The 72,089-nt window shown below is 37.4% G+C and overlaps 4 pseudogenes; all 4 read left to right on the top strand.

Annotated features, from left to right (window-relative positions):
• Positions 1 to 21,278: 21,278 nt before the first annotated feature.
• LOC147346467 (olfactory receptor 4A47-like) lies at positions 21,279 to 22,152 on the top strand (annotated as a pseudogene).
• Positions 22,153 to 28,519: 6,367 nt separating this feature from the next.
• Positions 28,520 to 29,353, top strand: LOC147346466 (olfactory receptor 4A47-like; annotated as a pseudogene).
• Positions 29,354 to 44,520: 15,167 nt separating this feature from the next.
• On the top strand, positions 44,521 to 45,626 carry LOC147346465 (olfactory receptor 4A47-like; annotated as a pseudogene).
• Positions 45,627 to 57,999: 12,373 nt separating this feature from the next.
• LOC147346464 (olfactory receptor 4A47-like) lies at positions 58,000 to 58,864 on the top strand (annotated as a pseudogene).
• The last annotated feature ends 13,225 nt before the right edge of the window (positions 58,865 to 72,089 follow it).

Below are 72,089 nucleotides of genomic sequence, written 5' to 3'. Positions count from 1 at the left end.
CCACTGTTTCCGATTTTTCCCAATCTATTTGCCATGAAGTGATGGGACCAGATGCCATGATCTTATTTTTTCCTGAATGCTGAGCTTTAAGCCAACTTTTTCACTCTCCTCTTTCACTTTCATCAATAAGTGCCGGGGACCAGCCCCGGCTGATCCAGGGTATTCGAAGGAGAGACGGCGTAGGCGAAGATCAGGAGACAATTGCTTAATTAAATGTTAATTAAGGATATAAAGAGTAATAGAATGAGGATAGCTCAGTAAAATTCAGTGAAGAGGCTGAAATAAGGATAGCTCAGTGAGGAAATTCAGTGGAGAAAAGAGGCTGAAATAAGGATAGCTCAGTGAGGAAATTTAGTGCAGAAAAGAGGCTAAATAATTCAGCCAGAAGGTAAGAGAAAGAACGACATGGTGAGACCAAGTTTCGGTGAACAAGGCCCGCACTTTATTTTCCAAAGTAGTTTTTATACCTTAAGTTATGCATAGAAGATAATGGGGGAAGGGGTAGAGTCATGCAGCAAGCCAGGCTTTCTTCCTGCAAACTTATCATATGCAAAAGTTTAGGTGATTTGCATCATCTTCTGGCCCGGAGGCCTTTTCCTCTAAAGGTGATTATTCTAAAGTCAGGCGCCAGCCTCCAAAAAGCATTAGATAAAGTTGCATTCCTACAGAGCAAAGGTGTGGTGGGCTATAACAAGAAAAAGAATTAATTCAAGGGTCCCAGGTTACAAACATTAAAGCTACTATTTACACCAATTATATTAATCAATACACTGCCAGGGACACAGCAGGTAAGGGATATGGAGACTTAGCAGCAAACATTGGCCCAACAAGTGAGAATCCCTTCACCAATACAATTTCTAATCAATCTTTTAACTGCTCAAAGGAATCTGTATTTAGACAGTTTAGAACATCTCATGCCTCTCACAGTTTGGAGGCTCTGAGCAATCACATGTGGCCAGAAAAACCTATTCAGGCAGGCTAGAGGACTTCCAAGGGAGTTTGTAGGTTGAAACACTGTCACACCCAGGAATTATTAACTGGAGCTGTAAGCTAACTCTTTTTTCAGAGAGGTAGTGGGGGACAGCCCCCGGTAAAATCAGAGGTGTAGGTGAAAGCACAAAGCAGAAAGTAGGCAGACTCTGGTTTTGGGGGTAGATTGCTCGAGAATTTCCAGGGAGACTCCTGAGGCTTGATCCCGCCTTTGCGTATGTCAAGCCTCCTTCCTCATGACCTTTGCCATGGGCGGAGCTCGCTCCCCACATCTTCCCCTTTTTTATTTCTTAAAACAGCCAGAGGCAGCTCAGTCGCGAGCTTTTGAATGTTCTGCCGAAGAATCCTGACAATACAAGGAAGAATGATTATGAGAAGCAAAATTAGAACTAAAGATATTAGACAGAATGTTTTTTCCAGAAGTAAAGTTAGAGAAGGTGTGAAATAAGTCATTAGCTGCTCCAGCGGTGGTAAAATCCAGTCGACAGTATTCCAGGGTCTGTATTTGATTATGAAATTTCCCTAAGTCCAGGCCAATGTCAGAGCTGTTGCAAACACCTGAGATATGTTTTTTGATTTTTTCCCATTCATAATCTGTCTCGTTTACCTTTAAAGATGTCACGCATATCTACCGGTAATCAGCGTGGCAAGACAGAACCATTTTCACTTTTAAAGGCTGTAACTCAGTCCCAATATGCATTATTGCCTCTTTTAAGGCGTCTACTCTCATCTCTAATTTCCTATCTATAGCTTCCTGTGTTGCTAGAGTTAAAGAAACATTTTTAGACATGGTATCAACATATTGGGCAGTATGCACTTGTTGAGTCAATGATATTGCTGCAGCAGTAACAGAAGTAATTGCTGCTATTAAAGCTGATATTCCTAAAATAAATAAAGCCCACAAATCGTCACGATCACATTAAATCTTGTAGTTGTTGTAACACAGCAAGACTATAGTTATATCAATAAGTGGTTACATCATAAGATAAGGTGGACCTTGTAACACTACAAAGGAGCAAACATTATACTGAGGGTTTAAACAAGATGAGAGCACGCATTGTTCACAAGTCACTACATTGGGTCCACCAGTGAAAGTCACATGTACATTAAGTTTTCCAGAATCATTGGTAAAGAGAAAAACATAAGGAGAGGGTAGACAAGCCAAAACAGAATAAGTAGAATTATTTTCTGGTTGGAGTTCGCACTGCAGCAGCCCTGTCGGTCCCACCGGGATCTCGATGTTTATCTTGCCTCCCCTTCTGGCGGGCTTCTCTTTTGTGATCGAAGCAATGGGGAAACTGGATGTCTGGGGGTCTGCAACATGGCGAATTAGTCTGTCCCGGATGTAAATTGAACAATCTGCATCCTGTAGAAAAATACAAGCACATCCTCGACAGCTAATTAATAATGCTGTCAGGACCCTTCCATTGTCCTGAGAGGAGGTCCTTCCATTTGACTAATGGTTTTGCATTTAATTGCTCCAGGCATCAATGACGAAGCATTGCAGTAGTTCCAGCCAGATCTGTATTTAGAATATTTATTACGAAAAGAGCAAGTTGCAAGATTTGATGGGGAGAACTATACTTAAACTCCCCTTCTTTTAGTTTTTGAATTTGGATTTTTAATGTTTGATGTGCTCTTTCAACAATGGCCTGTCCCTGGGGATTATAAGAGATGCCTGTATTATGTTTAATTTGAAACTTTATACAAAATTCCTGAAAAGACTTAGACGCAGGAGCATTGTCAGTTTTCAAAGCTTTTGGTAGGCCCAAATATGAAAAACAAGTAAAGAGATGTTGTATTACATCTTTAACTGCTTCCCCTGTACGAGCAGTTGCAATAATAACATGAGAAAAGGTGTCTACAGTTAAAGAACAAAGGACAGTTTTCCAAATGAAGAGACATGAGTTAGATCCATTTGCCAGAGTACGTTAGGTTTGAGACCGCGAGTATTAACTCCCATAGGTAGACTATTATAAACAGTGGGGCAATATAAGCAAGAACGCACAATTTCTCGAGCAGTCTCTCTGGGAATTTGGAATTGATATCTTAAAGCAGTAGCGTATTGATGAAGTGAGTGAGAGGCTCTGGCCTCCTCAATCACAGAAGCCACTGTATTTCTGGTTAATAAGTTAGCCAAATCATTAAAGGCATTTTAAAGGCCGGGCAATCCGGAATGAGCCCGAATGTTTCCAATGAAAAATATTTTATTTGTCTTCCAAATTTGTTGCTGTAATTTACTTAACAAATGAAATATGGTAGTTTTACTTTCAGGCAAAACCGCAGTTTCAATGTGTGGAACCAACCTGACAATATACTGAGAATCAGAATAAAGGTTAAATTCCTCATCTGCAAACATAGCAAAAGCCTTTATGACTGTTGTTATTTCAGCGCTTTAAGCTGAAGTTTTCTGTGTTTCTAAAACTTTTTGGTGATTTTTAGTGACTATGGAGGCTTTACCATTTGCTGACCCGTCAGTAAAGGCTATCTGAGCATTTGGACTAGGAGATTGTTTACATCTGACAGGAAAAATAACTGGATGTCTGGATATAAAATTCAGCAAAACATGTGAGGGTAAATGATGCAAAATTTTGACCAAAATAGTTTCCTATAGCAATCTGCCAATTTTTATCAAACATTAGAAGAGCAACAAGTTGTTCCTTATTATATGGAATTACAATTTCTGATGGCTCTTTACCAAATAATTCAATGTTCCGCTTTTTTCCTTTAATATCAAAGTAGCTATCAATCCCGGATAAGAAGCCACTACATTTTTAGTTTGAGCGGGAAGATGGACCCACTCTAGGGGGCCGTTTTGTTATAAAACCAATTTTTTGTCTGGTTATCCCAGTTACACCTATGGGGGGGTTTTATGGCAAAGGAATTGTCAAGCAGTTGTCAATTTAATTTTTTAAAATTTTTTAAAATTTACATTTTAACAACATAAATTTAGAGATATGTTAATTTAGGTCTAATGTTTAGTTTAGGTCTCTATAAATTTAAATAATAAATGTATAACCTCCTTATCTCATTTTAGTATACAGATATACCTAAATGTAAAATGTATTTATATATGGCAACAAGTATAAACTTATTGACATACAATATATATAAATCAATATACTTGAATTAATCTTATAATTAACATATTAATTCATATATATTACAGCAATACAACACGCACACAGCCAATACCAACCAACACAAACCAATGTACTGTAATAATACATGTCACACATATATAATATAATTATACAGCATACAGAACATATATCACAGCACATCAATCCATACCAATTAATATCAGCCACACACATTATATTACTGCAATATACATTTAATTATACAGTATATATATAATACATATATTGATTTATATACAAATTAAGTAAGTATAGATCTATAAATAGAATTAGGCATACCTTTATTATGTTTTATTTATACCCATACCTAATTAGGCAAACTGTAGTTAGGCAAATATATTTATATTACGTATTTATAACAATATATAAAGTATTGTCAATTGTACCACCTGTTGATAACTAAGAAATTGAGAAAACCCTTCTCTGAGTATCTCCTATTTGAGACAGCACGTCCCTCCCCCATAGGGTAAAGGGGAGCGTAGGAACTACATACAGTTGGAAAGTTCCACAGGTATCCTCAAACTGCCAATCTAACATTTTTGAACTTTTAACTACTGTGGGGGCTTGAGGGCAAATGAAACAAAATTTGACCCCTGAAATCTATCAGGGCAACTTGACAATCATCACTATTTTGTAAAAGACTTGCAGTTGATCCTTATTGAGTGAAATTATTATATTTGCTACTTCTTTTCTAAAAAGTTCCACACTTCTTTTTTCCTCCTTTTATAATTAATTGTGCCACCAAGCTGGGATAAGATAAAACTATTTTTCTTGGGATCACTGGTAGATGGAACCAATGGGCCTTTTTGTCACAAGCACCCTGTAGGTGTATGTTTTGTTGGAAGAATAATTTAATCTCATCTTTTGGTAATATTAATCCTAATTAACTGATCATTTAAAGTCTCATACACTTCAACAAGAGCTAACTCTGTCTCATTAGTCAACTTTCTCTTAGAACTGGAATTAGGATCAATTTTTAAGCAATCAAATAAAGGCTTTAAATCTGCAGTAGTCAGTTTTAAATGAGGGCGTATCCAATTAATGTCCCCTAATAATTTTTGGAAATCATTTAAAGTTAGTAAACAATCTCTCCGCAGCTTCAAAGGGGCATTATCAGTTTTTAAAACTTTTGGCAGACCTAAATATGAGAAGCAAGTAAAGAGGTGTTGCACAACATGTTTATAAGCTTCTCCAGTTATCGTTTTGTAACCTAAATCTGGTCTATAGCTTTTTAGATGACAAGCAACCATCTAATATTTGCTTGAATACTTCCAGCAACGGGGAACTCACTACTCTTCAAGGTTTTAAACTCTCCCTCACCTTTTTCTCTACAGCATTCCCAACCCGCATATCACTTTCTCTAATCTCAACTCATTTTCAGTAGTATGTGTTGGCCAGGACCTGGGTCAGTCTTTCCCAGCAATGTTAAGAGACATCTGTTTCTGTGTCTAATAGCCCTGACAGTTTATTTTCTTGAATTAAAAGATCTTTTAAAGGCCATGGAGCTGTAATTCCCTGCACCCAAAAAGCTAGATCACTAAATCTAAATGCTCTGTGGCTCTTAGCTTGAGAAGTCAAGGTTTTTCTTGTCTGATAGTAAGGTAAAAGCAAAAACTGTGTTATTCTTTGACCTTTATTAATTTGCACAGTTTTGGTAGGCAGCGAGATCAAAACTTTTAATTTCTCCAATATAATCAGAATCTACTACACCATACACCACCGAAATTCCTTGAAAAGAAAGCGAGCTATACCCTAGCACAAGTCCTACAATGCCCTCAGGCAGGGGGCCAGCCACTCCCATTGGAATCGGAGCAACCGCAAGTCAGGGGTTAAAATTGTTGCTAAATCCCCTTACCGGTCCGCTTTTTTCTTAGCCTGGGTGAGACCCCCCCCCAGGGGGTTTTCTCCAAAGAGCGCGCTCTGCATATTGTGCACGCAGTCTGTTTTAAAATCTCCACCGTTCAAAAAACTTTTTATCTTCCTCAGGCTTAGGCAACACTTTGAGAGGCTTTGGGGGCAAAGTGGGGATCTCTTGGGCCCTGGAAGGCGCAAACGGAGGCGGCAGCAATGGCCTTAAATCAGAAAGTGGTGGATAAGTTTTTTTTTTTTTTTTAAGATTTGCGCAGGGGGGGGTGGGGGGGGGGAAGGGGGAGCTCGCCAGGGCACCTGGTCACAGCGTCTCTTACAGTCTCTTCCTCTCTTCCTGCTTTTCTCACTTTTTTCTCCCCCTTCATTTTTCGCTACCCTTCTCTTTCCTTCGTTTCTTTCCCTTTACCCTCTTTCTCTCTTTTTCTTCCCTCCTCCCTTCTTTTTCTCTCTGTATCTCTTTTTCTAACTTCCTTTCTTCCTTTCTCAATCTTGCTGCGTTCCCTGATTCCTTCCTTCTCTGTTCCTCTCTCCTTTTCACTCTTTAGCTTTTTCTCTATCTTTAGATCTTTCTCTATTTTCTTTTCTTTTTTTTTTTTTTTTACTTTTTTTTTCTTTTTATTTTTTTTCTCTTTTTATTTATTTATTTATTTTTGCTTGGGTGAGGCCCCCCTGAGGGGGTTTTCTTCAAGGAGCGGGCTCTGTATATTGTGTATTTTTTAAAAGCTCCTGTGTTTAAAAGAAATCTTTTTTATCTTTTTCAGCTTTAGGCAATGCTCTGGGAGACTTTGGATGTAAACTGGGGAATTTTTAGGCCCTGGGAGATGCAAGCGGAGGTGGAGTAGTCGCCTTAAATCAGAAATTGTTGGATAAATTTTTAAAGGTTTGTGTAGAGGGGGAGGGGGCTCGCCAGGGCACCCGGCCGCAGCGTCCTGTAAGCCCTCTCCTTCCTCCGGAGGTAGAGCACAGTCTCCCTCCTTTTTTTCGTCAATGGCAGAAAATATGATCTGCGCAGAAGGTGGAGACCCACTACCATCCACCGCTATAGCCTCTCACATAGACTATCCCACAGCCTCATGACGAGGGTCCAGAACATTTTTAATCATATTTATAGGATACGTTTTTAGTTGTTTTTTTACCTTCACCCAAGTATCTAAATTAACAGTAGTCTCTTTAACAGTTTCAAGATTACTTGTATAAAGAGTTGCCATTCTTAGTTTCGTGTTACCCACATCAGAAAATTAAGTATAATAGAAGATAAAGCTTTTAGCTTTTAAAAGATCAGGCTCTTCTTTGGCCTTTTAACTTCAGAAACCGTTTTCTCTCTCTAAGTCTAACTCTTTTAACACTTTCAACACTTCCCACTCCTCTCGCCCTGTCTATCCTACAGGGGGGTCCGCGGCACCCTGAGTGGGGTCCTAGCCGTCCCGAACACTGGAAGAACAATAGGGCTGGTGACCCAGATTGTTCCGGGGGAGGAACAGTAGGCTGATGGCCCAAACTGTTCCAAGGGAGGAGCAGTAGGGCTGGTCACCCAAACTGCTCCGTGGGGGAACAAGAGGGCTGGTGACCCAGTTGTTCCAAGAACGGGGAGCAATAGGGCTGATGGCTCTGATTGCTTTGGGGAGCTTACCTTCGAAAATCCCTGTCTTGGGCGCCACCTGCCGGGGACCAGCCCCAGCTGGTCTCTCCTTCGAATACCCTGGATCAGCCGGGGCTGGTCCCCGGCAAATAAGCTGTTTATTTCCTCTTCACTTTCTGCCATAAGGGTGGTGTCATCTGCATATCGGAGGTTATTGATATTTCTCCTGGCAATCTTGATTCCAGCTTGTGCTTCATCCTGCCCAGAGTTTCTCATGATGTACTCTGCATATAAGTTAAATAAGCAAGGTGACAATATACAGCCTTGATGCACTCCTTCCTCTATTTAGAACCAGTCTGTCCCATGTCTGGTTCTCACTGTTATTTCCTGACCTGCATACAGATTTCTCAAGAGGCAGGTCAGGTGGTCTGATTACTTACTGTGTATATATTGCTAGATGGTTTTACTACTTTCTTCTGCTAACTTCCCTACTAGCTTTATAAGTTTCTTTTTTTTTTTTTTCTTTTTTACTACTACCTGTAATCTATTTTTGCCTTTTCCAATGATATCTTTCTGTTCTTGATTTTTATATTTATAGTTATGACCCTTCCTTTTTGTTTATAGAAGTTCCTTTAATATTTGTGTGTGTGTGTAAAGCCAGTTATGTGGTGCTGAACATCTTGAGCTTTTCTTTGTCTATAAAACTTTTGCTCTCACTTGTTGCTTTTCCCATGCTTTGTTAAATATTCTTTCTTTATTAAATGAAGAAAGAATACTTTCTTCACTATAATTACAAAACTTCTTAACATCATCTTTGGTTTAATCCTGGTTGGGGCTCTCTATGCTGTCTAGATATTCTTGTCTGTCTCTTTTTCCAGGTTAGGGAAAAGGTTAGCTACATGTCTTCAGCTATGTTCTTTGCCCTTTCCTCTCTCTGTCTTCCTTGTGGGACCTCTATAATGTGAATGTTATAATGCTTGATGCTGCCCAGAGGTCTCTTAAACTGTCCTCATTTTTAAAATTATTTTTTCTATTCAGCATTATTGATTCAAATTACTCTGTGTTTCAGCTCACTGGTCCACACTTCTGTATCATATGATCTACTGTTGATTCTTTGTAGTGTGTGTGTGTGTGTGTGTGTGTGTGTTTCAATTATTTTATTCCTCATCTCTGTTTGGTTAAGCTTTATATCAGCCAATTCTGTGAAAACTTGCAACTTCTTCCTCTGTTCACTTAATCTTCCAAATTCTTTGGAAATTTTTATGATCATTACCTTAAATTCTATCAGGTAAAGTTCTTATCTCCACTTTCTTTAGCTCTTCTTTGGGGGTTTTTGTTGTGTTTGCTCATTTGGAACATGTCATTCAGTCACCTAATTTTGCCTAATTTTAATTTTATTTCTGCATAATCAGTGCTTTCGTTTTTTTTTTTTAGTCTTGAAGAAGTGGCCTTATGTGGAAAATGTTCCATAAGCACACTCCCCTGTGGTCACCAGAAGTATATGCTCCCCCAGTGTCCATTATGTGGCTTCACAATCCACTATTGTTGTGGGCTCAGTACTGTGGGAACACTGCATGGGTGGTACCAGTTCCCACTGTTTGAATAGACATGCCTTGTCCAGTGTTTTTCCACTGCTGGTGGATAAACCAGACACTGGCACTGTTGGTTGCTTAACCAAGAAATCCCAGTCCTAGTGCAGACCCATGGTGGGTAGTGTAGATGGGAAGGAAACTGGCCATGGAGCCTCAGTTTTGTTCTTACCAACTTCTGGGCAGAGTCCAGTTCCACTTAGGCTGGCTCAGGGCCTCAGTGTGTACTGGACTGGACCCTGTATCATACTGGTAGCAAAGCTGAGCCAAGTTGTACTGGTGTGGTGCTGGTATGCTGGAGGGTAGACTGGCTCTGACCAGGCTGGATGCAGAATCATGGTGCTCCTGAAGCAAGTGTATGCTGTTGTTGAATAGGGCTGTGGCCCAGAGAATGGAACCCAAGGCCTACTCAGGCCTGGTCCCGAGGTGGCTACCAGCCCACTGCTGAGCTGAACCACGTCCTGAAGTCTCTAGCTTTAGAACAGGGATTGCAGAGCTGGTGTTAGCTCCCAGATAGTGCCCAGGGGATCCTGGGGCTGCTGCTATCTCACTGGTGAGTGGGCTGCATTGGGACATAACTAGCTGATGAGCCATTCTGGTCCTAGGACTGGTGTCCATGTGGCAATGTTCAGGGCTATGAACCAATGGGTCCTGGGGCTAGTGCCAACCCATTAGTGGATGGAGCTGGGTCCTGTTACTAGTTTTGGTGCAAAAGTGGGTGGAGACTAGGTCCAAGTTGCCTTGGGACTGGTATCACTACTCCTCTTGGTGTGGGAGTCTGGTCCTGGGGTTGGTGCTGACCAACCGATGGAGAGGCCTGAGTCATAGGTCAGGTGGATGCTAAAGGGATCTACAGTAGCCAGCCTGATTGCGAATGGGGCTGTGCTTTTCCCAGTTAGCTGTTTGACCTGGGGATTCCCAAGATTTGTGCTACCTTGTCTTGGGTAGTGCTGAATGCCACTACTGAAAAGCTAGAAGGAGGATTCCAATATGGTCCTTGCCAGCATCAGTGCCCTTGTCATAGGATAGCTGTCCGAAATGGCTGATGTCCCTGAGGTGAGTTGTAATTTCTTCCTCACTCTCTGGCATGCTCTCCAAGATCAACAGGTGTGTCTGACTCAGTCTTCTTTCAAATGACTCTTCTGTCTTGGGTCTTATACTGTGTGTGACCTTTAGACCTAGAGCCTCAATTTCTCAAGGCCTCTGGCTCACCCCAAGAGATATCCCACTGACATCAAAAGCCAAACATTTGGGGGGCTCATATTCTTAGTACAGAATCCCTGGTCTCAGTAGCTTGATGTGAAGCTCACATCCCATTGCTCCTTTGGGAGAACCTCTGTAACTGGATGATCTTCTTGTGTGATTGTTGCCTACCCATAGTATGGGACTAGACTATACCCTGTATCCACTATTCCTCCCTGTTTGTCGTGGTTTCTTCCTTATATTTTTAGTAATAGAGGATCTTTTCTATTGGTCTTCAGGTCATTCTCATCAATACCCTTTCTGTAAATAGTTGTAATTTTGGTGTTCCCATGTGCAGACATGAGCTCATTGTCCTTCTACAGTACTATTTTGGCCATGACACCCTGTATCTCCTTATGGTTGTCTACAGGCCAATGTGTATGTGTGTGAGCACAGTTGCTTAATTGTGTCTGACTCTGCAATCCCATGGACTGTAGCTGGCCCATGCCTTTATACTCCAGTAGCAAATTCTTTTGATTATCATAGCTTTAAATTGTATTTTATAAAGAGGAAGTATGAGTTTTACATTTTTGGAATCACTTGAAATTCAATATAAAATTTTAGTTGGAATTTTATACTCTTGCAAAAAATGGTTTTTTTTCTTCATATTTTGAGACAGATTGTGCTGAATATGTAGATTATTTTAGGTAATGTGCATATGTGCTAAGTCATTTCAGATGTGTCTGACTCTCTGCAACCCCATTGACTCTAGCCCACCAGGCTCCTCTCTCCATGGGATTCTCTAAGCAAGAATACTGGAGTGGGTTGCCATGCCCTCCTCCAGTGAATCTTACAGATCCAGGGATCAAATCATGTCCTTTATGCCTCCTACATTGGCAGGTGGGTTCTTTACCACTAGAAAAAGCTGGGGAAACATATTTTAGGCATTATTGACATATTAATAATATTAAATATTCCAGCTCATGAATGTCTTGCCATATATGTACTTCTTCTCAAATATCTTTCAGCAGTGTTTTGTACTTTTCAGTGTATGAGACTTTTTGCTTCCTTGCTTAAGTTTATTTAAATATGTTATTCTTTTTCATGCTATTGCAAGGAGAATTTTATTCTTAATTTCCTTTTTGTGTTGCTCATTGCACAAAAAAATCAACATCTTTTCATAGTAAAAAGAAACTCTCAAAGATGGTAGGAATGTACCTGAATGTAATAAAAGTGATGTATGACATATCCACTGGACATCAGTGGAGAAATAACTCCAGAAAGAATGAAGGGATGGAGCCAAACAAAAACAACATGCGGTTGTGGATGTGACTGGTGATAGAAGCAAGGTCTGATGTTGTAAATAGCAATATTGCATAGGAATCTGGAATGTCAGGTACATGAATCAAGGCAAATTGGAAGCAGTCAAACAGGAGATGGCAAGAGTGAACGTCGAAATTCTAGGAATCAGCGAACGAAAATGGACTGGAATGGGTGAATTTAACTCAGATGACCATTATATCTACTACTGTGGGCAGGAATCCCTTAGAAGAAACGGAGTAGCCATCATGGTCAACAAGAGTCCGAAAAGCAGTACTTGGATGCAATCTCAAAAACTACAAAATGATCTCTGTTCGTTTCCAAGGCAAACCATTCAATATCATGATAATTCAAGTCTATGCCCCAACCAGTAATGCTGAAGAAGCTGAAGCTGAATGATTTTATGAAGACCTACAAGACCTTTTAGAACAAACACCCAAAAAAGATGTCCTTTTTTTTTTTAAATTTTATTTTATTTTTAAATTTTACATAATTGTATTAGTTTTGCCAAATATGAAAATGAATCTGCCACAGGTATACATGTGTTCCCCATCCTGAACCCTCCTCCCTCCTCTCTCCCCATACTATCCTTCTGGGTCGTCCCAGTGCACTAGCTCCAAGCATCCAGTATCGTGCATCAAACCTGGACTGGCATCTCGTTTCATACATGATATTTTACATGTTTCAGTGCCATTCTCCCAAATCTTCCCACCCTCTCCCTCTCCCACAGAGTCCATAAGACTGTTCTATACATCAGTGTCTCTTTTGCTGTCTCGTACACAGGGTTATTGTTACCATCTTTCTAAATTCCATATATAAGCGTTAGTACACTGTATTGGTGTTTTTCCTTCTGGCTTACTTCACTCTGTATAATAGGCTCCAGTTTCATCCACCTCATTAGAACTGATTCAAATGTATTCTTTTTAATGGCTGAGTAAAACTCCATTGTGTATATGTACCACTGCTTTCTTTTCCATTCATCTGCTGATGGACATCTAGGTTGCTTCCACATCTTGGCTATTATAAACAGTGCTGCGATGAACATTGGGGTACACGTGTCTCTTTCCCTTCTGGTTTCCTCAGTGTGTATGCCCAGCAGTGGGATTGCTGGATCATAAGGCAGTTCTATTTCCAGTTTTTCAAGGAATCTCCACACTGTTCTCCATAGTGGCTGTACTAGTTTGCATTCCCACCAACAGTGTAAGAGGGTTCCCTTTTCTCCACAACCTCTCCAGCATTTATTATTTGTAGACTTTTGGATCACAGCCTCTGACTGGTGTGAAATGGTACCTCATAGTGGTTTTGATTTGCATTTCTCTGATAATGAGTGATGTTGAGCATCTTTTCATGTGTTTGTGAGCCATCTGTATGTCTTCTTTGGAGAAATGTCTATTTAGTTCTTTGGCCCATTGTTTGATTGGGTCATTTATTTTTCTGGAGTTGTAGGAGTTGCTTGTATATTTTTGAGATTAGTTATTTGTCAGTTGCTTCATTTGCTATTATTTTCTCCCATTCTGAAGGCTGTCTTTTCACCTTGCTAATAGTTTCCTTTGATGTGCAGAAGCTTTTAAGGTTAATTAGGTCCCATTTGTTTATTTTTGATTTTATTTCCGATCTTCTGGGAGGTGGGTCATAGAGGATCCTGCTGTGATGTATGTTGGAGGGTGTTTTGCCTATGTTCTCCTCTAGGAGTTTTATAGTTTCTGGTCTTACATTTAGAGATTTAATCCATTTTGAGTTTATTTTTGTGTATGGTGTTAGAAAGTGTTCTAGTTTCATTCTTTTACAAGTGGTTGACCAGTTTTCCCAGCACCACTTGTTAAAGAGATTGTCTTTAATCCATTGTATATTCTTGCCTCCTTTTTCAAAGATAAGGTGTCCATATGTGCGTGGATTTATCTCTGGGCTTTCTATTTTGTTCCATTGATCTATATTTCTGTCTTTGTGCCAGTACCATACTGTCTTGATGACTGTGGCTTTGTAGTAGAGCCTGAAGTCAGGTAGGTTGATTCCTCCAGTTCCATTCTTCTTTGTCAAGATAGCTTTGGCTATTCAAGGGGTTTTTTGTATTTCTATACGAATTGTGAAAGTATTTGTTCTAGCTCTGCGAAGAATACTGTTGGTAGCTTGATAGGGATTGCATTGAATCTATAAATTGCTTTGGGTAGTATTCTCATTTTCACTGTATTGATTCTTCCCATCCATGAACATGGTATATTTCTCCATATATTAGTGTCCTCTTTGATTTCTTTCACCAGTGTTTTATAGTTTTCTATATATAGGTCTTTAGTTTCTTTAGGTAGATATATTTATAAGTATTTTAATCTTTCCGTTGCAATGGTGAAGGAATTGTTTCCTTAATTTCTCTTTATGTTTTCTCATTATTAGTGTATAGGAATGCAAGGGATTTCTGTGTGTTGATTTTATATCCTGCAACTTTACTATAGTCATTGATTAGTTCTAGTAATTTTCTGGTGGAGTCTTTAGGGTTTTCTATGTAGAGGATCATGTCATCTGCAAACAGTGAGAGTTTTACTTCTTCTTTTCCAACTTAGATTCCTTTTATTTCTTTTTCTGCTCTGATTGCTGTGGCCAAAACTTCCAAAACTATGTTGAATAGTAATGGTGAAAGTGGGCACCCTTGTCTTGTTCCTGACTTTAGAGGAAATGCTTTCAATTTTTCACCATTGAGGATAATGTTTGCTGTGGGTTTGTCATATATAGCTTTTATTATGTTGAGGTATGTTCCTTCTATTCCTGCTTTCTGGAGAGTTTTTATCATAAATGGGTGTTGAATTTTGTCAAAGGCTTTCTCTGCATCTATTGAGATAATCATATGGGTTTTATTTTTCAATTTTCAGTGATTTATTTGCAGATATTGAAGAATTCTTGCATCCCTGGGATAAAGCCCATTGGTCATGGTGTATGATCTTTTTAATGTGTTGTTGGATTCTGATTGCTAGAATTTTGTTTAGGATTTTTGCATCTATGTTCATCAGCGATATTGGCCTGTAGTTTTCTTTTTTTTTTTGTGGGATCTTTGTCAGGTTTTGGTATTAGGGTGATAGTGGCCTCATAGAAAGAGTTTGGAAGTTTACCTTCCTCTGCAATTTTCTGGAAGAGTTTGAGCAGGATAGGTGTTAGCTCTTCTCTAAATTTTTGGTAGAATTCAGCTGTCAAGCCGTCTGGACCTGGGCTTTTGTTTGCTGGAAGATTTTTGATTAGAGTTTCAATTTCCATGCTTGTGATGGGTCTGTTAAGATTTTCTATTTCTTCCTGGTCGAGTTTTGGAAAGTTGTACTTTTCTAAGAATTTGTCCATTTCTTCCATGTTGTCCATTTTATTGGCATATAATTGTTGATAGCAGTGTCTTATGATCTTTTGTATTTCTGTGTTGTCTGTTGTGATCTCTCCATTTTCATTTCTAATTTTATTGATTTGATTTTTCTCCCTTTGTTTCTTGATGAGTCTGGCTAATAGTTTGTCAATTTTACTTATCCTTTCAAAGAACCAGCTTTTGACTTTGTTGATTTTTGCTATGGTCTCTTTTGTTTCTTTTGCATTTACTTCTGCTCTAATTTTTAAGATTTCTTTCCTTCTACTAACCCTGGGGTTCTTCATTTCTTCCTCAACACAGAGATGTCCTTTTCATTATAGGGGACTGGAATGCAAAAATAGGAAGTCAAGAAACATCTGGAGTAACAGGCAAATTTGGCCTTGGAGTACGGAATGAAGCAGGGGAAAGGCTAATAGAGATTTGCTAAGAGAATGCACTGTTATAGCAAACACCCTGTTCCAACAAGACAAGAGAAGACTCTACACATGGACATCACCAGATGGTCAATGCCGAAATCAGATTGATTATATTCTTTGCAGCCAAAGATAGAGAAGCTCTATACAGTCAGAAAAAAAAAAAAAAAAAAAAGACCAGGAGCTGACTGTGGCTCAGATCATGAACTCCTTATTGCCAAATTCAGACTGAAATTGAAGAAAGTAGGGCAAACCACTAGACCATACAGGTATGACCTAAATCAAATCCCTTATGATTATACAGTGGAAGTGAGAAATAGATTTAAGGGCCTAGATCTGATAGACAGAGTGCCTGATGAACTATGGAATGAGGTTCGTGACACTGTACAGGAGACAGGGATCAAGACCATCCACACGGAAAAGAAATGCAACAAGGAAAATGGCTGTCTGGGGAGGCCTTACCAATAGCTGTGAAAAGAAGAGAAGCGAAAAGCAAAGGAGAAAAGGAAAGATATAAGCATCTGAATTCAGAGTTCCAAAGAATAGCAAGAAGAGATAAGAAAGCCTTCCTCAGCCATCAATGCAAAGAAATAGAGGAAAACAACAGAATGGGAAAGACTAGAGATCTCTTCAATAAAATTAAATATACCAAGGGAACATTTATGCAAAGATGGGCTCGATAAAGGACAGAAATGGTATGGACCTAACAGAAGCAGAAGATATTAAGAAGAGGTGGCAAGAATACACAGAAGAACTGTACAAAAAAGAGCTTCATGACCAAGATAATCACAATGGTGTGATCATTCATCAGGAGCCAGACATCCTGGAATGTGAAGTCAAGAGGGCCTTAGAAAGCATCACTATGAACAAAGCTAGTGGAGGTGATGGAATTTCATTTGAGCTATTTCAAATCCTGAAAGATGATGCTGTGAAAGTGTTGCACTCAATATGCCAGCAAATTTGGAAAACTCAGCAGTGGCCACAGGACTGGAAAAGGTCAGTTTTCATTCCAGTTCCGAACAAAGGCAATGTCAAAGAATACTCAAACTACCACACAATTTCACTCATCTCACACGCTAGTAAAGTAATGCTCAAAATTTTCCAAACCACACTTCAGCAATACATGAACTGTGAACTTCCAGATGCTCACGCTGGTTTTAGAAAAGGTAGAGGAACCAGAGATCAAATTGCCAACATCTGCTGTATCATTGAAAAAGCAAGAGAGTTCCAGAAAAACATCTCTTTCTGCTTTATTGACTATGCCAAAGCCTTTGACTGTGTGGATCACAATAAACTGTGGAAAATTATGAAAGAGATGGGAACACCAGACCACCTGACCTGCCTCTTGAGAAACCTATATGGAGGTCAGGAAGCAACAGTTAGAACTGGACATGGAACAACAGACTGGTTCCAAATAGGAAAAGGAGTATGTGAAGGCTGTATATTGTCACCCTGCTTATTTAACTTATATGCAGAGTACATCATGAGAAACGCTGGACTGGAAGAAGCACAAGCTGTAATCAAGATCGCCAGGAAAAATATCAATAACCTCAGATATACAGATGACATCACTCTTATTGCAGAAAGTGAAAAGGAACTAAAAAGCCTCTTGATGAAAGTGAAAGAGGAGAATGAAAAAGTTGGCTTAAAGCTCAACATTCAGAAAACTAAGATAATGGCATCTGGTCCCATCAATTCATGGAAAATACATGGGGATACAGTGGAAAGAGTGTGAGACTATTTTGGGGGGCTCCAGAATCACTGCAGATGGTGATTGTAGCCATGAAATTAAAAGCCACATACTCCTTGGAAGGAAAGTTATGACCAACCTAGATAGCATATTGAAAAGCAGAGATATTATTTTGCCAACAAAGGTCTGTCTAGTCAAGACTATGGTTTTTCCAGTTATCATGTATGGATGTGAGAGTTAGACTGTGAAGAAAGCTGAGCACCAAAGAATTGATGCTTTTGAAATGTGGTGTTGGAGAAGACTCTTGAGAGTCCCTTGGACTGCAAGGACATCCAACCAGTTCATCCTAAAAGAGATCAGTCCTGGGTATTCATTTGAAGGACTGATGCTGAAGCTGAAAGTCCAATACTTTGGCCACCTCATGTGAAGTGTTGACTCATTGGAAAATACCCTGATGCTGGGAGGGATTGAGGGCAGGATGAGCAGGGGACAACAGAGGGTGAGATGGCTGGATGGCATCACTGACTCGATGGGCATGAGTTTGAGTGTACCCCAAGAGTTGGTGATGGACAGGGAGGCCTGGCATGCTGTAATTCATGGGGTCACAAGGAGTCGACATGACTGACTGAACTGAACTGAACTGAACTGAACTGATGACATACCCACAGCTCAGATCACAATTAACATTAAATGATTAAAAACTTTGTCTTTAAAATCTGGACCAAGATGTGAGTGCAACATTCTCACCACTACTTTGTAACATGTGCTTAGTTGCTCAGTCCTGTCCAATTCTTTTTGACCCTTTGGATGGTAGCCCACCAGGTTCCTCTATCCAGGGGATTTTTCAGGCAAGAAATATTGGAGAGGGTTTCATTTCCTTCTCCAGGGGATCTTCCTGACCCAGGGAATGAACCCATGTCTTCTGTGTCTCTTGTGTTGCAGACAGAATCTTTTCCCATTGAACCACAGGGAAAACCCCTTCTTTTGTAACATGGCACTGAAATAAAAATTCTCGTTAAATTTTTACATTTTTCTACTTACAGACCAGGTCATCTCTGAAGTTTGATAATTTTAGTTAATTTTGCTGTCTTTAACAATGCTTCTGATGGCAGCCAATCCCTATCTTTTCAATCTCAGCTTCAACATGACCTTTTAGGAAAGGTCTTTGCTGATTACATTACCCACAGTAGAATCCTCCCTCTTGTTTCTGTTGCAGTACTCTATTTCTTGTCTTATATGCACTAAATAAGACTAGAACTTCTTTATTAAAGTGTCTCCTATATTGTCCTACTACATCTTGGGGCTGGTACACTGGGATGGCCCAGAGGGATGGTACGGGGAGGGAGGAGGGAGGAGAGTTCAGGATGGGGAACATGTGTATACCTGTGGCGGATTCATGTTGATATACGGAAAAACCAATACAGTATTGTAAAGCTAAAAAAAAATAAATAAATAAGGAAAGGACAAAAAAATAATAATTTAAACTAAAAAAAAAAAAAAAGAATTTAAGATCCATGCAGGAAGGAAATTTTACATGCTATTTTCTCCTGTTTTATTAATTGCTGTGTCTTTACCCATAGCATAGTTTGTTTAAAATGTAGGTGTTCTACATTATTGGAGAAGGCAATGGCACCCCACTCCAGTACTCTTGCCTGGAAAATCCCATGGATGGAGGAGCCTGGTAAGCTGCAGTCCATGAGGTCGCTAAGAGTCAGACACGACTGAGCGACTTCACTTTCACTTTTCACTTTCATGCATTAGAGAAGGAAATGGCACCCCACTCCAGTGTTCTTGCCTGGAGAATCCCAGGGACGGGGGAGCCTGGTGGGCTGCTGTCTATGGGGTTGCACAGGGTCTGACATGACTAAAGTGACTTAGCAGCAGCAGCAGCAGCATTCTACATTAAAAGAAAGCTAATAATGGGATAAAATTAGTTATTATACCTGATTCAGTGATACAATTTTTATATACTTGATCAAACATCGAGGCAGTATAAATTGAGCTCTCAATAAAAAGAGAAAATTTTTTCTATAGCAAGAAGGGAAATACATGATGAATTAATCTTCACTGAAACAAAATGGTTGGGTCGATATTTTGTTGTTGACTGGCAATAATCTTAATATGGTTCTCAAACTTTTATTTTTCTTTCCATGTTTCATGTTTCTGACCCTAATTAATTATGTGATGTAGTCCAATAGTATCTTTACATATAGATGCATTTATAAAATTTAGTGGAAAATCCCAGTGAATTTAATTAAGAATCAGTCTTGGACACATTCCTAATTTAAGACAATGATAAATGTGGCTAGAAGGGATAAAAAGTCCAGTGTTCTTTGATCGTATTGAGGAAAAAAAGTCAATAGTCTTTGAAGAACTGATACAAATTTCTCAGGAAGATCCTAGACTTTAAGCAATATGTAAAAACAACAACAGCAGCAGCAACACAAGGAAGTCTCTCAAAATTGCAAGTCAACTAGTCTGGCTCCACTAACATGGTAGAATCAGATGGGGCTAAAGAATTAAGTGGTATTTTAAAAAAATTTTTTTTTTGAAGTTAATACGAAAACTAGTTACTTAAGACAAATTTCCTTGGAAATGGCTAGCTTCTATCTTTCTATGTAAAGCTAGGGTTTGCTTATCTTTTGGATCAATTTCCTTAATATGGTAAATTTTTGTTATTTTGTGTGCACTGTGGAATTTCTTTTAAACTATTTCTAATGCAGATAAAAATAGCATTTCAAATAATCTGAAAACTCCATGGGATAAATGACTGGATGAATAAAAAGAAAATGTTTCTTCATGTAATAATGCAGGCTTTCAATCTATGTTGTCATACTGGATACAAGAATTCCAGGATTTTATGAGTAACTTAAAAAGTCTTTCTTCAGATTATGAAAAAGCTTTCACAAGGTAAGAGTAGTAGTGAACAGTGGGAACCAGGTTCACCATTGTGTGACTTTTTTTACAATGTAAGAAACTAAACCATTTTGAAATATATCAAACTTAGGTTTCGATTCTAGTTTTATCACTTAAAAATGTGTGCCCTTGAGAAAATTAATGAGATATTATGAACCTCATTTTCATCAGTTATGGAAAGGTAATAAGTAATTACAGTACTGTTATTATAAATACTAATTATGATATATTAAATTATAAAAGCATGATTGGAATCTACTAAAACTATTTTGAGCAGTGGAGTGATATAATCAGAACAAGATGTAAAGAGTAATTTGAGCTGTTTCAGGAAATCAAGTTGTGGGAGGGCAGAATAAAAGTGGAAAGACATGGCAGAAAGCTAGTGCTGTGGGCTAGAAAGGAAATGGGGAGATAGGAAATGATCAAATTTGTGAAATGATATGAAAGTAGAGACAACAGGATTTGTTAAAGGAAGAAAGTTTTAATATGAATGCAAAAGTGGAGTGATGAGCACTGTGAGATATTTTGAAGGAGGTACCAAAAATGAGGAAAACCTTCAAAAAGTTTTGTTATATATACTAAATAGATATCCAAAGTTGGAGATATTGCTCATACATGTGTCAACTAAAGGGTGGAGGTAGAGGCTGGAGACACAACATTGGATAACATCAGCATTTATAGGGCAGGAAATGGAGACATCGAAGTACAGACACACAGAAAGACTTCTCAGTAAATTCTAACGCAATCCAGGACAGTGACCCTCTCTTCATAGACTCATCTACTCACAGGGAATATGCATATCAGTTTAACTAGTCTCAAGTATTATCCATATTGACTTTATGAATGGTATTTTAGAAATTTACATACAATTATCTTCCAATCCTTTCCTGTCCTTTAGCTTTCCCTTTAAAACTCAATAAGGCACTGCTATTCCTGGTAAGAATTCTCTGATTCCGGTTTAATTGTGATATTCTTACACTGTGATACTTAGCACTGTGTCAGTATTCTTATAGCACTTAAGAAACTGATCTGGAATTTTCTGATACTTATCATTGAGTGTAGGGAACTTAATCAACCAGGGTATTACAATGTTGTCTATGACCTACTGTACACAAATAGATATTCCATACACCTCTTTCATTTGAATGTATAAATAGAAAGCAAAATTTAAGTCTGTTTTAAAAGCTTTCCCACTTGTTTTCTAGGTAAACTGCTTCATAATATGTAAACTCAACTCCTGTCCAGAGTAGATGGAAACAAGGAACAATGTAACTTGCTTTGTCCTCCTGGGCCTCACACAGAATCCAAAGGAGCAGAAAGTCCTTTTTATTATGTTCTTGCTCTTCTACATTTTGACAGTGATGGGCAACCTGATCATTACTGTGACTGTAACTTTCAGTAATACCCTGAACTCACCAATGCATTTTTTTTTCTTGGTTGCTTATCATTTATGGATGTCACTTATTCCTCTTGTATTACAACCAGGTTGATATCAGACTTGTTCTTTGTGGAAAATATAATATCCTTTGAATACTGCATGATTCAGCTGTTTATACAGCACATTTTTGGTGGGTGAGAGGTCTTTCTTCTTTTAGCAATGGCCTATGACCTCTTTGTGGCCATCTGTAAGCCCTTGCATTATTTGGTGTCCATGAGACAGAGGGTGTGTGTTGTTCTGCTGGTGCTGTCCTGCACAGGAGGTTTTGTGCACTCAGTAATTCAACTTAGCACTATTTACAGGCTCCCATTCTGTGGCCCCAATGTCATTGATCACTTTAGGTGTGACATGTACCCCTTATTGAAACTCATCTGTACTGACACCTACGTCATTGGCTACTTAGCTGTGGCCAATGGAGGACTGATTTGCTTTATTGTGTTTCTGCTCTTACTTGTCTCCTATGGAGTCATCTTGCCCACTCTGAAGAACCTGAGTCAGGAATGGAGGAGGAAAGCCCTCTAGACATGTGGTTCCCTCATCACAGTGGTTGTCTGCTTTTTTGTTCCCTGTATTTTCATATATGCAAGACCCTTTACCACCTTCTCTATTGACAAATCACTAAGTGTGTTTTATAAAATCATAACCCCTATTTTGAATCCATTAATCTACAGTCTAAGAAATTCTGAGATGACAAATGATATGAAGACGCTCTGGAGAAAAAAAGGTAGATCAAGTATTAAATAAATGCATTATTCATCATGAAAAATTAACATTACAGCCAGTCCTTAGAATGTAAGTCTTCATGAATCTGATGTAAATTTTCTTTTTTTCTCAAACAATTAAGTTAATTATAATTAAAGAATGAACTATATGTTCATGCTCTCTGTGACAGTTTCCCTACTCAAATGTAAACTATATGATGGATGGCTTATCACTGGACCTAGAAAATCATATTAAGTAGTCAGTAAAGAACTTGTAATTAATTAGATAATAAAATTTTATAGAATTGCACTAATTTTTAAGTAATTTTTGTATTTACTTTCATATTCTTAGTTTGATTTTATATCAGAATCTTGTATCTTTTCTTATTATTCTGATTAAAATATTTATATGTAGGCTGTTCTCTGTATTCAGTTTCATTTGCTTTACTGATGAAATTTTAATGTCACATTTTAAGTTTTAAAATAAAAATTTAAAGTATGATGTATAATAAGAAACTTTAGAATTCATGAAAATGGAATAGTGCAAAATGAAATCCTATACTTGCCACACCAGAGTCTTCCATTCCTTTCAGATCTAGTCACTATACTACTCTAGTCACTCCTGAGATTCTTCAACAAATAATACTACAAATGGAAACATGATTTCATATATGTGTGTGTTCATGTCTCTGTGTATAAATTTTCTATTTTACTTCTGAGCCTCCAGAAGATCTTTACATAACAGACGATGTAGAGTTAACTCATTTTACTTTCATTGCATTGCTTAAATTCTTCATAAAAAAACACTAAAATCTAGGTATCCAGTCATCTTTAGGTTTTTCCCATCTTTTTCTATGATGTATGACTCTACAATGAAATCTTTTTGAGATTTTGTAAGTATGAATCCTAGAAGTGGAATTGTTAGTTCATTTGGCATATTTATTCAAAATGCTGATGCTCATAGTTATTGCCAAAATGTCATTCACGTGCTTATACCAAACCCACCACTCCCCTAATTCTGGAAAATACATTTTACCACATTCTGAACAACCAAGGCTTGATAAACGGGTGTATCTGACATCTGATTGGCTTCCCAAGTGGCTCAGTGATAAAGGATCTGCCTTTCAAAGCAGGAGATGCAGGAGACATGGGTTTGATTCTTGGGCTGGGAAGATCCCCTGGAGAAGGAAATGGCAACCCACTCCAGTACTCTTGCCTGGAAAAATACCATGAACAGAGGAGCCTGGCAGACTGCAACACATGGGGTTGCAAAGAGTAGGACATGACTGAGCACACATGCAAACACGCACATCTGATTAAAGGAGTTATGGTTCACTTGTATACTTTAATCATAAATATGTAAATATAATTGAATTTTGGCATCTCTTTAACTGTTTAAAGTTATTTCTTTTTTCATCAATTGCTTATTAATGAATATTATATATTTTATTTAATTGCTGATATTTTCATACTGATTTTTACAATTTAATTATATATTAAAGAAATTATACCTTTTACCATGTATTTTAATTATTGCATTTCTATCTTGTGATTATTCTTGATGTATTTATACTGTGCAGAATATTTTGGTCCTCTAGAAATATGTTCACATTTGCATAGTCAAATCTATCAATATTTTCTTTGGATTTTATGCCTTGTTTAGAAATAATTTTCCTATTTCAATTTTACCAAAATATTTTCCCACAGTTCTCAATACAATTTGTGAAGTCTTATTGTTTTATGTTTTTCATTTCAATTTTTGAACCATCTATGCATTAATTTTACATAAGGAGTTAAATAGTGACCAAGTTTTAATTATTTTGTTGATGGCTATTTTTATCAATGCATAATTATTTTCCCAATGTCTTTGATATCCCAACTTTATAGTCTAAAATAGAGTATGTGTTTGGATTCAATTCAAATTACTATTATTATCCATGAATCTCTATTCATGTGATATTTAACATGATGTAATTGTATTTGATTTAAAATATACTTTGATACTGAATTAGGTTAAGACTTCTCCATTACTATTCTTTAACAAAACTATGTCTACTCTTGCTTGTTTATATTTTAAAATTGAATTTCAATAAGCTAATCTAAGGAAAACTAAATTTAGTTAGTGTTTTCTATGAGAATTGCTTTACAAAACATTTTTGTCTTGAGATATTCTTACATATTGAGAATATCTTACATAAAAAATTGAGAATTCTTACATAGTGGATCTGTCTTTTCACTTAAGTCTCCTTTGATGTTCATATAAATCTAGTTTGTTTCACTGTAAATATAGTCATTTTTATTTTTAGATGATATTATAAATAGTATTGACCTTAATTACATATTCTAAGCTTACTCCTTGGAAGAAAAGTTATGACCAACCTAGATAGCATATTGAAAAGCAGAGACATTACTTTGCCAACAAAGGTCAATTTAGTCAAGGCTATGGTTTTTCCAGTGGTCGTGTATGGATGTGAGAGTTGGACTGTGAAGAAAGCTGAGCACTGAGGAATTGATGCTTTTGAACTGTGGTATTGGAGAAGACTCTTGAAAGTCCCTTGGACTGCAAGGAGATCCAGCCAGTCCATTCTGAAGGAGATCAGCCCTGGGATTTCTTTGGAAGGAATGATGCTAAAGCTGAAACTCCAGTACTTTGGCCACCTCATGTGAAGAGTTGACTCATTGGAAAAGACTCTGATGCTGGGATGGATTGGGGGCAGGAGGAATAGGGGACGACAGAGGATGAGATGGCTGGATGGCATCACCGACTCGATGGATGTGAGTTTGAATGAACTCTAGAAGTTGGTGATGGACAGGGAGGCCTGGCGTGCTGCGATTCATGGGGTCACAAAGAGTCAGACACGACTGAGCGACTGAACTGAACTAAAGTGTCTGTTATTTCAATGTTGGAAATATTTTTATTTTTCATCTTTCAGTTCAGCTCAGTTCAGTCACTCAGTTTTGTCCAACTGTTTGCAACCCCATGAATCACAGCATGCCAGGCCTCCCTGTCTACCACCAAGTCCCGGAGTTTACCCAAGCTCATCTTTACATAGTACGTGATTTTACAGTACATCATTCATCATTTTAGTTATATCTTGAATATTTTGGCAAATTACATACAGTTGTATAATCACAATCGTTTATCAATATGCAGAATCTTTCTTCATCATGAATATACCCTACATTCATGGACATGACACATTGCCTTCTGTGCCTGTTACAAATCCAATGGTAAGTGGAGCAGTGTCCTAGACAATATATCTGGGCCTAGGGGTTCTCATCTGGTTTTGGTCAACAGATGGACAGAGAGGAGCCCACATTATCCCAGGTTGGTGCCCTGGTGGATGAGGATGGTCCTGGTGCTGGCTAACTGGTGTCTGTTCTTGGGTCTCATCTCAGCTAGGGGTTCAAGGAGTTCTATGGTAGCTAGCCTGTTGGTACATGGCTATTTTCTTGCCCAGCTAGCTGCTTGGTCTGGAGCTTGCTAAGGGTTTGTTTTGTCTGACTGCTGGCTGGGCCTGGCCCCCACCACTAAGAAGACAGAGGGAGGGTTTCTGTATGGTGTTTACCATTAACAGTGATCTTTTTATGGGCTATCTCCCCCAAACTGGTGCTGCCAACATCTATATCCCCAGTATGAATCCCAACTTCCTTTTACCCCTCTGGGAAGGTCTTCAAGTACACCTGACTCAGTCTCCATTCAAATAGCTATTTCTGAAAGAGGTCTTGTCTGTGTGTGACCTTTAAATCTGGAGTCTTTATTTCTCAAGACCTCTGGTTCTCACCAAAGTTAACCCCACTGGCTTTCAATGTCAAATGTTTTTGGGGCTCATCTTTGTAGTGCAGGACCTCCAGTATGAGTTGCTTAATATGGGGCTCAGACCACTTTGCTCCTTTGGGGAGCCTCTTCAACTGGATTATCCTCTCATTTTTGTATTTCCTACCCAAGATATGGGAGTTGCCTATACACTATATTTGTCACTCCTACCTAACCTGCAATGGCCCTTTTATATCTTAATTAATAGTGGAAATTTTCTGCCACTCATCAAGTCGTTCTCAAAAATGGTCACTCTGTAAATAGTCGGAATTTCAGTGTTCCCAGGGGAGGACATGAACCCAGGGTCTTTCTATTATACCGCCTTTGCTACTCCACCCTAAATATCTGTCTTTTATTGGTAGTATCTTTGCATAGGGTCTTCTCTGGTGGCTCAGATAGCAAAGAATCTGTTTGCAATGTGGGAGACCTGGTGTCAATCCCTGATGTGGAAAGATCCCCTGGAGGAGGGCATGCCAACCCACTCCAGTATTCTTGCCAGAGAATCCCCATGGACAGAGGAGTCCATTGGGTCACAAAGAAGACAGATACAGCTGCACAGCACACATCTTTACATACAGATGTATTTTTAAAATTTAATGGAAAGTCCCAGTGAATTTAATTAAGAAATAATCAATATCGGATACATTCCACTTCTAATACATAATGTTAAGTATGGTTAGAAGGGATAAAAGTGATCTTTGTCTCTTTTGGGAAAATAGATGATGTTCTTTTAGGAACTGATGTAAAAGTTTCAGGAGGTCATTTGTTAGGCTTAAAATATTGCACTAAAATATGTAAAGGACAGCAGAAGAATTTTTCTCAAAATCTTAAGTCAACTAGTTTGGCTGTACCAATGTGACAAAATGAGAAGTGTTAAGCAATTCACGGATTTTTTTCTATCTTGAAGTTATGAAAAAATTTACTAGAAACAAATTTTCCTGGAAATACCTTGTTGTTCTTCCTATATAAACCTAGAATTTGCATAGTTTTCTGACAAATTATCTTAACATGGTAAACTTTTATTTTTTGGGTACCATGGAATTTCTTTTAAACAATCTAAAGTGCAAATAAAACATTCTTCTGAATAAATGGGAGAATCCATGGAAGAAATGGACAGCTGAATGAAATCAAGCATATCCTCAGGTAATATTGCAACCTTTTGCCCTCTTTTGTCATATTGGATTAAAGAAAAAGGTCAAGATCTTTAGGAATGATTTAAAAACTTTTCCTTCTGGTTTTGAATACATTCCAACAAGGTAAGACTAACAGTAAATGTTGGGAAACATGGTTCACAATTATGGACTTTTTTATGCAAGAATTTAAGCTGTTTTGAAAGGTATCAAACTTAGTTTCCAATTCTTGTTTTATCACGTAGAAATGTGTACCCTTAGGAAAATTAAAGGAGTATTCTTAGCCTTAGCTTCATCAACTGGGAAAATGTGATTATGGGTTTGTTACTGTAAATATTAATTGTTATCTATTACATTTGATAGAATAAGAATTTTGAGCAGGTGAGTGATATAACTGGAACAAGATATAAGAATGTAATTTGAGTTGCTTCAAGAGAACAAATTGGTGTACAACCCTCTCCACTCTCCCCCTCCTCAAATGGAGAAAAGTAGCGGGAGGTTACTGCTCTGGACCAGGAAAAATGAGGGGAAGGGAATGATCACATTAGTGACATATTTGGAAAGTATAGTCAACTATATTTCATACAGTTATCAGTAAATAATATGAAAGCAAAAAGAGAATGATAACACTGTGCAAAGCTTTGTCTGAACAATTACATTGAATAGTGATGCCTTTTAGCAAGATGGGGGACATCTTTTATATTGTAGAAAATTTTGCATTATATGTACTAAATTGATGTCTAACTGTAAATATTCAAAATTGGAAGTGCTGCTTATATTAAAATGAGGCTAGAGATAGGGGCTGGAGACACAAATTTGGACTGCCTCAGTATTCATTGTTTAGAAGGAATATCACTACAAACTCTAAGAAAGAAGTCTCAGGAAGTTTTGAGAAAATTCTGGGCAGTCACTTTATATTCATAGTTTGATCTATTCACAAGGAATATGTTAACTTAAGTGGGTCTCTAGTGTTATACTTTTGTGACTTTATAAATGATATACTTTTCCTGGAATTCCTTCCCCATCTTTTTTTGTTATTTAACTTTACCTTTAAAACTCAGCTAAGTCATTTCTGGGAAGATTTCTCTGATTCTAGTCTGATTGATATATTTGTCCTCTGTGATATTTAGCATTTTGAGAGTATCTGTATCTTGGCGCCTATTATGTATGTCTGCAACTTTCTGATTCCTCATTTTGTGTCATATCATTGAATCTAAGGAACTATGAGTGATTCAACTGGACATCACAATGTCTATGACCCACTGGGCACAAGCAGATTCTGTATGCATATTTTCTAATTGAAAGGATAAACAGAAGACAGGATTTTAGTACATTTAAAACTTTTCCCCTTTGTTTTGTAGGTAAACTGCTTCTAATATGTGAGGTCAACTCCTGTCCAGAATAGATGGAACCAAGAAATAATGTAACTTACTTTGTCCTCCTGGGCCTCACACATAATCCAAAGGAGCAGAAAATCCTTTTTGTTATGTTCTTGGTTTTCTACATTTTGACAGTGGTGGGCAACCTGCTCATTATTGTGACTATAACTGTCAGTAAGACCCTGAACTCACTGCTGTATTTTTTTCTTGCCAGCTTATCATTTATGGATGCCTCTTCTATAACCCCCAGACTGATTTCAGACTTACTCTTTGGGGAAAATATCACAGCCTTTGAATCTTGTATGACTCAGATGTTTATAGATCATTTCTGCTGGTCATGGCCTGTGACCGCTATGTGGCCATCTGCAAGCCCTTGCATTATTTGGTGATCATGAGGAAGAAGGTGTGTGTTGTGATGCTGGTGGTGTCCTGGGTTGGAAGCTTTCTGCACTCAGTAATTCAACTTAGCACTGTTTATGTCCCATTCTGTGGCCCCAATGTCATTGATCACTTTACATGTGACATGTACCCCTTATTGAAACTCATCTGTACTGACACCTATGTCATCGGCATTGTAGTGCTGGCCAATGGAGGTCTGATCTGCTTTATCATCTTTCTGCTCTTACTTGTCCTCTATGGAGTCATCCTGCACTCTCTGAAGAACCTGAGTCAGGAAGGGAGGCAGAAAGTCCCCCAGACCTGTGGTTCCCACATCACTGTGGTTGTCTTCTTTATTCCCTTTGTATTTTCATATATTTAAGACCAGTGACAACCTTCCTCATTGACAAATTGTTGAATGTGTTTTATACAGTCATAACCCCCATGCTGAACCCATTAATCTACAGTCTAAGAAATTCTGAGATGATTAATGCTATGAAGAAACTCTGGAGAAAAATAGTAGATCAAATCAAATTAGTTCATTACCCATAATGAATTCAGTAACTTAGCAAGAGGGCCAATTTTCCAGAAAGTAAAAGTCTTTGTAAATCTGATTAAATTTTTCCTCCTCTCTCAAGGAATTAAGTTAATTATAAATAAGGAATGAACTACACATTCATCCTTTCATTGACAATTTCTTTGCTCATATGTAAACTGTATAACATCTTGTGTACCACTGTGTCTAAATAGGTGGGACATTTAAAATAGAAAGGTGTTTCCATTTACAATAGAGAACAATGAAAATTATGTAGCAAATGAGTTAATTAAAATGTTATGTGGTTACACTATTTTTAAATTTATATCCAATTTTGCTTTTATTGCTTTCTCATTGTTAGTTTTTTTCACATCAGAGTTTTGTATATTTTTATTGTACTTGCTAAAAATTTAATTCTGTATAGATCATCATCTATTCAATGTCATTTTCTTTACACATATAACTAAATATGATAATTTAATTTTTAAATAATTTAAATATGATGAGTATTTTAAGAAGTTTTAAAAATAGAGGGATGGTATGGGGAGGGAGGAGGGAGGAGGGTTCGGGATGGGGAACACATGTATACCTGTGGCAGATTCATTTTGATATTTGGCAAAACTAATACAATTATGTAAAGTTTAAAAATAAAATAAAATTAGAAAAAAAAAAATAGAAGCCAAGCAAATTGTAATAGCGTAGGATACACCTCTTGCAAACTTCACACCCAATAACTCTCAGTTTCCCCAGTTTCAGTCACTGTACATGGTTTCTAAGATTCTTCAAATAATAATTTTGCAAATACATGCATATTTTCATATATGAATGTGTTCACTTAGCTCTGTATAAATTTTGTACTTATCTTCTCAGCCTCTGGAAGATATTCAATATAGACATGCCAGTCTATATAGATGTAAGTTATTCTAGTTTCACGATCCTGCTTAACTTCTTTATACTGGATCGTGTCTGACTTTTTGTGACCCTCTGGACTATAGAGTCCATGGAATTCTCTAAGCCAGAATACTGGAGCGGGTAGACATTCCCTTCTCCAGGGGATTTTCCCAACCCAAGGATCAAACCCAGGTCTCCCACATTGCAGGTAAATTCTTTACCAGCTGAGGAACCAGGGAAGCCCAACTTCTTTATAAAGATACACTAAAATTTAGGTATTAAGTCCTCTTCAGGTTTTTCAATACAGGCTTTCTGATATTTTGTAAGTATGAATTGTACAAGTGGGCTTGTTGATTTAATTGGTATATCTGTCTACAATGTTTATGTTTGTGCATGCAGGCTGCTGGCTCAGTCATGTCTGACTCTCTGATACTCTAAGGACTATAGTCCACCAGGCTCCTCTATGCATGGGACTGGAAGAATAAGACAAGCAAGAACAGAGGAGTGGGTGGCCACTTGCTTTCCCAGGGGATCTTCCTGACCCAGGGGTGGAACCCATGTCTCTTATGCCTCCAGCATTGGCAGGCAGGTTCTTTACCACTAGCGCCATCAATTATGTTGGTAGTTATTGCTAAAATGCTATCCATGAAATTTTATCACACTCATTACTCCTCTAATTCTGAAAAATTGTTTGATCACACTCTTAAAAATCACTGCTTGAAAAACATTTGTGGTATTTGAAAATCAGATAAAAAATTGCATTTCATTTACATACTTTAATTATAAAAATATATGTAACTGAATTTGGACATCTATTCACGTGTTTAAAGTGGTTTGTATGCATTTTCTTGTACTGCTTATGAATGAATATCTCATTTTATTTCCATTACTGATATTTTCCAAATTGATCTTAATGATTTAATTATACACTAAGGAAATTAGCAACAATAGACTGGTTCCAAATCATGAAAGGAGTGCATCAGGGGTGTATATTGTCACTCTACTTATTTAAATTATATGAAGAGAAAATCATGCAAAATGCCAGGCTGGATGAAGAACAAACTGGAATCAAGATTGCCAGAAGAAATATCAATAAGCTCAGATACATAGATAACACCACCCTTATGGCAGAAAGTGAAGAAGAACAAAAGAGCCTCTTAATGAAAGTGAAAGAGAAGAGTGAAAAAGTTGGCTTAAAACTCAACATTCAAAAATCTAAGATCATGGCATCTGGTCCCATCACTTCATGGCAAATAAACGGGCAAACAGTGGAAACAGTGAGATGCTATATTTTCTAGGGCTCCAAAATCACTGAAGATGGTGACTGCAGCCATGAAATTAAAAAACGCTTGTTCCTTGGAAGGAAAGCTATGACCAACCTAGATGGCATATTAAAAAGCAGAGACATTACTTTGCCAACAAAGGTCCGTCTAGTCAAAGCTATGGTTTTTCCAGTCATCATGTATGGATGTGAGAGTTGGACTATAAAGAAAGCTGAGTGCCAAAGAATTGATGCTTTTGAACTGTGCTGTTGGAGAAGACTCTTGAGAGTCCCTTGGACTGCAAGGACATCCAACCAGTCCATCCTAAAGGAAATCAGTCCTGAATATTCATTAGAAGGACTGATGCTGAAGTTGAAACTCCAATACTTTGGCCACCTGATGCAAATAACTGACTCATTTGAAAAGACCCTGATGCTGGGAAAGATTGAAGGCAGAAGGAGAAGGGGATGATGGAGGATTAAATGGCGGATGACATCACTGCCTCAATGGACATGAGTTTGAGCAAGCTCTGTGAGTTGGTGATGGAGCTTGGGAGATGGGAGGCCTGGTGTGCTGCAGTCAATGGGGTCGCAGAGTCAGACACAATTGAGCAACTGAACTGATCTGAAGTGATGGAAATTATCCCATTCACCATGTATGTGGAATTGTTAATATTAGTATTTCAGTTTTTGATTTGTTTTTGATGTATTTATGCTGTGCAGGATGTTTTTGGCCATATAAAAATATTTTTACATTTGTCTAATTAAATCTATCAGTATATCCTTTCAATTTTATGTCTTGCTTAGAATTTTCCTAATTCAATGTCACTAAAATGTTGTTCCACATTTTTCAACCTAATTTTTACATTGTTTTGTTGTTTTATATTTTACATTTAAATTTTAAAACCCTTTACACATTATTTTTATGTCAGAATTTAGTTGGGGACTAAATTTTAGTTACTTTCATAGATTGTTATTTTTATGGATGCATGATTATTTTTCCCCAATGGTTTGATTTTCCAACTCTGTATTCCTACATATAGCACATGTTTGGATCCAATTCACTCCTCTATTATTGTCCTTTGATATCTTTATCCATGTGCCATTTAACATGAAGTGTAATGGCATTCAATTTAAAATACACTCTGATGCCTGATAAACATAGGACACCTTCATTACCATTCCATATCAGACTTCTGTTTATATTTGCTTATTTAAAGTTTAAAAATAAATTTAAATAACCTAGTTTGGGAAAACATATTTGTAGTTGATGTTTTACATAAGACTTGCTTCAGAAGGTTTTTGTGTCTTTAGAGAATTGAGAGGTCTTATCCAGAAACTGGATAGGTCTTCCCACTTAACTTGTTTTTGTATTCATATAAATCTAGTAATTTTCTTTAATTAGTTGTGTTTTTCAAGTGTTTGTTGCTTCCGTGCAGGAAATGTTTTGTTTTCCATTTTATATAATATGCATAATCTTTCCAATACATCATTCATTCTTTTCAGTCTATATTGTGCAAGTGACAAAATATGTACAGTTGTGTAATCACCATAATTAATAACCAGAACGTTTTATCATAGTAAATATTTCCTCATCCACCTTTGGAGTCACATTCTTCCTTCACTTCTAGGTTCTGATAGACAATAATCCATCTCTGTATCTATATTTTTATCTCATTCAGAATTTTATATAAATAGAATCACATATTATGTATTTTTTAATTTTCCTCCATGCTTTATTGAGGTATAATTGATAAATTAAAATATTATATAGAATATGTACAATTGATGATTTGATATACATTGTGAAATGACCACAATAAACCTTACTTAACACAACTATCATCTCACATAATCACCATATTTGTTTTTCTTTTGGTAAGACCCCATAAAACCTACTCTCAGTGAATTTTAAGTGTATACTGTCTTCAATTGCTCAGTCATGTGCAACTGTTTGCAACGCTATGGACTGTAGCCCATCAGAATCCTCCATCGATAGGATGTTCCAGGCAAGAATACTGGAGTGGGTTGCCACTTTCTACTCCAGGAGATCTTCCTGACCTAAGGACCCAACTGATGTCTCGGGTCTCATGCAGATTCCTTTACCTCTGTGCTACTTGGGAAGCCACAAGTATACATTATTATACTATTAACTATAGCCAATATGCTATATATTAATCCCAGGTCTTATTCATCTTGTAGCTGCAATTTTATAACCTTTCAGAAACATCTTCCTATTTACACCACTCTTCAGCCCTGGCATACTTTCTGCTTCCATTATTTGACTTTTTTAGATTACACATGTAAGATAATACAGTATTTGTCTTTCTGTATCTGGTTTATTTTTCTTATGTCCTCCAGATTCACACATACCTCCAAAGACCAAATTTCTTTCTTTTTCATGAGTCAGTAATATTCCATTGCTTCAGTCAGTCAGATCAGTCAGTCAGTCATATCTGACTCTTTGCAACTCCATAGACTGTAGCATATCAGGCTTCCCTGTTAATCACCAAATCCCAGAGTTTACTCAAATTCATGTCCATTGAGTTGGTGATTCCATTCAACCATCTCACCCTTAGTCATCTTCTTCTCCTCCTGCCTTCAATCTTCCCCAACATCAGGGTCTTTTCAAATGAACCAGTTCTTCAGATAAGGTGACCAAAGTATTGGAATTTCCACTTCAACATCAATCCTTCCAATGAATATTCAGGACTCATTTCCTTTAAGATTCACTGGTTGGATCTCCTTGCAGTACAAGGGACTCTCAAGAGTTTTCTCCAGCACCACAGTTCAAAAGCATCTATTCTTTGATGCTCAGCTTTCTGTATGGTCCAACTCTCACATCCATGCATGACTACTGGAAAACCATAACCTTGACTAGATGGACCTTTGTTGGCAAAGTAATGTCTCTGCATTGTTTATTATATTCTATTTCTTTGTCCATCTACTTAGGTTGTTTTTGATCTTGCTTTTTGAATAGTGCTTCAAATAATATGGGTATGTAGATAAATCACAGTTTCTGATTTTGTTCTTCTGCATATGTTCACTTTTCCCAACACATTGAAAAGAATTTCCTTTCGCTATACTCTATACTTGGACCCATATTTTAAAATAAGTTAGCTATATACGGATGGGTTTATTTCTGAGCTTTCTATTCTGTCCATTGATTTATGTGTATGTTTTTGTGTCAGCCCCTTACTGTTTTTACTAGTAAAGTTTTGGAATGTATTTTGGGATCAGGAAGTGTGATGTCTCTAGCTTCACTCTGCTTTCTCCTGAATGGGGTCTTATGAATTTTTTTTTTTTTTTAAGATTTAGCAATCATTTGATGAAACTGAACAAGTCTAGCATCTCTGTTCTCTTTTTAGTATAATTTTATTTACTTATTTAATTTTGCTGTACTTGGTCTTCATTGATGCATGGGCTTTTCTTTTGTGTTGAGTTGGGGATACTCTCTAGTTGAAGTGCTGGCTTCTCATTGCAGTCACATCTCTTGTTGCAAGATATAGGCTCTAGGGCATACAAGCTTCGGTAGCTGTGGCACATGAGCTCAGTATTTGCAGCTCCCAGGCTCAAAAGCACAGGCTCAATACTGTGGCACATGGGCTTGGTTGCTCCATGGCATGTTGGATCCTCCAGGCTCAGGGATGGAACCATGTCTTCTGCATTGGTAGGTGGATTCTTTACCACTGAGCCATCAAGGAAGCCCAGGCTTTTATGAATTTTATTATTATTTTTGTATTCCTAGTAAATATTGCATTGGTATCAATTATACTTCAGTTAAATAATTTCAAACAAAAAGCCATTTAGATTTTGATAGGGATTGTATTGAATCTGTGATTTGATTTGTCTGCCATGTCCATTTTAACAATATTTTTTCTTCCAATTTATGAACATGGGGTAACTTTTCATTTATTTGCACCTGCAATTTCTTTCACTTATGTCATATTTTTCAGTGTATAAATTGTTCATTTTCTTGGTTAAATTTATTCCTAAGAATTTATTCTTTCTGATGCCATTGTAAATGATTTTTTTCTTTTGTATAGTTCATTGTTTCTAAATGTAATTAAAACTAATTAATGTCAGTTGATTTTTATCCTACAATTTTCTTGAATTTCTTTTATTAGGTGCAGTTTTTTGGCATTTTCTATATGTAAGATCATGTCTACCATGCAGTCTTTAAATATGACTTCTTGCTTTTAGTATCATGCATTTGAGGTTTATGTGTATGAATGGGACTATCAATTTTGTTGTTGCTGTTGCTAAGTTGCTTCAGTCGTGTCCAACTCTGTGCGACCCCATAGACAGCAGCCCACCAGGCTCCCCCGTCCCTGGGATTCTCCAGGCAAGAAAACTAGAGTGGGGTGCCATTTCCTTCTCCAATGCATGAACGTGAAAAGTGAAAGTGAAGTTGCTCAGTCATGTCCGACTCTTAGTGACCCCATGGACTGCAGCCTACCAGGCTCCTCTGTCCATGGGATTTTCCAGGCAAGAGTACTGGAGTGGGGTGCCATTGCCTTCTTCAGGGATTATCAATAGTCTATTTGATTGGTGGATATTATGGATGTATCCCAGTTCATTTAACCTTTTCTTAAATAAGAGATGTTTTGGTTATTTTTAGCAATTTGAAATTATGCGTAAATTTTCAACAAGTACTCATGTATAGTTATTAAAAAACAAATCAGAAAAATATGAAAAAACTACTTTCAAGACACTACATATCAGGAACAATTTACAATGATCACTCAGAGATGGGGAAAAAAACAAGTTTATCTGTAGGCTTTCTCCAGTTTACTACCTTTAAAAGTTTTATTTTTTAAATATAAATTTATTTTAATTGGAGAGTAATTACTTTACAATATTGTAGTGGTTTTGCCATACATTGACATGAATCTGCCATGGATTTACATGTGTTCCCCATCCTGAACCCCCCTCCCACCTCCTTCCCCATCCCATCCCTCTGGGTCATCCCAGTGCCCCAGCCCCTAGCACCCTGTCTCATGCATCAAAACTGGACTGGTGATTCATTTCACATATGATAATATACATGTTTCAATGCCATTCTTCCAAATCATCCCACCCTCAACCTTTCCCACAGAGTCCAAAAGATTGTTCTAGACATCTGTGTCTCTTTTGCTGTCTCACATATAGGGTTATCGTTACTATCTTTCTAAATTCCATATATATGTGTTAGTATACTGTATTGATGTTTTTCTTTCTGTCTTACTTCACTCTGTATAATAAGATCCAGTTTCATCCACCTCATTAGAAATGATTCAAATGCATTCTTTTTAATGACTGAGTAATATTCCATTGTGTATATATATGTACCACACTTTCTTATCCATTCATCTGCTGATGGACATCTAGGTTGCTTCCATGTCCGGGCTATTATAAACAGTGCTGCGATGAACATTGGGGTACACGTGTCTCTTTCAATTCTGGTTTCCTCAGTGTGTATTCCCAATCGTGGGATTGCTGGGTCATATGGCAATTATATTTCGAGCTTTTAAAGGAATCTCCACACTGTTCTCCATAGTGGCTGTACTAGTTCGCATTCCCACCAACAGTGTTAAGAGGGTTCCCTTTTCTCCACACCCTTTGCAGCATTTATTGCTTGTAGATTTTTGGATACCAGCCTTTCTGACCTGTGTGAGATGGTACATCACTGTGGTTTTGATTTGCATTTCTCTGATAATGAATGATGTTGAGCATCTTTTCATGTGTTTGTTAGCCATCTGCATGTCTTCTTTGGAGAAATGTCTGTTTAGTTCTTTGGCCATTAGTTGATTGAGTTGTTTATTTTTCTGGAATTGAGCTGCAGGAATTGCTTGTATATTTTTTAGATTAACTCTCTGTCACTTGTTTTTTTTTCTGTTATTTTCTCCCATTCTGAAGGCTGTCTTTTCACCTTGCTTATAGTTTGCTTTGTTGTGCAAAAGCTTTTCAGTCTAATTAGGTCCCATTTGTTTATTTTTGCTTTTATTTCCAATATTCTGGGAGGTGGGTCATAGAGGATGCTGCTGTGATTTATGTCAGAGAGTGTTTTGCCTATGTTTTCCTCTAGGAGTTTTATAGTTTCTGGTCTTTGTTTAGATCTTTAATCCATTTTGAATTTATTCTTGTGTATGGTGTTAGAAAGTGTTCTAGTTTCATTCTTTGACCAGTTTTCCCAGCACCACTTGTTAAAGAAATTGTCTTTTCTCCATTGTATATTCTTGCCTCCTTTGTCAAAGATAAGGTGTCCATAGGTGTGTGGATTTATCTCTGGGCTTTCTATTTTGTTCCATTGATCTATATTTCTGTCTTTGTGCCAGTATCATACTGTCTTAATGACTGTTGATTTGTAGTACAGCCTGAAGTCAAGCAGATTGATTCCTCTAGTTCCATTCTTCCTTCTCAAGATTGCTTTGGCTATTCGAGGGTTTTGTATTTCCATACAAATTTTGAAATTATTTGTTCTGGTTCTGTGAAAAATACTGTTGGTAGCTTGATCAGTTCAGTTCAGTTCAGTCACTCAGTCATATCCAACTCTTTGCAACCCCATGAATTGCAGCACTCCGGGCCTCCCTGTCCATCACCAACTCCTGGAGTTCACTCAAACTCATGTGCATTGAGTCAGTGATGCCATCCAGCCATCTTATCCTCTGTTGTCCCCTTCTCCTCCTGCCCCCAATCCCTCATAGCATCAGAGTCTTTTCCAATGAGTCAACTTACCATGAGGCCAAAGTACTGGAGTTTCAGCTTTAACATCATTCCTTCCAAAGAATACCCAGGGCTGATCTCCTTTAGAATGGACCGGTTGGATCTCCTTGCAGGCCAATGGACTCTCAAGAGTCTTTTCCAAAACCACATTTCAAAAGCATCAGTTATTCGGCGCTCAGCTTTCTTCACAGTCCAACTCTCACATCCATACATAACCACTGGAAAAACTATAGCCTTGATTAGATGGACCTTGGTTGACAAAGTAATGTCTCTGCTTTTGAATATTCTATCTAGGTTGGTCATACTTTCCTTCCAAGGAGTAAGCGTCTTTAAATTTCATGGCTGCAGTCACCATCTGCAATGATTTTGGAGCCCAGAAAAATAAAGTCTGACACTGTTTCCACTTTTCCCCATCTACTTGCTATGAAGTGATGGGACCAGATGCCATGATCTTCGTTTTCTGAATGTTGAGCTTTAAGCCAACTTTTTCACTCTCCACTTTCATTTTCATCAAGAGGATTTTTAGTTCCTCTTCACTTTCTGCCATAAGGGTGGTGTCATCTGCATATCTGAGGTTATTGATATTTCTCCCAACAATCTTGATTCCAGCTTGTGCTTCTTCCAGCCCAGCATTTCTCATGATGTACTCTGCATATAAGTTAAATTAAGCAGGGTGACAATATACAGCCTTGATGCACTACTTTTCCTATTTGGAACCAGTCTGTTGTTCCATGTTCAGTTCTAACTGTTGCTTCCTGACCTGCGTATAGGTTTCTCATGAGGCAGGTCAGGTGGTCTGGTATTCCCATCTCTTTCAGTAGATTGATAGGTATTGCATTGAATTTATAGATTACTTTGGGTAGTATACTCATTTTCACTATATTGATTCTTCCAATCCATGAACATGGTATAATTAATCAATTATTATATTAAATAAATAATTAATTATTATAATTATATTATAATATTTTATATATTATTATATATTATATTATATTTATATTATAATATATTATATATTATATTAAATTATATTATAATATATTAAATAAATAATTAATTATTATAATTAATTAAATAATCAAAGAGGACTCAAATAAATAAAATCTATTTGTGTCCTCTTTGATTTCTTTCACCAGTGTTTTATAGTTTTCTATATATAGGTCTTTTGACTCTTTAGGTAGATACATTCTTAAATATTTTATTCTTTTCATTGCAATGGTGAATGGGATTGTTCCCTTAATTTCTCTTTCTGTTTTTTCATTGTTAGGGTATAGAAATGCAAGGGATTTCTGTGTGTTAATTTTATATCTTGTAACTTTACTATATTCATTGATTAGCTCTAGTGATTTTCTGGTAGAGTCTTTAGGGTTTTCTATGTAGAGGATCATGCCATTTGCAAACAGTGAGAGTTTTACTTATTCTTTTCCTATCTGAATTTCTTTTATTTCTTTTTCTGCTCTGATTGCTGTGGCCAAAACTTCCAAAACTATGTTAAATAGTTGTGGTGAGAGTGGGCACCCTTGTCTTGTTCCTGACTTTAGAGGAAATGCTTTCAGTTTTTCACCATTGAAGATAATGTTTGCTGTGGGTTTGTCATATAGAGATAGCTGTTATTATGTTGAGGTATATTCCTTCTATTCCTGCTTTCTGGAGGGTTTTTGTCATAAATGGATGTTGAATTTTGTTAAAGGCTTTCTCTGCATATATTGAGATAATCATATGGTTTTTATCTTTCAATTCGTTCATGTGGTGTACTGTGTTGATTGATTTGCAGATATTGAAGAATCCTTGCATCCATGGGATAAAGCCCACTTGGTCATGACATATGATCTTTTTAATATGTTTTTTGAATTCTGTTTGCTAGAATTTTGTTAAGGACTTTTGCATTTATGTTCATCAGTGATATTGGCCTGTAGTTTTCTTTTTTGTGGCATATTTGCCTGGTTTTGCTATTAGGGTGATGGTGGCCTCATAGAATGAGTTTGGAAGTTTACCTTGCTCTGCAATTTTCTGGAAGAGTTTGAGTAGGATAAGGGTTAGCTCTTCTCTACATTTTTCAAGTTGTGGTATAAGAAGTGTTACGTCAGAGGATCCTGGTAGACTCCTTGAATTCAGAAGTGAAGTTGAGGGTCTGAGAATACAAAGGCAGCTAGAATACTGAGAGTAGAATACTGCAGAGGATAGACCTATAGACCTGGGAGTGGGGGAGAGAGATAGAGACATAAAGAGGCAGAGAAAGTGTGAGGGAAGGAATTCTGGAAGACTGCAGAGGATTCCCCTCAGCTTCAGTGGTGAATTTGAGGAAACTGTCTAAACCTGGGAAAAGAATTTCAGATGGATTACAGATAAGAGAGGTTGGTGCTCACACTGGGCGAAGAATAGTGCATATTCCCATCAGATAAAAAACCTGATAGTTCACAGGGACAGTGTATTGATCTCCTTGTCATTATGTGTTATCCTTTGTAATTTCTTCTTACACTCTTTGTCTTAAAGTCTATATTTTTTGATGCAAATATTGCTACCTTGGACTTTTTTTGTTTGTTTGTTTCTCTTTTCTTGGGATATCTTGTTCCTTTCTCACTCTTTCATTCTATATTGTGTTCTCATGTCTAGTGGGTCTTTTATAAACAGCTTATATATAGGTCTTTTTGTGTTCATTCAGTCACTCTGTGTCTTTGGAGCATTTAGTCCATTTATATGGAGAGTAATTATTGATAGGTATGTACGCTTTGTCATTTGTTAATTGTATTTGACTTGTCCTTGTAGCTCACTTTTAGCTTACCTACCCTTGTGATTTGATGACTACCTTTATTGTTATGCTTAGATTATTACTTCATTTGTCTGTGTGTATCTATTAAATTGACTTCCCTGATAGCTCAGTTGGTAAAGAATCCACCTGCAATGCAGGAGACCTCGGTTTGATTCCTGGGTTGGGAAAATCACCTGGAGAAGGGAAAGGCAACCCATTTCAGTATTCTAGCCTGGAGAATTCCATGGGCTGTATAGTCTATGTGGTTGCAAAGAGTTATCTATTAAATAATTTAATTAATAGTCTATTAAATAATTTTGTTTTGTTTTTACATGGGGCATATGTATATGTATATAATTATTTTAACTTGTGAAGTTCAACTATATTTTAACTATCATGAACTTTTACTCTTTTTCTTCATATTTACTTTTGATTTGGTATTTTATATCTTTTTGTTTTGTGTATCCTTTAACTACTTATGAGCATATAGATGCATTTTCTAATTTTTCTACTAAACTTCTTACTATCTTCATAAGTGGTTGACCTTAATGCCTTTAATCTATATTTGAATTTTCCAATGAGATTTTTCTGTTTATGATTTTTACATTGCTAGTTGTGGCCTTTTTTTTTTTTTTTAATTGTTTTGCTTATAGAAGTCCCTTTAATATTTCTTATAAATCTAGTTTTATGGTGCTGAACTTTCTGAGCCTTTCCTTTCCTGTTAAACTTTTGATTTCTCATTAAAATCTAAATAAAAGCCTTGTCCAGTAGTTTGTTCTGGATTGTAGATTTTTCCCTTTCATTATTTTCAATAATTAGTTTTTTATATCTGAATTAATGATATAATGTTTATATATTTGACCAAACGACAAGGCAGAATGAAGCTGTAAATAAAAAGAATGTAAAACTTGTTCTGGAAAGTAGGCAAATACATAACAAACTAATCTTTAGTGAAACAAAAAGATTGGTCTCACATTTTGCTTTTGCCTGGCAATAGTCTCAGTATGGTTCTTAAGCTGTATTTTTTTCTTCATGTTACATCTTTCTGGGGCTTCCCTGGTAACTCAGTGGTAAAGAATCTGCCTGCAGTGCATGAGCCACAGGAGATGCAGGTTAGATCCCTGGGTCAGGATGATCCCCTGGGGGAGGGCATATCGACCCACTCCAGTATTTTGCCTGGAGAATCCCATGGACTGAGAAGCCCGACAGGGTCCATAGGGTCACAAAGAGTCAGACACAACTGAAGTGACTGAGCACACACATCTTTCTGACCCTAATTCTGTGATTTGGTTTAGTAGTACTTTTACGCACAGATGTACTTTTAAAATTTACTGGAAAATCCCAGTGAATTTAATTAAGCAAGAATCAGTCTTGGACACATTCCAGTTCTAAGATTTAATGATAAATTTGGCTATAAGGGATAACATATCCAATATTGTTTTCCTCTAGTGGGAAAAAATGACGCCCTTTTAAAAACTGATATGTATATATATATATATATATATATGTATATATATATATATATATACATATATATATATATATAGCTCTTTGTTAGGCTTATTGCAATACATTATTAAAACATTCATACACACAAGAAAGTCTCTAAAAATCTGAAGTCAAGCAGTCTGGCCCTACCAACATGATAGAGTGAGAAAGGCTGAACTATAGACTGTTTTTCTTTTCTTTTCTTTTTTTCTTCCTATTTTGAAGTTAATAAGAAAAGAAGTAATTAGAGATAAGTTTCCCTGGGAAATGGGTTGTTGCTATCTTCCTGTGTAAATGGAGGTTTTATTTGTCTTTTAGATAAATTATTCTAACATTGTAAGATTTTGTTTTTTTGCATGCACCTTGGAATAGCTTTCAAAAAATCTGTAATGTAAATAGAAGCATTCTTATGAATAACCAGAAAAATTCATTGAGGAAATGAACAGGTAACTGAGTGAAATAAAATATTTCCTCAAGTAAAAATGCAATCTAGCTCCCTCGGTTGCCAAACTAGATGAAGACGAATTCTGGGTGTTTGTGAATAACTGAAAGAGTCTTACTTCATATTGTAAATTTCCTCAAGGTAAGACTAAGGAAATGGTGGGAAACAGGATTCACAATTTTGTTTCTTTCTTTTGTTGTGTTAAAATTAAGTCATTTTGAAATAAAGCATATGTAGGTTCCAATTCTAGTTTTACTACTTAAAATGTGTCATTAAGACAATTAATAAGATATTCTTAGGCTCAGCTTCATCAATGATAAAATAGTGATTATAGTATACTTCTTAGTGTAATGTCAACTGTGGCACATTAAATTGTGAGAGCAAGATTAGAAGTCACTATAAGGGTTCTGCAGAGAAGGCAATGGCAACCCATTCCAGTACTCTTGCCTGGAAAATCCCATGGACAGAGGAGCCTGGTAGGCTGCAGTCCATGGGGTTGTATAGAATCAGACACGACTGAAGTGACTTAGCATCAGCAGCAGCAATATAAGGGTTCTGAGGAATTGAGTGACATAACTGAAAGAAGTTTTAAAAAGTATAATTTGAGATGTTTCAGGAGAACACATTGTTGGAGGCCAGAAGAAAAGTGGAGAGACATGTCAGGAGGCTATTGCAGTGGACCAGGAAGAAAATGAGGGATAAGGAATGACCAAATTTGTGATATATTTTGAAAATAGGGGCAGGAGACTTTGACAAAAATCAAAATATGGAAATAAAAAGGAAGTGAAGAACTCAAGTGATATTTTCTGTAAGAGCGGTTCCATTGAAGGTGGTACCATTTAATGAGATGGGAAACACCTCTTTATTGTAGAAAATTAAACATTTTTATTATATAAACTAAACTGATATCCAACTACTGATGTCCAAAATTGGAGATATAGCATACCATAATTTGATAATGTGTGTAGAGGTTGGGGCTGAGACAACACTGGATGGCACCAGTATTTATTGGTCAGGAAATGAAGAGCATCCTGCTAATGACCCTCAGAAAGGCATTTCAGCGAGTCCTTTAACAGTCCAGGGCAGAGCTTCAGCTATTCTCACTGAGTGTGTGAATTACCTTATGTGGTTCTCAAGTATGAAAGCTTTATAACACTATAAGTGATGTATCTTTCCATCACATTTTCTTCCCATCTTTTCTCATTCTTTGTTTTCCCTTTAAAACTCAGCAAAAGTGTTGTTTCCTCTAGGAAGCCCTTTCTGATTCCAGTTTACCTGATATATTCCTACACAGTGATCTCTAGCATCATATGAATATTCTTAAAATGGCACGCATTATATCAGTATGAAATTTTTCATCCTGTCATATATTACTAAGGGCAGAGAACTATGCCTTCTTCAACTTGGTAATCACAATATCTATGATGTATTTGACACTAATAAATTCTTACACATTCTTTTAATTGAATGAATAAATAAAAGATTAAATTTATAATGTATATAAAAATTTTCCTCCTTTTCTTTGTAGGTAAGCAGCTTCTAATAAGTGAAGAAGTCAGTTTCTGTACAGACTAGATGGAACCAGGAAGCAATATAACTTATTTTATCTTCCTGGGCCTCACACAGAACCCAAAGGAGCAGAAAGTCCTTTCTGTTCTGTTCTTATTTTTCTTCATTTTAACCATGGTTGGCAACATTCTCATTGTACTGACCGTAACTGTCAGTAAGACCCTGAACTCACCTATGTATTTCTTTCTTGCTAGTTTGCCATTTTTAGACCTAATTTATTCCTCTTCTATCTCCTCCAGGCTGATTTCAGATTTGTTCTTTGGGAAAAAAATACCATATCCTTTATTTTTTTTTTTTTTTCTTTTTTTTTTTTTTTTTTTAGATTTATTTATTTTTTTTTTTCTTTTTTAAAAAAAATCACATGCTCCCCATCCTGAACCCTCCTCCCTCCCAACCTCCCCATACCATCCCCCTGGGCCTTCCCAGCGCACCAGCCCCAAGCATCCAGCATCGTGCACTTTAAATCTTGCAAGACTCAGCTGTTTATGGAGCACTTTTTTGGTGGATCAGAGTTAATCCTTCTGTTGGTGATGGCCTAAGACTGCTATGCGGCACTCTGTAAGCCCTTGCATTATTTAGTGATCATGAGACAAGGGGTGTGTGTTGTGCTGCTGCTGGTGTCCTGGGTTGGACGTTGTCTACACTCAGTAACTCAACTTATCACTATTTATGGGCTCCCTTTCTGTGGTCCCAATGTCACTGATCACTTTACACGTGACGTATTTCCATTACTGAAATTGGTCTGTACTGACACCTATGTCATTGGTATCCTAGTTGTGGCCAATGGAGGACTGATGTGTATTATAGTGTTTCTGTTCTTATCTGTCTCCTATGGAGTCATCCTTCATTCTCCAAAAAACCTGAGTCAGGAAGGGAGGTGGAAAGCCCTCCAAACCTGTGGTTCCCACGTCACTGTGGTTGTCTGTTTCTTTGTTCCCTGTATTTTCATGTATGCAAGACCTGTTAAGACCTTCTCCATTAACAAATCGTTGAGTGTGTTTTATACAGTCATAACCCCCATGCTTAATCTATTAATCTACAGCCTAAGAAATTCTGAGTTGACTAATGTTATGAAGAGGCTCTGGAGAAGAAAAAGGCAAATCAAGTTTTAAATATGTGCATTATCCTTCATGAAGTAACAAATTAAGCAATAGGGCCAATCTATTTGGAATGTAAATATCATCATAAGTGCACCTTTTCTTTTTTTTTCTCAAGAAATTAAGATAATTATAATAAAGGATGAATTCTAAGTTTGTGCTATTAATAACAATTCCTTGCTATAATGTAAACTTCATAACATCTGGTTTAACATTACACTTAAATGGATGAATGCATTTACAGTAGGGTGTCAGTAACTAACATGTAGCACATTAGCTAATGAAATTATTTTAGAATTATCCTAATTTTAAATTAAATTTGTATTTACTTTTGTCACTTTCTTATTGTTAGTTTGATTTTAGTTCAGAACCTTCTCTATTTATTGTTTTTAGGGTATTACTTAAAATATTTAATGCTATATAGACCTTCTTTCAGAGAAGGAAATGGCACCCCACTCCAGTACTCTTGCCTGGAAAATCCCATGGAAGGAGGAGCCTGGACGGTTGAAGTCCATGGGGTCACTGAGGGTCGGACTCGACTGAGCAACTTCATTTTCACTTTTCACTTTCATGCATTGGAAAGGGAATGGCAACCCACTCCAGTGTTCTTGCCTGGAGAATCCCAGGGACGGGGGAGCCTGGTGGGCTGCCATCTATGGGGTTGCACAGAGTCGGACACGACTGAAGTGGCTTAGCAGTAGCAGTTATGAGTATGTTGTATTTATGTATACATTTGTATCTCTATATAGAAAAACCACTAGACTATTCAGGTATGACCTAAATCAAATCCCTTGTGATTATACAGTGGAAGTGAGAAATAGATTTAAGGGCCTAGATCTGATAGACAGAGTGCCTGATGAACTATGGAATGAGGTTCGTGACATTGTACAGGAGACAGGGATCAAGACCATCCCCATGGAAAAGAAATGCAAAAAAGCAAAATGGCTGTCTGGGGAGGCCTTAAAAATAGCTGTGAAAAGAAGAGAATTGAAAAGCAAATGAGAAAAGAAAAGATATAAGCATCTGAATGTAGAGTTCCAAAGAAGAGCACAAAGAGATAAGGAAGCCTTCTTCAGTGATCAATGCAAAGAAATAGAGGAAAACAACAGAATGGGAAAGACTAGAGATCTCTTGAAGAAACTTAGAGATACCAAGGGAAGATTTCATGCAAAGATGGGCTCGATAAAGGACAGAAATGGTATGGACCTAACAGAAGCAGAAGATATTAAGAAGAGGTGGTAAGAATACACAGAAGAACTGTACAAAAAAGATCTGCATGACGCAGATAATCACGATGGTGTGATCACTGACCTAGAGCCAGACATCCTGGAATGTGAAGTCAAGTGGGCCTTAGAAAGCATCACTACGAACAAAGCGAGTGGAGGTGATGGAATTCCAGTGGAGCTATTTCAAATCCTGAAAGATTATGCTGTGAAAGTGCTACACTAAATATGCCCAGAAAATTTGGAAAAGTCAGCAGTGGCCACAGGACTGGAAAAGGTCAGTTTTCATTCCAATCCCAAAGAAAGGCAATGCCAAAGAATGCTCAGACTACCACACAATTGCACTCATCTCACATGCTGGTAAAGTAATGCTCAAAATTCTCCAAGCCAGGCTTCAGCAATACATGAACTGTGGACTTCCAGATGTTCAAGCTGGTTTTAGAAAAGGCAGAGGAACCAGAAACCAAATTGCCAACATCTGCTGGATCATGGAAAAAGCAAAAGAGTTCCAGAAAAACATATCTTTCTGCTTTATTGACTATGCCAAAGCCTTTGACTGTGTGGATCACAATAAACTGTGGAAAATTCTGAAAGAGATGGGAATACCAGACCACCTGACCTGCCTCTTGAGAAAGTTGTATGCAGGTCAGGAAGCAACAGTTAGAACTGGACATGGAACAACAGACTGGCTCCAAATAGGAAAAGGAGTACATCAAGGCTGTATATTGTCACCATGCTTATTTAACTTATATGCAGAGTACATCATGAGAAGCGCTGGACTGGAATAAACACAAGCTGGAAAGAAGATTGCTGGGAGAAATATCAATAACCTCAGATATGCAGATGACACTACTCTTATTGCAGAAAGTGAAGAGGAACTAAAAAGCCTTTTGATGAAAGTAAAAGTGAAGAGTGAAAAAGTTGGCTTCAAGCTCAACATTCAGAAAACGAAGATCATGGCATCTGGTCCCATCACTTCATGGCAAATAGATGGGGAAACAGTGGAAACAGTGTCAGACTTTATTTTTCTGGGCTCCAAAATCAATGCAGATGGTGACTTCAGGCATGAAAGTAAAAGACATTTACTCCTTGGAAGGAAAGTTATGACCAACCTAGATAGCATATTCAAAAGCAGAGACATTACTTTGCCAACAAAGGTCCGTCTAGTCAAGGCTATGGTTTTTCCTGTGGTCATGTATGGATGTGAGAGTTGGACTGTGAAGAAAGCTGAGCGCTGAAGAATTGATGGTTTTGAACTGTGGTGTTGGAGAAGACCCTTGATAGTCCCTTGGACTGCAAGGAAATCCAACCAGTCCATTCTGAAGGAGATCAACCCTGGGATTTCTTTGGAAGTAGTGATGCTAAAGCTCAAACTTCAGTACTTTGGCCACCTCATGTGAAGTGTTGACTCATTGGAAAAGACTCTGATGCTGGGAGGGATTGGGGGCAGGAGGAGAAGGGGACGACAGAGGAAGATATGCCTGGATGGCATCACTGACTCGATGGACATGAATCTGAGTGAACTCCGGGACTTGGTGATGGATAGGGAAGCCCGACGTGCTGTGATTCATGTGGTCACAAAGGGTCGGACTCAACTGAGCGACTGAACTGAACTGAACTGATAGACATTACATTAATCTACTATAACATTATCTGGAGACAAATAATATAGTTTTATTATTAATGCCATCAATAAAAGTCTATGAATGAAGGATTGAATGGATGCAAATTAAAATTGGATGATTTTTACCTTAAAATTTGGTTACTATGTATACAATAATGACAGTATTGGTTAATTTGTGGGAAAATTACTCTTTAGTACACTACTTTTGGGGATAAAAGATGCTTCACGGATTTGATAACAAAGCTACAGAATCTATCAAATTTAAACATGTGCATATTTTTTGTTTATTTCTCTTGGTGATATAGATTTCTCCAAGAGAAACAAGTAAAGATGTCTGTAAGTAATGTTCATTGTTGCACTATATGTAAGGAGGAATAGTAGAAATAAAATAAATTTCAAGCAAAAATGTCCTGGTTAAAGGAATTGTGTTGTAAACATAAAAGGGAATGCTGCGTCACTTCAATCGTGTCTGACTCTGACCCCAGATACAGCAGCCCACCAGTCTCCGCCATCCCTGGGATTCTCCAGGCAAGAACACTGGAGTGGGTTGCCATTTCCTTCTCCAATAAAAGAGAATAATAGGTCGCAATTAAAATGAAGAAAACTTAATAAATAATGACAAAAAGTGACCACACAAACTTTAATCAAAATTTCAAGAATATTATAATATTTTATGTGCCTCCATATAGAGTAAAACCTGTAAATGATAGTACATAGGTCTACACACAAAAGCACATCTAAAGAGTGTGCACTAACTTGTTAATAGAGTGTTGTTTGAGTGTTTATCGTTGGGAGAGGTCCTTTGACTTTAAACTTTCTTTTACTCTGTGTATATAAATTGTTTCCACAGTCCATGTTACTATAAAACTCTAATTGTAAAACATAGGCAGAATACTATTGCAAGATCTTTTTTTGAGCCACCAGGTATAGTAATGAACAATAAAACATAAATTAAAAAGTGGAATCTAGTTAAACTAAAAAACCTTTCACATAAAAGGAAACTGTAAGTAAAAAAAAGACAGCTCTCAGAATGGGAGAAAATATTTGCAAACTAACTAATCAAACAAGGAATCAATCTCCAAAATAAGCAAATAGCTCCTATAGTTCAATATCAAAATAAATTAACAACCCAGTCAACAAATGGGTTCAGTTCAGGCGCTCAGTCCTGTCAGACTCTCCGACCCCATGGACTGCAGCACACCAGGCCTCCGTGTCCATCACCAACTGCTGGAGCTTGCTTCAACTCATGTCCACCGAGTCAGTGATGCCATCCAACCATCTCATCCTCTGTCAGCCCCTTCTTTTCCTGCCTTCAAACTTTCCCAGCATCGGGGTCTTTTCCAAGGAGTCAGTTCTTTGCATCAGGTGGCCAAAGTATCGGAGTTTCAGTTTCAACATCAGTCCTTCCAATGAATACCCAGGACTGATCTCCTTTAGAATGGACTGGTTGGATCTCCTTGCAATACAAGGGACTCTCAAGACTCTTCTCCAACAACACAGTTCAAAAGCATCAATTCTTTGATTCCCAGCCTTCTTTATAGTCCAGCTCTCAGATCCATACATGACTTCTGGAAAAACAATAGCTTGACTAAATGGACCTTTGTCAGCAAAGTCAGGTCTCTGGTTTTTAATATGCTGTCTAGGTTGGGCATAGCTTTTCTTCCAAGGAGCAAGCATCTTTTAATTTCATGGCTGCAGTCACCATCTGCAGTGATTTTGGAGCCCCCCCCCCCAAAAAATAAAACCTGTCACTGTTTCCATTGTTTCCCCATCTATTTGCCATGAAGTGATGGGACCAGATGCCATGATCTTCATTTTCTGAATGTTGAGGTTTAAGCCATAGTTTTCACTCTCCACTTTCACTTTCATTAAGAGGCTTTTTTGTTCCCCTTCACTTTCTGCCATAACGGTGGTGCCACCTGTATATCTGAGGTTATTGATATTTCTCCCGGCAATCTTCATTCCAGATTGTGCTTCTTCCAGTCCAGTGTTTCTCATGATGTACTCTGCATATAAGTTAAATAAGCATGGTGACAATATACAGCCTTGCATACTCCTTTTCCTATTTGGAACCAGTCTGTTGTTCCATGTCCAGTTCTAACTGCTGCTTCCTGACCTGCATACAGAATTCTCAAGAGGCAGGTCAGGTGGTCTGGTATTCCCATCTCTTTCAGAATTATCCACAGTTTATTGTGATTCACACAGTCAAAGGCTTTGGCTTAGTCAGTAAAGCAGAAAGAGATGTTTTTCTGGAACTCTCTTGCCTTTTCCATGATCCAGCAGATGTTGGCAATTTGGTCTCTGGTTCCTCTGCCTTTTCTAAAACCAGCTTGAACATCTGGAAGTTCATGGTTCATGTATTGCTGAAGCCTGGCTTGGAGAATATTGAGCATTACTTTACTAGTAATTGCACTAGATGAGTGCAAATTGTGCAGTAGTTTGAGCATTCTTTGGCATTGCCTTTCTTTGGTATTGGAATGAAAACTGACTTTTCCAGTCCTGTGGCCATTGCTGAGTTTTCCAAATTTGCTGGCATATTGAGTGCAACACTTTCACAGCATCATCTTTCAGGATTTGAAATAGCTCCACTGGAATTCCATCACCTCCACTCGCTTTGTTCGTAGTGATGCTGTCTAAGGCCCACTTGACTTCACATTCCAGGATGTCTGGCTCTAGGTCAGTGATCACACCATCGTGATTATCTGGGTTGTGAAGATCTTTTTTGTACAGTTCTTCTGTGTATTCTTGCCACCTCTTCTTAATATCTTCTGCTTCTGTTAGGTCCATACCATTTCTGTCCTTTATCGAGCCCATCTTTGCATGAAAAATTCCCTTGGTCTTACAAATACCTGTGAAAAGAAGAGAAGCAAAAAGCAAAGGAGCAAAGGAAAGATTTATATATATCAGATTTATATAAATATTTTTTTATATATCATCTGAATGCAGAGTTCCAAAGAATAGCAGGAATAGATAAGAAAGCCTTCCTCAGAGATCAATGCAAAGAAATAGAGGAAAAAAACAGAAAGGGAAAGACTAGAGATCTCTTCAAGAAACTTATAGATACCAAGGGAATATTTCATGCAAAGATGGGCTCGATAAAGGACAGAAATGGTATGGACCTAATAGAAGCAGAAGATATTAAGAAGAGGTGGCAAGAATACACAGATGAACTGTACCAAAAAGATATTCATGACCCAGATAATCATGATGGTGTGGTCACTCCCCTAGAGCCAGACATCCTGGAATGTGAAGTCAAGAGGGCCTTAGAAAGCATCACTATGAACAAAGCTAGTTGAGGTAATGGAATTCCAGTGGAGCTATTTCAAATCCTGAAAGATTATGCTGTGAAAGTGTTGCACTCAATATGCCAGCCAATTTGGAAAACTCAGCAGTGACCACAGCACTGGAAAAGGTCAGTTTTCATTCCAATCCCAAAGAAAGGCAATGCCAAAGAATGCTCAAACTACCACACAATTGCACTCATCTCACATGCTAGTAAAGTAATGCTCAAAATTCTCTAAGCCAGGCTTCAGCAGTATGTGAACCGTGAACTTCCAGATGTTTAAGCTGGTTTTAGAAAAGGCAGAGGAACCAGAGACCAAATTGCCAACATCTACTGGATCATGGAAAAAGCAACAGAGTTCCAGAAAAACATCTCTTTCTTCTTTATTGACTAAGCCAAAGCCTTTGACTGTGTGAATCACAATAAACTGTGGAAAATTCTGAAAGAGGTGGGAATACCAAACCACCTGACCTGCCTCTTGAGAAAGTTGTATGCAGGTCAGGAAGCAACACTTAGAACTGGACATGGAACAACAGACTGGTTCCAAATAGGAAAAGGAGTATGTGAAGGCTGTATATCGTCACCATGCTTATTTAACTTATATGCAGAGTACATCATGACAAACGATGGACTCAAAGAAACACAATCTGGAATGAAGATTGCCGGGAGAAATATCAATAACCTCAGATATGCGGATGACACCACCCTTATGGCAGAAAGTGAAGAGGTACTAAAAAGCCTCTTGATGAAAGTGAAAGTGGAGAGTGAAAAAGTTGGCTTCAAGCTCAACATTCAGAAAACGAAGATCATGGCATCTGGTCCCATCACTTCATGGGAAATAGATGGGGAAATAGTGGAAACAGTGTCAGACTTTATTCTTTTGGGCTCCAAAATCACTGCAGATGGTGACTGCAGCCATGAAATTAAAAGACGTTTACTACTTGGAAGAAAAGTTATGACCAACCTAGATAGCATATTCCGAAGCAGAGACATTACTTTGCCAACAAATGTCTGTCTAGTCAAGGCTATGGTTTTTCCAGTGGTCATGTATGGATGTGAGAGTTGGGCTGTGAAGACAGCTGAGCACTGAAGAATTGATGCTTTTGAAGTGTGGTGTTGGAGAAGACTCTTGAGAGTCCCTTGGACTGCAAGTAAATCCAACCAGTCCATTCTGAAGGAGATCAACCCTGGGATTTCTTTGGATGGAATGATGCTAAAGCTGAAACTCCAGTACTTTGGCCACCTCATGCATAGGGTTGCCTCATTGGAAAAGACTCTGATGCTGAGAGGAATTGGGGGCAGGAGGAGGAGGGGACGATAGAGGATATGACGGCTGGATGGCATCACTGACTTGATGGACGTGAGTCTGAGTGAACTCCGGGGGTTGGTGATGAACAGGTAGGCCTGGCGTGCTGCAATTCATGGGGTTGTAAAGAGTCGGACATGACTGAGTGACTGAACTGAACTGAACTGATAGTGTTTTCTATACTGGCTGAAATAATTTGCATTCTTATCAGCAGTATAGAAGGGAAAATACCTTTTTATTTTGGAAAAATTTAAATGTAGGTTTATAAATAGTAGATTGATAACCAATTACAGATGTCAAAAATTGGAAATGTTGCTTATACAAGTTTGAAAATTAAAGTAGAGTTATAGCTGCAGACACAAAATTTGACTAATGAAACATTTGCTCGTCAGGAAAAGGAGGAATGTCCAACTAAGAGCCCTCAGAAAGAAGTCTCAGAGTTCTCAGACAATTAAGGGCAGTGACCATCTATTCATAGTTTGATCTACTCACACTGAATGTGTAAAGTAGCTTGTGTGGGTCTCAATATTACATCTTTGTGATATAATATCACATCTTTTCATGGAATTCCTTTTCTATTTTCCTGTTCTTTCTCTATTTCTTTAAAACTCAGCTAAAGCTGATTTCTCAAAGAAGCTTTCCCTGATTTAAGATTGATTGATTCTTTTTATACTATTACATTTGCATTTTGTGAATATTCTTTTTTTCTTTTACTTTTTATTTTTTTAAAATATACATTTATTTATTTTAATTAGAGGTTAATTACTTTACAATATTGTATTGGTTTTGGCATACATCAAGATGCATCCCTCACAGGTATACACTTGTTCCCCATCCAGAACCCCCCTCCCTCCTCCCTCCCCGTACTATCCCTCTGGGTCGTCCCAGTGCACCAGCCCCAAGCAACCAGTATCACGCATCGAACTTGGACTGGTGATTCATTTCATATATGATATTATACATGTTTCAATGCCATTCTCCCAAATCACCCCACCCTCACCCTCTCCCACAGAGTCCAAAAGATTGTTCTATACATCTGTGTTTCTTTTACTCTCTCACATACAGGGTTGTCATTACCATCTTTCTAAATTTAATATATATGCATTAGCATACTATTTTTATGTTTTTCTTTGTGGCTTACTTCCCTCTGTATAATAGGCTCCAGTTTCATCCACCTCATTAGAACTGATTCAAATGTATTATTTTTAATGGCTGAGTAATACTCCATTGTGTATATGTACCACAGCTTTCTTAACCATTCTTCTGCTGATGGACATCTAGGTTGCTTCCATGTCCTGGCTATTATAAACAGTGCTGCAATAAACATTGTGGTACACATCTCTCTTTCAATTCTGGTTTTCTCGGTGTGTATGCCCAGCAGTGGGATTGCTGGATCATAAGGCAGTTCTATTTCCAGTTTTTTAAGGAATCTCCACACTGTTCTCCATAGTGGCTGTACTAGTTTGCATTCCCACCAATAGTGTAAGAGGGTTCCCTTTTCTCCACAACCTGTCCAGCATTTATTGCTTGTAGGCTTTTGGATCACAGCCATTCTGACTGGCATGAAATGGTAACTCATTGTGGTTTTGATTTGCATTTCTCTGATAATGAGTGATGTTGAGCATCTTTCCATGTGTTTGTTAGCCATCTGTATGTCTTCTTTAGAGAGATGTCTGTTTAGTTCTTTGGCCCATTTTTGATTGGGTCGTTTATTTTTCTGGAATTGAGCTGCTTGTATATTTTTGAGATTAGTTGTTTGTCTGTTGCTTCATTTGCTATTATTTTCTCCCATTCTGAAGGCTGTCTTTTCACCTTGCTAATAGTTTCCTTTGTTGTGCAGAAGCTTTTAAGTTTAATTAGGTCCCATTTGTTTATTTTTGCTTTTATTTCCAATATTCTTGGAGGTGGGTCATAGAGGATCCTGCTGTGATGTATGTCAGAGAGTGTTTTGCCTATGTTCTCCTCTAGGAGTTTTATAGTTTCTGGTCTTACACTTAGATCTTTAATCCATTTTGAGTTTATTTTTGTGTATGGTGTTAGAAAGTGTTCTAGTTTCATTCTTTTACAAGTGGTTGACAAGTTCTCCCAGCACCAATTGTTAAAGAGATTGTCTAATCCATTGTATATTCTTGCCTCCTGTATCAAAGATAAAGTGTCCATAGGTGCGTGGATTTATCTCTGGGCTTTCTACTTTGTTCCATTGATCTATATTTCTGTCTTTGTGCCAGAACCATAATGATGGCACTTATTACATGCGTCTGGAATTGTCTGATCTCTCATTATGCATCATAGCACTGAGGGAAGGAAACTGTACCTTATTTGATTTGATAATTAAAATGTCCATAACACATTGGACACAAATAGATACTCCATCAGTTCAGTTCAGTTCAGTCTCTCAGTTGTGTCCAACTTTGCAAACTCATGAATTGCAGCACACCAGGCCTCCCTGTCCATCACTGACTCCCAGAGTTCACTCAAACTCACGTCCATCGAGTGGGTGATGTCAACCAGCCATCTTATACTCTGTGGTCCCCTTCTCCTCCTGTCCCCAATCCCTTCCAGCATCAGAGTCTTTTCCAATGAGTCAATTCTTTGCATGAGGTGGCCAAAGTACTGGAGTTTCAGATTTAGCATCGTTCTTTCCAAAGAACACCCAGGACTGATCTCCTTTAGAATGGACTGGTGGAATCTCCTTGCAGTCTAAGGGACTCTTAAGAGTCTTCTCCAACACCACAGTTCAAAAACATCAATTCTTTGGTGCTCAGCATTCTTCACAGTCCAACTCGCACATCCATACATGACCACTGGAAGTACCATAGCCTTGACTAGATGTACCTTTGTTGGCAAAATAATGTCTCTGCCTTTTAATATGCTGTCTAGGTTGGTCATAACTTTCCTTCCAAGGAGTAATCATCTTTTAATTTCATGGCTGCAGTCCCCATCTGTAGTGATTTTGGAGCCCAGAAAAATAAAGTCTGACAGTTTCCCCATCTATTTCCCATCCAATGTTTCCCCATCTATTTCCCATCTATTTCCCATGAAGTGATGGGACCAGATGCCATGATCTTCGTTTTCTGAATGTTGAGCTTTAAGCCAACGTTTTCACTCTCCTCTTTCATTTTCATCAAGAGGCTTTTTAGTTCCTCTTCACTTTCTGTCGTAAGGGTGGTGTCATCTGTATATCTGAGATTATTGATATTTCTCCCAGCAATCTTGATTCCAGCTTGTGCTTCTTCCAGCCCAGCATTTCTCATGATGTACTCTGCATAGAAGTTAAATAAGCATGGTGGCAATATACAGTCTTGACGTACTCCTTTTCCTATTTGGAACCAGTCTGTTGTTCCATGTTCAGTTCTAACTGTTGCTTCCTGACCTGCATACAAATTTCTCAAGACAGGTCAGGTGGTCTGGTATTCCCATCTCTTTCAGAATTTTCCACAGTTTATTGTGATCCACACAGTCGAAGGCTTTGGCATAGTCAATAAAGCAGAAAAGGATGTTTTTCTGGAACTCTTTTGCTTTTTAGGTGATCCACTGCATGTTGGAAATTTGATCTCTGGTTCCTCTCCCTTGTTTAAAACCAGCTTGAACATCTGGAAGTTCACCGTTCATGTACTGCTGAAGCATAGCTTGGAGAATTTTGAACGTTACTTTACTAGCATGTGAGATGAGTGCAATTGTGTGGTAGTTTGAGCATTCTTTGGCATTGCCTTTCTTTGGGATTGGAATGAAAACGCATTTTTCAGTCCTGTGGCCACTGCTGACTTTTCCAAATTTGCTGGCATATTGAGTGCAACACTTTCACAGCATCATCTTTCAGGATTTGAAATAGCTTAACTGGAATTCCATCACCTCCACTAGCTTTGTTCATAATGATGCTTTCTAAGGCCCACTTGACTTCACATTCCAGGATGTCTGGCTCTAGGTCAGTGATCACACCATCGTGATTATCTGGGTCATGAAGATCTTTTTTGTACAATTCTTCTGTGTATTCTTGCCCCTTCTTCTCTTCTGCTTCTGTTAGGTCCATACCATTTCTGTCCTTTATCGAGCCCATCTTTGCATGAAATGTTCCCTTGGTATCTCTAATTTTCTTGAAGAGATCTCTAGTCTTTCCCATTCTGTTGTTTTCCTCTATTTCTTTGCATTGATCGCTGAGGAAGGCTTTTTTATCTCTTCTTGCTATTCTTTGGAACTCTACATTCAGATGTTTATATCTTTCCTTTTCTCCTTTGCTTTTTGCTTCTCTTCTTTTCACAGCTATTTGTAAGGCCTCCCCAGACAGTCATTTTGCTTTTTTGCTTTTCTTTTCCATGGGGATGGTCTTGATCCCTGTCTCCTATACAATGTCATGAACCTCCATCTATAGTTCTTTAGGCATTCTATCTGTCAGATCTTGCTCCTTTAATCTATTTCTCACTTCCATGGTATAGTCATAAGGAGTTTTATTTAGATCATTCCTGAATGATATAGTGGTTTTCCCTACTTTCTTCAATTTCAGTCTGAATTTGGCAATAAGGAGTTCATGATCTGAGCCACAGTCAGATCCTCGTCTTGTTTTTGGTGACTGTATAGAGCTTCTCCATCTTTGGCTGCAAAAAATATAATCAATCTGATTTCGGTGTTGACCATCTGGTGATGTCCATGTGTAGAGTCTTCTCTTTTGCTGTTGGAAAAGGGTGTTTGCTATGACCATACACGTGGTTAAAATTGAATGAATAAAAAAGATGGAAACTTGCAATGTATTTAATTTTTTTTTCACCTTGATTTGTAGATGAACTGCTTCAAACATGTAAACTCAGCTCCAGAAATGGCAACCCACTCCAGTATTCTTGACTGGAGAATCCCATGGATAGAGGAGCCTGTCAGGCTACAGTCCATGTGGTCCCAAGTGTTGGACACGACTTAGCGACTTAACTACTAGTAACTGCTTCAGCTCCTGTACAGACTAGATGGAACCGAGGAACAATGTAATGTATTTTGTCCTCCTGGGCCTCACACAGGATCCAAAGGAACAGAAAGTTGTTTTTGCTATATTCTTGCTCTTCTACACTTTGACTCTTGTGGGAAACTGTGACTCTAGCTGTCAGTAAGACCCTGAAGTCACCAATCCACTTTTTTCTTGCTAGCTTATCATTTATGGATGCACTTATTCCTCTTCCATTTCTCCCATTTTAATTTTAGATCTGTTCCTTGAAGGAAATATCATATCCTTTAAATGTTGCATGACTCAGCTATTCATGGAGCATTTTTTTTGTGGATCAGAAATTGCAGTTCTGTTGGTCATGGCCTGTGACTGCTTGTAAGCCCTTGCATTACTTGGTTATTATGAAACAGTGGGTGTGTGTTGTGCTGCACGTAATGTGCTATGTGGGAGGTTTTCTGCATGTCATTGATCATTTTATGAGTGACATGTTCTCTGTATTGAAACTCGTCTGTACTGACACCTATGTCATTGGCATCTTAGTGGTGGCCAATGGAAGACTGACCTCTGCTATAGTGTTTCTGCTCTTACTCTTCTCCTATGGAGTCATCCTGCAGTCTCTGAAGAACCTGAGTCAGGAAGGGAGGTCGAAAGTTTTCCAGATCTGTGGTTCCCACATCACTGTGATTTTCTGCTTATTTGTTCCCTGTATTTTCATGTATGCAAGACCTGCTAAGATCTTTCCCACTGAAAAATCATTGAGTGTGTTTTATACAGTCATAACCCCCATGCTGAATCCATTAAACTACACTCTGAGAAACTCAGAGATGATGGATGCTATGAGGTTACTCTGGAGAAAAAAAAAAAAAAAAGGGAAATTAACTATTGAATAAGTTCATTATTTTGGCCAAATTCCAAAAGTTCAATATCTTCATAAATCTGAAGTAAACTGTTTCTGTCTTTGAAGGATTTACAGTAATTATTGTTGAAGAATGAACTATATGTTCATGTGATTTACAATAGTTTCCCTGGAAGAATGTAAACTGTATAAAATCTGGTTTATCACTGTACCTGCAAAGATGGAATGTCTTTACAGTAGGGAGTCAATAAGCAATATATAATGAAGTAATCAGCATTTTCATACTATTACAGTAATTACTAATTTATTAATTTACTTTTACTACTTTTTCATAATTTTATTTCAAATCAGATTGTTGTCTTTAATTTCATTCATTTATTGTATTAGTTAAAATATTTAATGATATGCTGATTAACCTCTGTGTTCAATTTTATTTACCTTACATATGAAATTTTTGTGTAATATTTTAATTTCTTAGATAAATATTGAAGGTATGTTGAATAATAATAAATAGTAAAAGCAGAATATTTATAAAATGGAATAGTGCAGAATAAACCCCTGCCCCATCTTAAACCAGTGTCTCCCAGTCCTTCCCAATGCAGTCTCTATACTCTGTGCCTGAGATTGTTTAGGCAATCACCTTTGCCAATACAGCATATTTCAAATATATGTTGTATTTATGTCTTTGTATGTAACTTTTGCATTTTACTGCTCAGTCTCAAGATCTTTGCATATCAGTCTATATAGATCTAGCTGGTTCTCAGTAGTCTCATGCTCTTAACTTTATGACAAGACACTAACAATGAAGTATCCAGTCCTCTTTATATTTCCTCATATTTTTCTATAATAAGTAATTCTGCAGTTAACTCTTTTTGTGATATTTAAAGTATGGTTCCTAGCAGTGGAATCATGAGTCAATTGGATATCTATAGGACATTTCACCCCTCGAAAAATGAATTTCACCTTTTTCTCAAGCACACATGGAACCTTCTCCAGGATAGATTACATCCTGGGCCATAAAGCTAGCCTTGCTAAATTCAAAAAAATAGAAATCATTCCAAGCATCTTTTCTGACCACAATGCAGTAAGATTAGATCTCAATTACAGGAGAAAAACTATTAAAAATTCCAACATATGGAGGATGAACAACATCCTGCTGAATAACCAATAAATCACAGAAGAAATCAAAAAAGAAATCAAAATTTGCATAGAAACGAATGAAAATGAAAACACAACAACCCAAAACCTGTGGGACACAGTAAAAGCAGTCATAAGGGGAAAGTTCATAGCAATACAGGCACACCTCAAGAAACAAGAAAAAGTCAAATAAATAACCTAACTCTACACCTAAAGCAACTACAAAAGGAAGAAATGAAGAACCCCAGGGTTAGTAGAAGGAAAGAAATCTTAAACATTAGAGCAGAAATAAATGCAAAAGAAACAAAAGAGACCATAGCAAAAATCAACAAAGCCAAAAGCTGGTTCTTTGAAAGGATAAATAAAATTGATAAACCATTAGCCAGACTCATCAAGAAACAAAGGGAGAAAAATCAAATCAATAAAATTAGAAATGAAAACGGAGAGATCACAACAGACAACACAGAAATACAAAGGATCATAAGAGACTACTATCAACAATTATATGCCAATAAAATGGACAACAAGGAAGAAATGGACAAATTCTTAGAAAAGTACAACTTTCCAAAACTCGACCAGGAAGAAATAGAAAACCTTAACAGACCCATCACAAGCACGGAAATTGAAACTGTAATCAAAAATCTTCCAGCAAACAAAAGCCCAGGTCCAGACGGCTTCACAGCTGAATTCTACCAAAAATTTAGAGAAGAGCTAACACCTATCCTGCTCAAACTCTTCCAGAAAATTGCAGAGGAAGGTAAACTTCCAAACTCATTCTATGAGGCCACCATCACCCTAATACCAAAACCTGACAAAGATCCCACAAAAAAAGAAAAGTACAGGCCAATATCACTGATGAACATAGATGCAAAAATCCTAAAAAAAATTCTAGCAATCAGAATCCAACAACACATTAAAAAGATCATACACCATGACCAAGTGGGCTTTATCCCAGGGATGCAAGGATTCTTCAATATCCGCAAATCAATCAATGTAATACACCACATTAACAAATTGAAAAACAAAAACCATATGATTATCTCAATAGATGCAGAGAAAGCCTTTGACAAAATTCAACACCCATTTATGATAAAAACTCTCCAGAAAGCAGGAATAGAAGGAACATACCTCAACATAATAAAAGCTATATATGACAAACTCACAGCAAACATTATCCTCAATGGTGAAAAATTGAAAGCATTTCCTCTAAAGTCAGGAACAAGACAAGGGTGCCCACTTTCAGCATTACTATTCAACATAGTTTTGGAAGTTTTGGCCACAGCAATCAGAGCAGAAAAAGAAATAAAAGGAATCCAAATTGGAAAAGAAGAAGTAAAACTCTCACTATTTGCAGATGACATGATCCTCTACATAGAAAACCCTAAAGACTCCACTAGAAAATTACTAGAACTAATCAATGATTATAGTAAAGTTGCAGGATATAAAATCAACACACAGAAATCCCTTGCATTCCTATACACTAATAATGAGAAAACAGAAAGAGAAATTAAGGAAACAATTCCATTCACCATTGCAACGAAAAGAATAAAATACTTAGGAATATATCTACCTAAAGAAACTAAAGACCTATATATAGAAAACTATAAAACACTGGTGAAAGAAATCAAAGAGGACACTAATATATGGAGAAATATACCATGTTCATGGATGGGAAGAATCAATACAGTGAAAATGAGAATACTACCCAAAGCAATTTATAGATTCAATGCAATCCCTATCAAGCTACCAACAGTATTCTTCACAGAGCTAGAACAAATAATTTCACAATTTGTATGGAAATAAAAAAACCTCGAATAGCCAAAGCGATCTTGAGAAAGAAAAACGGAACTGGAGGAATCAACCTACCTGACTTCAGGCTCTACTACAAAGCCACAGTTATGAAGACAGTATGGTACTGGCACAAAGACAGAAATATAGATCAATGGAACAAAATAGAAAGCCCAGAGATAAATCCATGTACATATGGACACCTTATGTTTGACAAAGGAGGCAAGAATATACAATGGATTAAAGACAATCTCTTTAACAAGTGGTGCTGGGAAATCTGGTCAACCACTTGTAAAAGAATGAAACTAGAACACTTTCTAACACCATATACAAAAATAAACTCAAAATGGATTAAGGATCTCAACGTAAGACCAGAAACTATAAAACTCCTAGAAGAGAACATAGGCAAAACACTCTCTGACATACATCACAGCAGGATCCTCTATGACCCACCTCCCAGAATATTGGAAATAAAAGCAAAAATAAGGAAATGGGACCTAATTAAACTTAAAAGCTTCTGCACATCAAAGGAAACTATAAGCAAGGTGAAAAGACAGCCTTCAGAATGGGAGAAAATAATAGCAAATGAAGCAACTGACAAACAACTAATCTCAAAAATATACAAGCAACTCCTCCAGCTAAACTCCAGAAAAATAAATGACCCAATCAAAAAATGGGCCAAAGATCTAAATAGACATTTCTCTAAAGAAGACATACAGATGGCTAACAAACACATGGAAAGATGCTCAACATCACTCATTATCAGAGAAATGCAAATCAAAACCACTATGAGATACCATTTCACACCAGTCAGAATGGCTGTGATCCAAAAGCCTACAAGCAATAAATGCTGGAGAGGTTGTGGAGAAAAGGGAACCCTCTTACACTGTTGGTGGGAATGCAAACTAGTACAGCCACTATGGAGAACAGTGTGGAGATTCCTTAAAAAGCTGGAAATAGAACTGCCTTATGATCCAGCAATCCCACTGCTGGGCATACACACTGAGGAAACCAGAAGGGAAAGAGACACGTGTACCCCAATGTTCATCGCAGCACTGTTTATAATAGCCAGGACATGGAAGCAACCTAGATGTCCATCAGCAGATGAATGGATAAGAAAGCTGTGGTACATATACACAATGGAGTATTACTCAGCCATTAAAAAGAATACATTTGAATCAGTTCTAATCAGGTGGATGAAACTGGAGCCTATTATACAGAGTGAAGTAAGCCAGAAGGACAAATACCAATACAGTATACTAACGCATATATATGGAATTTAGAAAGATGGTAACGATAACCCTGTATACGAGACAGCAAAAGAGACACTGATGTATAGAACAGGCTTATGGACTCTGTGGGAGAGGGAGAGGGTGGCAAGATTTGGGAGAATGGCATTGAAACATGTGAAATGTCATGTATGAAACGAGATGCCAGTCCAGGTTCAATGCACGATGCTGGATGCTTGGGGCTGGTGCACTGGGATGACCCATAGGGATGGTATGGGGAGGGAGGAGGGAGGAGGGTTCAGGATGGGGAACACATGTATAATTTTTTTTAATTAAAAAAATAAATAAATAAAGGTTTGAGGATGAAAAAAATAAAATAAAATGACATTTAAATGAGTCATTTAAAATGGTGATGTGCACAGTTATTGCCTGAACTGTACCAAATTCATTACTCCTCTCATTCTGGAAAATAGCCATCTAATTAGATTTTAAACAACCAGTGCTTGATAAAAATTTACAACGTTTAGGAATCTGAAGAAAGGCACTGTTTCATTTATATACTTTAATTGAAACTCGAATTTTGAGTCTCTATTACTTTGTTCAAAATGATTGCTATTCCTCTTTTGGAATTGCTAATTTAAAACTTATGTTTCACTTGATTGTGAATCATTTTCCATTCTGATTATGATGATTTAATTATATAGTAGAGATATTATCATATTGATTATTTGTGTGGAATTATTTTTAGAACTTGTGATTTGTGTTTAATTTTTTATACTGTGCAAAAGTTTTGGCCATGTAGAAATACTTAACATCTACCTAATCAAGTCTAACACAATTTTCTTTGGAGTTAACTTCTCACATAGAAAGAATTTCCCTATTTCAGTGTCACCACAATATCTTCACATTCTTTCAACATTTAATTTTTAAAAATTTTCTATTGTTTTATATTTTATGTTTAAACTTTTGAGCCACCTATATTGTGTTGTAAGGACTTAAGTTGGTAATACATATAATTATTTTTATGGCCATTTTTATTGCTGCATATAGCTTTCTCAGGATTTTGTTTGCTATCCCGACATTGTACTCTGAATTATAACATATGGTTGTATTTTATTCAGGCTTTTATGATGTTACACTGATCTCTTTATCAATGTACCATTTAATACATGACATAATTGCATTTGATTTAAAATACACATCGATACCTAATATGCCTAGGTTTTTTCATTGGTATTTCCTGTTGGAACTGTATCTATTCTTGCATATTTATATTTTAAAATTAAATTTCAATCAAGTTAGTAAAAACTAAGTTTACTTGGTGTTTTCTATAAGATTTGCTTAAGAAAGCATTTATATATTTAGAGAATTGAGGGTTTTAATCCACTAACTGGGTAAGTCTTTCCACTTAATATTTCTTCTTTTGCATTCTTATAGATTTCATGTATTTCTTGTAAATTTTGTCCTTTTTAGCTTGCTTTTTATGCTAAGATTAAAAATAATGTTCTATCCTCTATTTTCCAAGTGTCTGTTGTTTCAATGTAGGGAATTTTTTGTTTTTACATAGTGTAGAATATTTTACATTTTTACATAATGTAGAATCTTCACAGTATATTAGTTATCTTTATTAGTCTAATTTCTTCAAGTATTGACAAAATACATACAGTTGTGTAACTACTGTGTTTCATCACCAAAAATAATTCTCCATGTGCCTTTATATTCACCTCCTCGCTTCACACCCAGGTCCTGGCAAACACTGATCCATTTCTGTTCCTACAGTTTTGTCTATTTCTAGAATGTTATACGGAGAAGGCAATGGCACCCCACTCCAGTACTCTTGCCTGGAAAATCCCATGGACGGAGGAGCCCGGTGGGCTGCAGTCCATGGGGTCGCTAAGAGTTGGACATGACTGAGGGACTTCACTTTCACTTTTCACTTGCATGCATTGGAGAAGGAAATGGCAACCCACTTCTGTGTTTTTGCCTGGAGAATCCCAGGGATGGGGGAGCCTGGTGGGCTGCCGTCTATGGGGTCGTACAGAGTCGGACACGACTGAAGCGACTTAGTAGCAGCAACAGCAGCAGAATGTTATTTAGTTTCTTTTTTCCAACCAACTTTACTGAGGTATAGTTGACAAATTGAAATGATAAATGTTTAAGATGTACAATAGGATGAATTAATATACATATACATTGTGAAATGTTTACCACAGATAACCTAATTAAGACATTCATCATCTCAAAAATTCATGGTTTTCTTTCTTTCTTTTTTTGTTAAAAATCCTAAAATCTAAATTCAGCATATTTCAAGAACACAGTACTATATTATTAACTATTGCTTCCATATATATTGGGTTTCCCTGGTGGCTCAGATGGTAAAGAATCTGCCTGCAATGCAGGAGATGTGGGCTTGATCCCTGAGTCTGGAAGTTCCCCTCTGGAGAAGGGAATGGCAACCCACTCCAGTATTCTTGCCTGGAGCATTCCATGGACAGAGGAGTCTGGTGGGCTACAGTCCATGAGGTCACAGAGTCAGACATGACTGAGAGACTAACAGTTTCACCATGTAAGTTAAATCTCCAGAACTTAGTCATCTCATAACTGGATGTTTATAGCCTTTGAACAGCATTTTACCATTTATCCCACTCTCCAGCCCCGGACAATCTACACTCTATTTTCTGCTTCCATAAATTTGACTTTTAAATTCCACACACAGGTAAGATAATAAAGTATGGGTCTTTTTTGTATTTGGCTTATTTCTTATAATATCTTCCATGTTCATCCATATTCTCAAATACATAATTTTCTTCTTTTCCATGGCTTAATAATCATTCCCTATCTATGTACATCTTCTTTGTCTATTTATTTGTTGACAGACATTTAGAATTTTTCATATTTTGGCTATTGCGAATAACATTTCAATTAACATGGGAGTACCACTATATATTCAAGATATTTACTAATTTCCTATGGATGTATACGCAGAAGGGAAATTGTTGGATCATACATTAGTTCTACTTTATTTTAGGAACCTGCGTATGTTTTCATAGTCAGTTCAGCTGCATTCAGTCACTCAGTAATTCCTGACTCTTTGCGATCCCATGGAGTGCAGCATGCCAGGCTTCCCTGTCCATCACCAACTCCTGGAGCTTGCTCAAACTCATGTTCATCAAGTCGATGATGCTATACAACCATAATCTATCATCCCCTTCTCCTCCTGCTTTCAATCTTTCCCAGCATTGGCGTCTTTTCTAGTTAGTCAGTTCTTCGCATCAGGTGGCCAAAGTATTGGAGCTTCAGCTTCAGCACCAGTCCTTTCAATGAATATTCAGAACTGATTTTCTTTATGATTGACTGGTTTGCTTTCATAGTGGTTGCATCAACTTATAGTCCCACGTTCAGTGTAAAAGGGCTCCAAATTTTGCACATCCTCACTGATATTCCTCTTTTATAAGAACATTAATTTTATTATTTAAGGCACAGCCCTCATGATCTAACCATTCTGCAAACGCTCCACTTCCTAAAACTATCATATTTAACAATTGGAGTTCAAGTTGTAAATTTGAGAATACAAATATTCAAACTACAGCTTAGATGAAATTTCATTCTTTTGCATATGAATACCCAGTTTTCCCAACACAATACATCCTTTCTCCATAATGTATTCTTGGTCCTGTTTTGAAAGATAAGTTGATTGGATATGAGTGGGGTTATTTCTGAGCTTTCTATTCTGTTCACTGGTCTAAATGTCTGTTTTCATGAGATGCTATACTCTTTTTTATTATTATTATTATATTTTATTTTTAAACTTTACATAATTGTATTAGTTTTGCCAAATATCAAAATGAATCCATCACAGGTATACATGTGCTCCCCATCCTGAATCCTCCTCCCTCCTCCCTCCCCATACCATCCCTCTGGGTCGTCCCAGTGCACTAGCCCCAAGAATCCAGTATCGTGCATCGAACCTGGACTGGCATCTCGTTTCATACATGATATTTTACATGTTTCAATGCCATTCTCCCAAATCTTCCCACCCTCTCCCTCTCCCACAGAGTCCATAAGACTGTTCCATACATCAGTGTCTCTTTTGATTACTATATTCACATAATGTATTTTGAAATCAGGAACTGTGGTGTCCCCAGATTTAATTTTCTTTCTCAAAATCACTTTAACTATTTTGGTTCTTATGTGATTTCATAGGAATAGTATGATTACTTTTATATTTCTTTAAAAAAGATGTCCTTTTCATTATTGGGGCTTGGAATGCAAAAGTAGGAAGTCAACAGATACCCAGAATAACAGGCACGTTTGGCCTTAGAGTATACAACAAAGCAGGGCAAAGTCTCATAGAGTTCTGTTAAGAAAGCATGCTGGTCACAGCAAACATCTACTTCCAACAACACAAGAGATGACTCTACACTTGGACATTACCAGATGGTCAATACTGAAAATAAACTGACTATATTATTTGCAGTCAAAGATGGAGAAACCCTATATAGTAAGCAAAAAAAAAAAAAAAAAAAGACCTGGAGTGAACTATGCCTCAGATCATGAGATCCTGATTGCAAAATTCAGGCTGAAGCTGAAGAAAGTAGGGAAAACCACTAGGCCATTCAGGTATGACCTAAATGAAATTATTTATGATTATATCATGGAAGTGATGAATAGATTCAAGGGATTAGATCTGGTAGACAAGGTGCTAGAACAATTATGGACATAAGTTTTCAATGTACAGCAGGCAGCAGCCTAAACCATCCCACACAAACAAAAAAATGAAAGAAGGCAAAGCGGTTGTCTGAGGAGCCTTTACAAATAAAAAGAAGAGAAGTGAAAAGCAAGGGAGAAAGGGAAAGATATACCCAACTGAATGCAGATCCAGAGAATAGCAAGGAGCAATGAGATAACCTTCTTAAATGAACAATGCAAAGAAATAGAGAAAAACAATAGAATGAATAGACAAGAGGTCTCTTAAAGAAAACTGAGGCTATCAAGGGAATTTTCTTGCAAGGATTGGCATAATAAGGGACAGAAATGGTAAAGACTTAGCAGAAACATAACAAATTAAGAAAAGGTGGCAAGACTACACAGAATAACTATATAAGAAGGGTATTAATGACCTGGATAATCATGATGGTGTGGTCACTCACCTACAGCCAGAGATCATAGAGTATGAAGGCAAGTGGGCCTTAGGAAACATTTTTTTTTTCAAACAGATCTAGTGGAGGTGATGGAATTTAAGCTGAACTATTTAAAATCCTAAAAGATGATGCTGTGAAAGTGTTTCATTCAATATGCCAGCAAATTTGGAAAACTCAGCAGTGGCCACAGGACTGGAAAAATTCAGTTTTCATCCCAGTTCCAAAGAAGGGAATTGCCAAGGAATCTTAAAACTAATGTACAATTGTGCTCATTTCACATTCTAGTAAGGTTATGCACAAAAACCTTCAAGCTAGACTTCAGTAGTACATGAACTGAACATTTCCATATGAAGGAACTGCCTTTTGAAGAGGCAGAGGAACCAGAGATCAAATTACCAACATTCGCTGAATCATGGAAAAAGCAAAGGGGTTTCAGAAATCCATGTACTTCTGCTTCATTGACTGTACAAAAGTCTTTGACTGTGTGGACCACAATAAATTGTGGAAAATTCTTAAAGGGATGGGGATGCCAGATTGCCTTACTTGTTCTCTGAGAAACCTGTATGTGGGTAAAGAAACAATCATTAGAACCAGTCATGGAACAATGGACTGTTTCAAAGTTGGGAAAGGAGTATGTCAAAGCTGTGTGTCATCACTCTGTTTATTTAATTTCTTTGAGGAGAACATCATATGGAATGTCAGGCTGAATGAATCACAAGCTGGAATCAAGATTGTCAGGAGATATATCAACAATCTCAGATATGCAGATGATAGCACTCTAATGACAGAAAGTGAAGAGGAACTAAAGAGCCTCTCGATGAGGGTGAAAGAGAAGAGTGTAAAAACTAGGGCGACGCTCAATGTTAAAAGAAACTAAGATCATGGCATCTGGTCCCATCTAGTGTTAGTCACTCAATCATGTCTGACTCTTTACGACCCCATGGACTGTAGCCCACCAGTCTCCTCTATCCATGGAAATCTCCAGGCAAGAATACCAGAGTGGGTTGCCATCTCCCTCTCCAGAGAAAGAAACTAAGATCATGGCTTCTGATCCCATCACTTTATGGCAAATAGAAGGGGAAAAAGTAGAAGCACTGTCAGATTTTACTTTCTCGGGCTCCAAAAACATTGCAGACAGTGACTGCAGCCATGAAATTAAAATATATTTGTTCCTTGGAAGGAAAACTATGACAAACCTAAACAGTGCATTGAAAAGCAGAGACATTGCCCACCAAAGTTCAAATAGTCAAAGTTATGGTTTTTCTAGTTGTCATGAATTATAATAGTTGGTCCAGAAAGAAGGCTGAGCACTGAAGGATTAATCATTTCAAATTGTGTTGCTGGAGAAGTCTCTTGAGAGTCCTTTGGACTGCAAGGAGTTCAAACCAGTAAATCCTAAAGGAAACCCTGAATATTCATTGAAGGAACTGTTGTGGAGCTGAACCTCCAATATTTTGGCCACCTTATGCAAAGAGCCAACTCATTGGAAAAGATCCTGATGCTGGGAATGATTGAAGACAAAAGGAGAATTGGGCAACAAAGGATGAGATTGTTAGATACCATCACAGACTCAATGGCTATGAATTTGAGAAAACTCCAAGAGACAGTTTAAGACAACGGACCCTGATGTGCAATAGTCCTTAGGGTTACAAACAGTTGATTATGACTTGGAGGCTGAACAACAAGAACAATTGAATCTGTAGATTGATTTACGTGGTGTGAACATTTTTATAATATTTACTCTTCCATTGATGAACTCAGGATACCTTTCTATTAATTTGTGTCTTGAATTTAATTTATGTATTTCATATAATTCAGTTCAGTTCAGTTTAGTTGCTCAGTTGTGTACAACTCTGTGACTGCATGGACTGCAGCATGCCAGGATTCCCTGTCCATTACCAAATCCCAGAGCTTGTTCAAACTCATGTCCATCAAGTTGGTTGGATATCATCCAACCATCTCATCCTCTGTCATTCACTTCTCCTTCTGCCTTCAATCTTGCCCAGCATCAGGGTCTTTTCCAGTGAGAGTTCTTCGCATCAGTTGGTCAGAGTATTGGAGCTTCAGCTTCAGCATCAGTCCTTCCAAAGAATATTCAGGACTGATTTCCTTTAGGATAGACTCATTGGATCTTCTTGCAGTCCAAGCAATTCTCAAGAGTCTTCTCCAACATAACAGTTTGAACTGTTGAATCATCAATTCTTTGGTGCTCAGATTTCTTTATAGTCCAACTCTCACATCCATACATGACTTTTGGAAAAACCCATAACTTCAACTAAACAGACCTTTTTTGGCAAAGTAATGTCTCTGGCTTTTAGTATGCTGTCCAGATTTGTCATAGCTTTTCTTCCAAGGAGCAAGTGTCTTATAATTTCATGGCTGCAGTCACCATTAGCAGTGATTTTTGAGCCCAAGAAAATTAATCTGTCACTGTTTCCATTGTTTCCCCATCTATTTGCCATAAAGTGATGGGAGCAGATGCCATGATCTTAGTCTTTTGAATGTTAAGTTTTAAGGCAGCTTTTTCACTCTCCTCTTTCATTTTCATCAAAAGGCTCCTTAGTTCTTCTTCTCTTTCTGCTGTAAGTGTAGTTTCATCTGCGTATCTGAGGTTATTGATATTTTTCCTGGCAATCTTGATTCCAGCTTGTTCTTAACCCAGTCCAGCATTTCACAATGAAGTACCCTGCATACAAGTAAGGTGACAATATACAGCCTTGATGTACTCCTTTCCCAATTTGGAACCAGCCTATTGTTCCATGTCCAGTTCTAACTTTTGCTTCCTGACCTGCATACAGATTTCTCAGGACACAGATAAGGTGGGCTGGTATTCCTACCTCTTTAAGAAGTTTCCACAGTTATTTTGTTCATATAATTGTCAGTTTACGAATCTTTCACCTCCTTGGTTAAATTTATTTTTAATGTATATTTATTTATTTTAATTGGAGTCTATTTACTTTACAATATTGTATTGGTTTTGCCATACATCAACATGAATCTGCCAAGGGTGCACACATGTTCCCTATCCTGAACCTCCCTCCCTCTTCCCTCCCCATACCATCCCTCTGGGTCATCCCAGTGCACCAGCCCCGAGCATCCTGTACCATGCATCAGACCTAGACTGGCAATTCGTTTCACATATGATATTATACATGTTTCAATGCCATTTTCCCAAATCATCCCACCCTCGCCCTCTCCCACAAAGCCCAAAAGACTGTTTTAGACATCTGTATCTCTTTTGCTGTCTCGCATATAGGGTTATCGTTACCATCTTTCTAAATTCCATATATATGTGTCAGTATACTATATTGGTATTTTTCTTCCTGGATTACTTCACTCTGTATAATAGGCTCCAGTTTCATCCACCTCATTAGAACTGATTCAAATGTATTCTTTTTAATGGCTAAGTAATACTCCATTGTGTATATGTACCACAGCTTTCTTATCCATTCATCTGCTGATGGACATCTAGGTTGCTTCTGCACTACAAAGGAAACTATAAGCAAGGTGAAAAGACAGCCTTCAGAATGGGAGAAAATAATAGCAAATGAAGCAACTGACAAAGAATTAATCTCAAAAATATACAAGCAACTCCTGAAGCTCAATTCCAGAAAAATAAATGACCCAATCAAAAAATTGGCCAAAGAACTAAACAGACATTTTCCCAAAGAAGACATACAGATGGCTAACAAACACATGAAAAGATGCTGAACATCATTCATTATCAGAGAAATGCAAATAAAAACCACAATGAGATATTTCACACCAGTCAGAATGGCTGCTATCAAAAAGTCTAGAGTTTAGAGGTGTAAAGTATCTATAAAAGACTATATAAATTTGTGTTAAATATGAATTAAGGTATAGTTTATATAGTAGATTTATTTTAGTTGGTGTAAGGTTTTCTGTTCTTTTTCTTTAAGTATCTCTTTTATTTTATTTTTAAACTTTACAATATTGTATTAGT

Source organism: Bos grunniens, chromosome 23 (genome assembly GCF_055505025.1).
Source record: "Bos grunniens cultivar Pamir isolate PY7600 chromosome 23, Bosgru_T2T1.0, whole genome shotgun sequence".
NCBI classification, from domain to species: domain Eukaryota; kingdom Metazoa; phylum Chordata; class Mammalia; order Artiodactyla; family Bovidae; genus Bos; species Bos grunniens.
The sequence above is the reverse complement of the archived record's forward strand: the minus strand, read 5'-3'. Positions and strand labels throughout refer to the sequence as shown.